Genomic DNA, 50,885 nt, shown 5'->3' on the forward strand with positions numbered 1-50,885 from the left:
ACCTTACGCGCAGGCTAACATCATTAAAATCGCATGCCTTTGAACCTATACATTAGCATGAAGAGCCATATGAAATACTTTGAACCTGCTACACAAAATACATTTCCTTTGGTAATCATACTGGGGTATATTTCCTCAGAATGTGATGTCGTGGAGCAAGAATGTTGGTTTGCGTTCGTTACTATACGGTTTGAATGACGAATTTTAAGGATTTTGTGTTGAAAATAGCATCTGATATTTACAGATAACCGACATTCTTCTCTTGAATTTTATAACAAAGAAAGTATAATGTGAGATTTCTGTCTCCCCTTCGTTTGGTTGCTATATCAAGACGAAATACTTCACTCTTTGATTCGCGCGCGCTCCCGCGACGGGGTGCCAATCCAGAGTCATGCACCGGGTGAAACAACACTTGTTCAGTTGCCATATAATGTTTTTGATTTTCGCCTTGACTGATGTTGCATGTGCGTAAAGAACCGAACGTAAAAAAAAAAAAAGTTGCAGGTCAGGACAGTCAGTCTCCATCACCATCTCATGTTCCAAAGATGAAATTCACTCACCCAACGACCTTCGAAAAATGGAAGCTAGATGGCTTGGTGTGGAGGGAGACGACGAGAAAAAGACCCGATCTTTTTGCAAAGTATGTCAAACTTGTGGACAACGAGTTGCCAAAGTCGTTGTCAATCCAGCACAGGCGAATTATTTATGCTGACTTCATGAAGGGTAGAGCAAACAAGAAATACGTGGCCTTTCGTCACCAGGCGACCAAGTAACACGCCATCGCCTACGGTGATTACTAGTAATAATATTTTATTATTTAGTTAGCTTTAGCTAACGTCAACTAGCTCTGATAGTACATTAGCCACAAAGGCATGCTTGCTTGCAAGTTAGCTAATTTAGCTAACGTTAGACAGAGTGCAGTCAGTGTGTGATCCCCCCACTCCTCATAAGTTACTGCCATCTTGTGGTTGACAACCAATCCTCTATTTGGAGGACTGGTTTTACTGATAAAAAAAGACCAAATAAATAGTTATAATAACAATTATTAACCACAAAGAAATAATAATAACATTGAATGTAGTTACAGTTCTCCAACCGTACTGTAGCTAGCGGAGGGGACTTCTCTTCTGTTAGAACTAGCACTAGCCTATCCAACCGCAAAATAAAACAATCTGGGGAAAAAACATTTGCTATTGGCAAAACGACAAAACCCCAAATCTTCTACTCTAAATCAAACTACAACTACTCACTATTTACTCAAAACTATAACAGACTCAGTAAATCTATATTTTAGTATTTTCTTTCTTTTCAGTAAGCTAACTGTAGTTCTCCATTTCTGTCTCTCGTTCAGTTCAGTTCGGTAGCTTCTCTCCGCACGAGGGCGAGACCCCTACTTTCCCGCCTGCAACCCGAAAAAAGCAAATTCACCTCATATCACAACATAAAAACAAAATAAATATGTACATAGAGGCACATTATGAAACTAGTCCAAAATTTTACTGGCATAATTTCCCTTATTCAATAAATTCATAAAGCTTTTGTACATCACTTTTGGGAAGATAACACGTTATTTATTTGTTACTTGTTATAAATAATTTTTCTTTCAACATTCACCACTCTATCACAGGACGAACAAAAGCATGGAGAGATCTACCCAGACAGGCTTGTCCTAATGACCACGGTGACTACAGTCGCCTTATTACTCACTTGGCCAGTTAGTCTACATCTCCAAATGTGACTCAAACTGTAGAAGTTTGCCGATATGCAGTCAATGAAGGCAGTATCATTCATACCCCAAGTTCTTGGACTTGCATCGACCGATATGGAAACTGCACCTGCAGATCTTTGGTGACTGGTGAGCATACAGACTAAAGTTAAGTCAATGGTAAACACTGGACATGACTAGACTAACCCTAACATTCATGCATGCTACAAATGTATGAACAATTATGTTGTGTTTGTTACAGATAAAGTTGGTCCATTCCCCAAGTGTTTGGCCTTGCATCGACCGATATGGAAACTGCACCTGCAGATAGGCTCGCCGCATATTCATTTTTTTTTCATTAATCTCATTAACATGAGTTTTTATTCTGTGATCGTGAATAGGCTACATACAAGTTCAAAATAAAAATGTTCGTGACGATTTTGTGAATAATTCTAAACTGCTTGCTTTATTAGTGTTTATCTGGTCATGTGATCAAATACTATTGAATTGTGATGAAAGATGATAAAATCTGACAAGTTCACAAGTACAGCTAAAGATATTCATCAGACCATATTATGTAGTCTAAAACAACTGAGGACATAGTGACTAAAATATTTTTTTGGGGTGGCAAATAATTGTTTTTCATAATCATATTTACACTGAATTTGAAAAAAGGATTTCACCTTTCACCTCTACCTCACACTGAGTAAGGTGAGGTAGAGTGAATAAGCAGCCTTCTATCCCATTACACTGAAGGGTCTACAACGAGGAGAGAATTAAAGACATGTTATCAAAGAGGCAGAGAAAAAAATATATATACCGACTTTCACAGATTTTATTGTCGCCTACTCTTCACTAGGACAGATTGGGGCAACATAACCATCTTCTGTACAGCACTGTTCCCTTCTTTAAAAAAACCTACAACAGCAGAACAATGAAAATAATGTATAAAAACATAAGAAATTATGTTAACATTTTTAACAAAAAAATCAGGTAACCATAATACACAAATGCTTGTGACTGGATAGAATGACTGTTATAAATAGCGTGACAATATCAATTTAACTGGACCATAATACTCAAAAGGACTGCTACATGCACAAGCAACAATGAAAAACCAATGTGTCATGAGTTTTTCTATTTCTAGTAGCACCATTCAATCTTTTCCAAAAACAATTCCACTATTTAATATTGTTTTCATGATAACTAAAGTCAACCCTTTCACTGAAGGGATCCTTTTAGTGATTCACATGTTTGGGAAGTCTGTTTGCATCCACACAGTGCAAAAAAACAAAACAGAAAAACAAAACAAAAGTAACAGACTCCTTAATAAACAATACTGATATTCTTTTCCAATCCATCACATTTGATTTCACTACCTCGGTCACAAATCTCTCACCAGGAGAACACAACTTTTCACTAGTTTTTATCCCTTTTTTTCTTCACAAAATGTTGAAAACATCTACAAAACAAATTAGAATTTTTCAACAGCTGATTTACTTCTCCACAGCCAATCCCAAAACACAACCCCCTGGAAACCAACACAAGCCTCATTCATACATTTCTTATTAAGAGAATTAAGTCCAAAGCTTCAAGAATGAAACTGGTGTCATAGGACACATCTACATCCTTCATCACTGCAGGAGTTCCATAGAAAAAAGCAGTTTGTTGTGTGCGTGTATTTTATATTTATAAATTAGATTAGATGCTGATATCATAGAAAGTTAATCCTCAATTGGAAAAATCCACTTAACCCTCATGTTAGTGAATTTTGTCAAATATATGTCATTTGTGTTAGGTCCTCTTAAAGCTACAAAACAGTAGTGTTTAAATGTAAGCATGATGACTCACAAACAAGGCAATAATTGAAGGCAGATGAGTGGAGATGTGCACATCAACAATAAACAGGGCATGTGAAAGAATATGACAAAATATACTCAGGAGGAACAACATTGATGTAGAGCTTTAAAGCCTGACTCATTAAATTACAATTCATGTTACTCTTTTTTTTATGTCTTCTATCTTAAAACCAACAACAATCGCATTTTTGCACATTCAGGTGAACTGGTCCCACTGTCTATAATTCAATCAAAACGGCAATTTCGATTGTCACTTTTTGGGTTTAAAGCACGTTGGTTCCACTGCAAGCGGGAGTCATTCAGGCATCCAGCAAAAGTTTCTGTGTGAGCCTGGACCGGTGACAGCATTCAATATCTCCATAGTGAACACACAGGCAAGATGCAACTCTGTCGAGTAGATACGTATAGCTGTTGTAGTGTGTTCTATGCAGCTGGCTTGGACATGTGAAGCATTGGAATACAGCAATATATATTCCAAGAAAAAAAGACACTCAGTAAATATACAGTGTATTTACAGGGAAACGTTCCATTGGATCTTTATACATTACTTCTTATTGGACGCTTTCATCAACCGTCAGTGTTTTTTAGTTTTTTTTTTTCGATCCCTCACATAATGAATCTGTTTTCTACCTACTGTACATCTCACCAAACCCTCCCTCTTCTCCCTCTCTACATAGCCATTGTGGTGAGGTGCTGATGCCCCAGCAGGCCCTTGCGTCCCCCACTAGTCCCAGGGTGCCCCCCTCCGTTGCCGTGTCCGCAATATTCCTGAAGGTTCTGGCGCAGGGTGACGAGGGCGGAGCCCAGGCAGGCACGGTTGGGTGCCAGGATGCCCCCCGGCAACTGGATGAGCACCGTGGCAACGCCGGCCATGCCGTCGTCTGTGGGCTCCAGGGTGATGGGCCCCACCTTGAAGGTGGAGTAGGAGAAGCCCATGAGCTGGGAGAGGAAGGGGTCAGAGCGACAGAAGTGCTGGTAGCCGCTGTGGGAGGACGGGTGGTGGTGGTGGTGGGAGGCAGGGGTGCTGGTGGTGGTGGGGGCGTAGTGGTGGGTGTTCAGGTAGTGCAGGGGCAGGTGCTGCCCGCTGTTGCCCCCTCCGCCCAGGGTGAGGTGGTGGTGGTGGTGGGCGACGGGGCCGGAGGCCGGGTCGTTCTTGTAGGAGACCACTCCCGTCCTGCCCCTCTGGCCAACCACCATCCCCCCCAGCTTGCCGGAGCGGGCGTGGGCCAGGGACACGGTGCTGCCCCCCACCCCTCCACCCCCTGTGGAGGCCAGGTAGATGAGCTGGGGCTCGTCGGGCTCCAGGTAAACAGTGAGCTTGGCGAAGGGGCGCGACGCCATCTTGGTCATCTCCTGGATGTGGCGTCTCTGCTCGCGGCGGAAGTCCAGGAACTGCTTGACCTTCCAGAGGAGGACGCAGACCGACAGGAAGAGGAAGAAGCAGGAGAAGAAGACGGAGAAGAAGACAAACAGGTCGATGTGGGCCTGGTCCTGCCGGAGGAACAGCAGCCCCTGGGACTCCCCCTGCCTCTCGTCCGTGCCCACCCCCCGCAGGGCCACGTAGAAGCGGCTGGACTTGAGCGAGTGCACCTCGTGGGGGAAGGTGACGACCACGCGGTCGCGGACGCCGCGCACGATCAGCACCGTCTGGGGCTTCCACACAGTGATGTAGGAGATGAGGCCCTCCGCTCGCTCCTCCCTCACCACGCGCTCCGGGCCCTTGGCCTGGAGCTGCAGGGGGTTGCCGGGCAGGATGGGGCCCCCGAGGCCGGACGAGGAGTTGGCATAGACCTTCATGGGGGACGGGGGCGACTCCCTCCCTCCGGTCGCCCCTCCCCGGGCCACCGTCTCGTCCTCGATCTTGATGACGTGGACGCCCGTCTGCCGGTCCACCTCCACGATGAAGGTGTCGTGGGAGTTGGACACGTAGACCTCCACCTCGCCGAAGGTGACGTCGATGGTGACCCGTATGTCCACGTTGGTGAACTTGGGCTGGGCCGAGAAGTAGACGGTGCGCCCGCGGGGCAGGTTGCGGATGGTGGGGTCGTGGAAGCAGCTGGTCTGGGAGGTCGGGTCGAAGCAGGCGTCGCTGTCCACGTTGAGCTGCCGGTAGCACTGGCGGCCGTTCACGGGCGTGCCGTTGAAGGTTTCTTTACACTTGGCGCACTGGGAGGAGCCAGAGATGGAGAGATTGACACAGAAGACAGAGAGGGAGAGAGAGAGGGAGGGAGGGATCAAGAGAAGGAAAGCAGAGCTTAAACAAGGAGCAGAAGATGAAACGCCCACATCTAAGTTCAGATTAAAGTCAGGTACATGTGACTTTCCCTCCCGTACCTGGAGTCGGTAGCAGTCTTTCTTGTCGCTCTGTGAGCTGCTGAGGCAGGCGGCCGTCTCTGTGTTGTTCTGGCAGGGGCAGCCTGTGCCGTCGTTCTCATTACACGTGTCCGCGTGGCCGTTACACTGACACCTGCAGGCAGGGGGGGACATGACACCTTTCAGATTCATTCATAACCAACGAAAACTAAAGACTCTAGGGGGTTTTATATCGGCCAAACAACCAAAACTAGGTCCCTAGATCTAATGACAGATGGGGAAAATTAACAGTGTGTTGATATTAACCAAATATGCTGGAATTGCAGTTATTTGACTTATTTTACAATCAGAGCAAGAATGGCCAAAAATATTTAAAAGAAAATCGATAAGATGTCACACTAGACATGCATCTATATTTACACACATATATATATATTGACATATATTCAGATGAACGGCGGCTTGGTTCTGCCGAGCGGCGCGGCGAGGAACTCACTTGTCGCACTTCCCCTGGAGCAGGAAGAACCCGCTGAGACAGCTCTCACACTTGTCCCCCACGCTGTTGTTCTGACAGCTCACGCAGACGGCGCTGTCCTCCGTGGGGCCCTCCGACACCCACTGCAAGATCTGGGAGGGGAGGGAACACGGAGGGAGGGAACACGGAAGGAGGGAACACGGAGGGAACACGGAAGGAGGGAACACGGAGGGAGGGAACACGGAGGGAGGGAACACGGAAGGAGGGAACACGGAAGGAGGGAACACGGAGGGAGGGAACACGGAGGGAGGGAACACGGAGGGAGGGAACACGGAAGGAGGGAACACGGAAGGAGGGAACACGGAGGGAGGGAACACGGAGGGAGGGAACACGGAAGGAGGGAACACGGAGGGAGGGAACACGGAGGGAGGGAACACGGAGGGAGGGAACACGGAGGGAGGGAACACGGAAGGAGGGAACACAGAAGGAGGCAGGGGATGAGAACGAGCAGCGAAGTGTCGTACACCACGCAGACGCAGCGTTTCAGACGGTTTGTCGAAAACACGAGACGGGAGCGGGAAGGAATGGCTCGCCAAAAAATACAAGACACGCCTCTACACGTCTCCTCCACATGTCACACGTGTTCTTTACACGTGTTCTTTACACGTGTTCTTTACACGTGTTCTTTACACGTGTTCTTTACACGTGTTCTTTAAATGTGTTCTTTACACATGTTCTTTACAAATGTCCTGCAGCACACAGGGCAAGGCGTAGACGTGGCGGACACCATGCTTACTCTGTCAGGGTCGAGCGGGTGGTTGTGTGGGTTCTCCAGCGCCTTCCTGTGCTGGTCCTGGGACAGACACACAGCACTGTTCCCCCGGCAGAACTCCCTGCAGGAGCGACACGTTCCCCCGCCAGTGGCCGAGCCCACGTACAGAGGCTTGCACTTCTCACAGTGGGGGCCCTGGGGGGGGGAGGGGGGGGGGTGACACAGCAAAGCAGGGGCCGTCAGCGCATACAACTTGGAGAAAGGACAACCTTGCCATAGACTACAGGGCCACTTCACAGAAGCGGGGTAAGAAAATGAATCTGCTAGAAAGCTGTTTTCAGTTACTTATGTGTGTGTGAGGGGTGTGCGAGAGTGTGTGTGTGTGAGGGGATGGTAATCTGGGAATAACAGTGTAACTCTGTGAGTTGTACTCCTAAAAAAAGAAGCAAGACAGAAAGAGAGCGACCGGGAGAGAGAGTGTTTGTGCGCTGGGCTCATTCCGACACGTTACCATGGTGTTGTTGTGGCATTCCAAGCACACGTCCGGCCGGGACACGTTGGCACAGTTGCTGTGCTTGTTGCAGCGGCACTGAGAGGAGCAGTTCTCCCCAACGAAGCCAAAGTGACACTGACACACCCCTGGGGACACGCAGGAGCCGTTCACACAGCCCTGCGTGCACACCGGCTCACACTGGCCCGACACACTGCAACCAGACGGGGGGGTGGAAGGGGAAATGGGGAGGGAGGGATGGACAAAGGGGATAGAAAGAGAGATCGAGGGAACCAGGAGAGAGAAAGCAATAAGAGAGAGAAAAGAAGGTAGAAGTCATGGAGCAAAACATGTGCGAAAGGTAAAAAGGTGTGTGTGTGTGTGTGTGTGGGGGTGTGTGTGGGGGTGTGTGTGTGTGTGTGTGTGTGTCGGTGTACCTGCTGAGGAGGTAGCCGTGTTTGCAGGTGCAGTGGTAGCCCTGAGGTAGGTCGTGGCAGTCCTGGGTGCTGTTGCAGTCGTGGTGGCCGTTGGCACACTCGTCCTCCTCGGGGCAGAACAGGAAGGACCAGCTGCTGTTCCTCTGGGGGCACACCCCGTCGCTCACACCTAGGGGGGGGGGGGGAACACATTTGACTTTGAGGGCATTTCTCTTTCAACGCTTTTGGGGTTATCCCGGGTTCCTTTACTGTTCTACGCCTCTGTGTGATTCAAGGTCCCAGTGTTCTCCAAAAGCATCTTGTTTTAGAAGTAATTAGTTGTAAAAAAAAAAAAAAAGTGTTCATTTTGTTCCTGGCGGTACTGGCCGTCCACGCCCACACTCACCATCCAGTCCTCCCTGCTGGCAGCGGCCCACCCCATTGGCTCCCCGGGCAGCGCACCAGCCACACTGGGGCCTGGCGATGCACTGGGAGCACTGGGAGAGCTGGGCGCACTGGGGCGAGCAGGAGTCTCCTCTGGACAGCAGGCGTCCGCACTGGCCGGCCTCGCATCGCAGCGGCACGTAGGACGGACTCATGCACTGGGAGGACGAGCGGAGGCGGGATTAGAGACTGTGACCATCCTGATCAAAGCGATTCGTCCGGGCTCGGGCCCCGTGTGGCGTGCGGGGGGGGGGGGGGAGGCGTTACCTGCTGCAGGGCCGTGCTCCACATGCAGCGCTGCCAGCCGCCGTCGGAGCCGTTGGAGTTGAGGCAGAGGGTGCAGTTGCGGAGCTGGTCGCACGGGGTGGGGCAGGGCAGGGGCGGGGACGACTCCACCTGCATGGGGGACACGTTGAGGAGGGCGTAGCTGAAGCACGTCCAGTCGTAGGTGGGGTTCACGCTCAGGATGCGTCTGGTCTCTCCTGGAGGAGGAGGGGAGGAGGGGATACGACACAAAAGGTGTAAGGAAAGAACACACACACATACACACACACACGCCCTGACATAGAATGCAAGGCGGTGGTCCAGCCTCTCTCACCACGCCCCCCTCACCCGTGCGTTTGAACTGGCGCGTCCACATGCACTTCCCGGAGGCGGTGCACTTGGGGCAGTCGGACGCGTCGCAGCTGGTCTCCGTGCAGTTGCTGGACAGGAAGATCTCCCGCTGGTTGATCCTGCAGTCGTGCTCCGACGTGCAGCTCACAGAGCTGCTGATGCAGGCGCCTTCCGGACAGTTGGTGCACCACTTGCAGGGCGGGGCCAGCTGTGGGGGGCAGGCCACGGAGAGGGGGGGCACGGGTCATAAACGGGTATCAGATCAGGAAATTTACAATTACATTTAGCAGACGCTCTTATCCAGAGCGACTTACAGTAAGTACAGGGACATTCCCCCCCGAGGCAAGTAGGGTGAAGTGCCTTTCCCAAGGACACAACGTAATTTGGCACGGCGGGGAATCGAACTGGCAACCTTCTGATTACTAGCCCGCTTGCCTAACCGCTCAGCCACCTGACTCCAGGAGATACCAAACTGCCTATCCTACACCCGGTATCATGCTGATGACAGACAGTGGTGCATCGCTGTGTAATGCATGGAGACACAAGTCCACTCGGCTGCAAGGGTCACCACATTACCCTGACATTGCACTAGCTACCTGTACGTTTTAGTATTTCTATTTTAAGGTTCTCCTTATGGTTTTTAAACAGGTAAAAAGAATATTGACTGCATTCAGGATCATGTGCCTAGTGAGGAGCCTTCGATTCTCCACCGCTTCTCTTGAATGATTCCGAAACCCTAAGAGAAGCTTTGAGTCGGCGTCTAGCTCCAACACTCACTTAAACTCCCTTTCACTTTGCCTGCTCTGCCTTTCATTTGTTTTATACTGATAGTGTTTTGATTATCCATTGTCATTGCTTGTCTCGTCTTTCATGTGCTTTTGTTAGTTTTTTTTCTATATTATTATTGATCTGTTTTGGCTTGGGTTTGGCTGGATTTCTATGTCCGCCACTTTGAGCAGCAATCTTTGAGCAGCCCCCCCCCCGTTGTAGATGCTGGTAAATGGAAACGGATCGATAAAAACCAGTGTGCCCGGTTTAAAGCACACACTGATATAAGTCCTAAACTAGTTACATTTCATACTAGCAACAATGGTATGTACCTATTACAGAGAGGCCTTCTGAAAAATTCTGAATGCATGCCATTTCAGATGTGTGCCTGGTATATGTGCGGGCGAGTGTGTGTGTGTGCACGTGCGCATGCGTGTGTGTGTGTTACCTGGGAGTGGCTGGAGAGGATTCGGGGGTGCCTGGCGAGACACTCGCTGCAGGTCTTCAGCCTGCGACACTGATCATGGAGGCGGGGCGTGGGGGAGCAGGACGACTGGCCAATGGCACAGCCGGTCCTAAGACAGGAGGGGAGGAGCCAGAGGAGAGAGAGATCAACTAAAGCCAACGTTTCCACACATAACACACACACACCCAAGGCTTATATGGCTGAAATCCCTGCTCTAACTCCCGGCAGTGTGTGTGTGTGTGGGTGTTCAGGCCGTGTGGACGGGTACCTCTCGGCCACGTCAGTGGAGATGCAGCTCCCCCTGCACCAGACGCAGCTGCCTGTGGTGGCGTTGCACGCCTCGGGGGTCGGCAGAAGGGCGCACGGCTCCGAGGGCACGGTCAGGGTGAGGAGGCGCCCCAGCGTGACCCCGTTGAACCCCCCGGAGAGGAACAGGCGCCCGTCCCACGCCGCCATGGCCAGGGACACAGAGCGGTTGATCGGCTCGCCCGCCGCCGATGCTGCCGGAGGGAAGAGAGAGAGAGAGGGATGGAGAGAGGGGAAAGGATGGAGAGAGAGAGCGGGGAAGGGATGGAGAGAGGGGAAAGGATGGAGAGAGAGAGCGGGGAAGGGATGGAGAGAGAGAGCGGGGAAGGGATGGAGAGAGGGGAAAGGATGGAGAGAGAGAGCGGGGAAGGGATGGAGAGAGCGAGAGAGAGAGAGAGCAAGAGGGGGGAAGGGATGGAGAGAGCGAGAGAGAGAGAGCAAGAGAGGGGGGAAGGGATGGAGAGAGCGAGAGAGGAAGGGAGGGATGGAGAGAGATCGAGAGAGAGATTAACCAGGTATGAAAGTGAACCTCTTGGATTGGCTCAAAGGATATGCAGAGTGATTGACAGTAGTCTAGACCAGTTACCAGGCTGTATCCAGGTGTTACAGTTGATCTGGTAGAGGGACACAGAGTTGCTGTAGTCCTCGTCCTCGGTCCTCCCGCCCACTACCACCATGGTGTCTTTCATCAGGGCCGCTGTGTGGAAGTAACGGAACATGGGCTGGGGAGAGAGAGTAAGAGAGATAGAGAGTAAGAGAGATAGAGAGAGTAAGAGAGAGATAGAGTAAGAGAGATGGGGAGTAAGGGAGAGAGGGAGGGAGAGAGAGAGAGGACATGAGTTCAGATGGTTTATGAGTGATTATGAGGAAAGGTTTAGAGATGTTTCATCCTTACTGCCCTGTGAGGGGACCAGCAGGGACCAGGTGAGGCTGAGTGTATGTGTGTGTGTGTGTGTATGTGTGTGTGTGTAAGGTCACCTACCTTTGCCCTGTGAGGGGACCAGCAGGGACCAGGTGAGGCTGAGTGTATGTGTGTCTGTGTGTGTGTATGTGTGGGTGTGTGAGTTCACCTACCTTACTGCCCTGTGAGGGGACCAGCAGAGACCAGGTGAGGTTGGGGTAGTACAGACTGTACAGTTCCCCTGAGGGCTCCACTGTCTCTACGTTGAAGCGGTAGCCTCCGAACACGTACACGGCATCAGTCTGCTCGTGGTACACCGCCGAGTGGCCGTACAGGCCTGGGGGAGGGGGAGAGGGGAAGGTTCATGTCAGACTGGGAGAACACCACACCTCTTATTTCTCACACTGAGAAGAGATAACTTGCAGAAACACTGAATGCTAACAGCTAACGAACGCAACCAGCGAGCGAGCGAGCTGCACATGGCTTCCAACTTTGTCAAAACCCACACAGAGCGCTGACCAGCATAGCGATGCGGGAAGTGAAATCCACCTGCCACGGCGTTGCACGTGTGGATGCCCTGTAAGATAAGGGTAAAGCCTGGCTGGTGAACCCTCACCTGTAGGGGGCGTTCCGGTGTGGGGCGCGATGGTCCAGTTTCCAGAGTGGAGGTTGAACTCCAGCAGGTGGTGGTTGAAGCCGTTCTCTGGAGAATAACCACCGATGAGCAGCACAGACGAGTCCCTACGCACCGTCAGCGAGTGGCCCGCCACCGGGGGCTGCAGCGAGCTCTAGAAGGGAGGAGGGAACAGACCTTGTTCAGAAGAATTTCAGAATGGGATTTATTCGCCATGAAAGTTTGCACAGACAAGGAATTTGCTTTGGCAGGAAGGTGCATACAATAAACATATAGGGACCTATAATTTAAGTATGTGGACTATCTATACTAAGGGTACATAAACTATCAGTACTAAGTGGAATTAGAATTAAATAAAATATACGATAAAATAAAAGTTGCCGTAATTTACAAGGAGTAGGGAGTCAGGTGGATGAGCGGTTAGGGAATCGGGCTAGTAATCTGAAGGTTGCCTGTTCGATTCCCGGCCGTGCTCAATGACGTTGTGTCCTTGGGCAAGGCACTTCACCCTACTTGCCTCAGGGGGAATGTCCCTGTGCTTACTCTAAGTCGCTCTGGATATGAGCTAAATGACTAAATGTAAAATGTTACAGACAGACTGGTTTCATGAGACGGTTTATAAGCGGCACGTTCAAACCAACGAACTCTGACCTTGTACTGCCTCCACACCAGGCTGCTGAGGTTCAGGCTCCACGTGTCATTGGCCACACCCTTCTGGGTGATCCCGCCCACCACCAGCATGATGTTGTGACTGGCTGTGAGAGGCTCGTGATTGGCCAGCAGGGCCGAGGCGTGGTAATAGCGAGGTCTGGGGGCGGAGCTCTCGTCCACCGAGCTGGTTAACATCTGAGTCCAGCGACGCTCGTTGACAGAGTACCTGAACAACCAATCAGCACACAGACACAGGTTGGAGTAAAGTTGGCATCGTACGGTATGTGATGGTTCATGATACACACGTTTCTAAAGGGCAGGAGAGGTTGAGAGCAGAGCTTTACATTTTACATTTAGTCATTTAGCAGACGCTCTTATCCAGAGCGACTTACAGTTAGTACAGGGACATTCCCCCGAGGCAAGTAGGGTGAAGTGCCTTGCCCAAGGACACAACGTCATTTGGCACGGCCGTGAATCGAACCAACAACCTTCTGATTAATAGCCCGACTCCCTCACTGCTCAGCCATCTGACCCCCCTTTCCTCCCACCTGTAAACGTTTCCCAGGATGCCCTCAGACAGAGAGAGTCCCCCGTACATCCAGAGGTTCCCCTTGGGCCCAGACACCAGGGTGTGGCCCATTCTGTGGAGAAACCTGTGGGCCTGGTTCTGTGGAGAGGGGGAAGGACAATAATGTAACACACACAAAGGCGGAATGACGCTGTTGTAAGAACCGATCATTTCAGTCTTGGTGCCCCCATTTTTTTTTTATATTTAAATATTTGTAACCATAATAATACAATATCATTATAGCAATTTGATTGAAAGTAAGGTTGGTCAGTGCAGAACAGGTTCTTACCGCCGTGAGCTGTGTGTCTAGCAGAGTTTCCCACACCAGGCTACTGGAGTCCACTTGAGCAGAGCAGTCGGAGCCAGCCCAGCCCTCAGAACACACGCACACTCCCAGAGACTGAACACAACCAACCGCAGGGTCAACATCGCTCAGGTGATGGCAAATGTAAACAGACAATATCATGAACACACACAGACAGACTTGAGTCTCTCTCACCATGTTGCAGGACCCTCTGCCCTCTGCTAGTCCACAGTCCTGGGGGCAGAGCAGCCTGTCGCAGTGGGGGCCTCCGTAACCCTGGGGACACTGGCACAGCCCCCCGCGGCACTGGGCCACCCCCTGGCACACCGGTGCCCCCTCCTCCGTCTCCTCCTGGCCCTGGCGGCAGCGACGCACCCAGAAAGAGGCGTTGAAGCCCTGGGGCCGGTCCGATGACACGTTGGCCTCGAAGTAGACAGAGATAACACCTGCAGGGGGAGAAGAGAGGATAGAGAGAGAGGGGATGGAGGCGCGAGGATGAAGAGAGAGAGAGAGGATAGAGAGAGAGAGGATGGAGAGAGAGAGGATAAAGAGAGAGAGGATAAAGAGAGAGAGGATAGAGAGAGAGAGGATGGAGAGAGAGAGAGAGGATAGAGAGAGAGAGGAGAGATGGAGAAAGAGAAGGGGCGGGGGAAGTAGAGAATTAGAAGGCACGACCGGGTTTGTAATCCCAGCAGTGTGATTCTGCGATGTCTTGGGCATCGTCAAGATATCAATACATTCGTGTATTCGAGGGACAACTGAAATGTATAATGAAAATGTGTGAAGGTTTTTTAAGCTGAGCCAAGGTTACCCGAGGTGGCCTCCACAGTGGTTGGCTGAGTCCGGGTGGTCCCACAGAATGCACCAATCAGGTTGTGGTCGGAGTGCACCGCCCCGTTGGCCAGGAATTGAGGCAGGCCGTCAAACACGTAGACATAGGAGCTCTGCGCGCGCGAGAGTCAGCGTGTCAGACAAAGACTCATGGAAATACCGAGAGGATCTTTTCCTACCTGTGCTCATGGTGTGTGTGTGTGTGTGTGTGTGTGTGGTCAGTACTCACACTGCACTGCGTTTGGGAGTCAGGGTGCAGGGTTAGAGCCACAGGGGGGCAGAGCTGGCCGGGCAGGCAGGGGGTCAGGGTCTCCGACACGGACAGGACCCACAGGCAGTGGGACAGGCCGCCCCTGCCCCCCATGCCCCCCCGCCACCCCAGGGAAGAGGAGACGGGCAGGGGGGAAGAGGAGGAGGAGGACAGCAGCACGGAGCGGCCCTGGCACTGACGGAAACAGGTGCCGTTATCACTGAAAGGAGAGACGGAGGTGGAGGGTAAGAGTGGCAGGTCGTGTGCAGAACGAAACCTTCGAAGTCCTTTGTTACGTTTCTACAACACACCCAAGCAGTCGAACCCAAACGGCGGCAATAACTGCTTCCTCTTGCTTTCCACATCCAACAACCAGAAAGCTTAACTGTAACTGCAGCACGGCTGCGGATTCAAGGCACGTCAACAGGAGGCCAACACAGACCGTTGGAGATTCCCCTCACCTGGGGTCTCCGTAGTAGCCTGGCAGGCAGGCCTCGCAGTGAGCCCCCTGGGTGTGGTGTGTGCAGTAGCACTGGCCCGTCTGGTTGTGGCAGTAGCCCTGCTGGGGGTCCCCGTGGCCGTTACACTGGCAGGGCACGCAGCCCCCGCCGCTGGCCAGAGCCGAGCCGAAGCTCCCGGGGCGACAGTGCTCACACTGGGGCCCCGTGGTCCAATCTGAGGAGGGGGGAGGGACGGGGTGGGAATGAGCAGACCAATAGAGGGCCGGTTGGGATGAGGATGGACTTTTCGCCAGCCGGTTTTCGACTTCACCCGATGCCGTCGCCCACCCTGTGAGAGACCCTTACCCTGGCACTGGTCGCAGATGCCTGGAGCGGTGATGCAGGTGCTGTGGAAGTTACAGCCGCAGTCCACGTCACACTCCACCCCGCTCAGGACCAGCGTGGCCGGGTCAGAGGTCCAGCCCAGGGAGCACACGCACTCGAACCTGGGGCTGCCGCTGCACTGGCCCTCACGGCACTCGTTATAGCATCTAGGGGGGTGGGGAGATGAGGGGGGGGGGAAGAGGGTTAGGTTTGTAGGCCGGAGGTGAAGGAGGAGGTGATAGGGAGAGTGACGCACAGAAACGGGTAGCAAGGGTGTCATTTAAAGCATCAAAACACAGCTACCAGCAAGACATTGAAACCAGATAATGAAAGCCAGCCAGCGAGCGAGAGAGAGAGTGAAAGAGAGAAGGTGAAAGAGAAAGCTAGAGGGAGGGAGAGAGATAGAGGGAGTGGGAGAGAGAGAGATAGAGGGAGAGAAAGAGAGGGAGAAATAAAGGGAGAGAGAGAGGGAGAAAAAGAGAGAGAGAGAGAGGGAGGAAGAGAGAGAGCGAGAGCGAGAGCGAGAGCGAGAGAGAGAGAGAGAGAGAGAGAGGGGAACAGGGAGAGAGAAGGCGGTGCCTATATGCCCTTTTCTATGCCGCTTTGGATACAAGTGTTGTTCCAGATAAAGAAAAGGAGATATGGAGCAGCACTCACGTCTGGTTGCAGTGCAGGGTCCCGTCTCCTGTGTAGCCCCTCTCACAGTGGCACTCGTACGAGGTGGGCGTGTTGACGCAGGTGGCAAAGGGGTGGCAGTTGTGGAGGCCCAGCCGGCACTCCTCCACGTCGGGGCAGGTGGGGTAGGACCACACGGCCTCCTGGTCCCCCCCCTCCTCCAGGTGCTCCAGCTCCATGTCCATCTCCATGGGCCGCGGGGGGGCCGAGGTCTGGGGCTCGGGGCTGGGAGAGGGGAAGGGGGATGGGAGGAGAGGTTACGGAACAGAGAGGGGGGAGGAACAACCTCTTTATCGTCGGCCTCTCCGGCTGGGGTTGTGAGAGAGTCGCTTTGGGAGTGTCACTGATGAGCGGTGGTGATGTGGTCGGTTCTGGTCTTACCCTGTTGCTCGCACGTCTGCCACAGCGACACTGCAGTTATAGACGGACGGTTCGTCCAAACCCGCCCAGTCCCCTCTCAGGCACCTGGACACGAACAGAAGTTTCCAGAAGGTTAGACGTGACCAGAAAGCAATTCCTCACATCCGCAGATGTTTGTGTGCGTGTCTGTGTGTGGGGGTCTGTGTGTGTGTGCGGGTCTGTGTGTGTGTCCGTCTGTGTTTGTGGGTCTGTGTGTGTGTGTGTGTGTGTGTGTCCGTTACCTGCCGATGGTGGGGTTGTTGTAGTCCCCGCACCAGCCACACTGGAAGGTCTCCAGACAGTCGGTGCAGGTAGCCAGGGCAGAGCACTGCTTACACTGGGGTACAGAGTGGACACTGGAACACAGGACAGGGAAGGAAGACAAAGGTTAATGCGCCGGAAAAAGAAACAGGAGGTCAAATATAACAATTACAGGAATCTGAAATGTATACCATGCTTAACGAAGCGTTTTTTTTTTGTTTTTTTGTTTTTTTTACCAGAAGAGGTGACCCTGCCCTGAGTAATCTGAGTCCAAGCTGAGGTATAACAAGGTAGACAGACCGCGACGGTGTTTTACCTGTCGTACCAGTCCCTGCACTCTCCGTAGGGGTACTTGGTGAGGTAGGCCGCGAAGTAGAAGCAGGCCTGGGCAGACTCGCACCAGGCACACTGGCTGGAGTTGGACAGACACTCCCCGCATGTCTTCCTCCTGCGCGCGGTGGAGACGGGGGGAGGCAAGGAGAGCGAGGATGGGGTTTAACAACGTCATCTGCGCTTGTTTGTCATTTCCTTTTCTTAACCGTCGGGAGGGAAATTAGGTTGCTGAGAATAGCACTGGCTTTGAAAACAAGCCCTGCGAATGATTGTTACTCACTGGTTGCACACTTTCGGACACACCCCCGGATCTCGAATGGAACCTTCCAGCCTCCCCCGTCGGCTGCATTGGTAGTCAGCCTTCTTGCTCGAGTTGATTTGCCATTCACAGTAAGGGTCCTAGGGTCAAACATCGAGAGGTTCAACCGGTCGCCCTGACCAACACCCTCAGAGCCTTTATTGTACGTATAGACTTTATAGGTTGAAAAAAATCAATATAATTGCTCCTCCCCAATGGCAATCTCGACCCTCATTCGGGCTGTAAAAATATCCTATTTCATGTTGTATCAAACCTATCTAATCTTCTCTAGTCGTAAAAGCCAGCAGGCCAGGAGTGGTCTGTGTACCTGGGTGCAGGCAGAGCAGTCTCTGTATTCCTCACACAGGGTGCAGTGTTGTGGCGCCAACAGCAGGTGGTGCTCTCCGTCCCCCGTGTCCTCCGGGCAGAGCTCCGGGTGCAGGCCGGTGCGTGCCAGGCAGCGGGCCAGGGAGGGGCACCAGCCACAGGACTGGTCCGACAGGCAGGCCAGGCAGGACTGGTACCCCGAGCAGGAGCCTGAGCGGTACGGCTCCAGGAACAGGAAGGAAATCTCCTACAGGGGAAAAAAAGAGGTAGTCAAGAGAAAACTGATCTCACCGCTTTACTTACAAACCATTTCCTTTACGATTGTTCTCTTATATTGTAATAGAACAGGGTTCCCGCTCTTGTAAAATATTGTTTTTTTTTCATACATTTAAATGACAGTTCTACAAAAAGTTAAAAGTATTCAAATAAAAAAAAAACTTTAACAATATCTGTGAAAAATAGTTCAAGGGCCGGTTCTGCAGGTACTCACACTGCCCCCGGGCAGAGCAGTCCTGTTCCAGATGAGGGCCATCTCGCTGGTCTGGCCAGAGCCGGAGTTATTCAGGTAGCCCTCGGCCTGGACCAGGTAGTGGTTCCCCCGGGTCAGGTTGGGGAACAGGAGACTCCCGTCCGGGCGAGACAGCAGCTTGATCTCCTTCTCCTGGTGAGCTGCCCAGTGACCCACCACCTCCTTCTGAACACAGAGAGAGAAGAAGAGAGGGAGGGAAAGAGACTTAGAAAGAAAGAGGAAGAGCTCTGAAATATGACCCCCCCCCCCCCCCCCCAAAAAAAAACGACATTCATCCACATTTTAACTCGTAACTCTCTCTCTATATTCTTTTTATTCTCAGGGCTCCAGACTAACTTTTTCCCTTGGTTGCACTGGTGCGCCTAACTTTTTTATTTAGGTGCACCAGCACAAAATTTAAGTGCACCCAAATTTTTTCTTGCGTCGCCACAATTTCAAGGTCACCTTTTTATCACGCTCCATATACATTCATATATATTATGTAAATGACCTTAAACAAGAATAAGGTGTAGGTAAATATTGGTTTTATTTGACACACAATTAAACTGTATATACAAATATTTTAAGTGCTTCACTGAGCTGCCAAACTAAAACATTGCAAGCAAAATAAAACATTTTAAAATAGAAAGTGCTACTGTTTAAAAGTGTTTCCCTGAACTGAGACCTAAAATTTCATGGCTCAAAGTCTTATAGCGGGTCCCCCCTTGCTGTCGCATGCCCTTCAGATGGCCAACACCTGTAATTTGGCTTTCTTGCCCTTTGGCCTTGGCTAAACCAGCTTGCCACACTCTCCCTAGCATCAACATCCTAGCTCCATGGGTTAGCTCCATGGCCCAGCTCCGTAACTCAGGGGTGGGCAATTAATTTTGACAAGGTGCCACATGAGAAACCTGAAATGTGTTGGAGGGCCGCATCAACGACAACTTGAACTTAATTCTGCTCACTATTCATTTTCCCCCATTGTAAAAAGCAGTAAAGTATATATTTTGATTAGCTGCTACTGGTTATCAGAAGAATAAGGATATTCTGTAAATATTTATATAAATATTTTACATGTTGGTCAACTAGGAAAAGACTATCGAAGTAACAGTAAAAACTAAAATAATCATTACATCAGTGTTTCATTTTATTTGTAACTAGTTAATCTTCACCAACACTGAAAAGTTGTTTTGCAGTATGTTAAAGATACGCAATTGATCAACTTTATACAAAAAGCAATATTTTTTTGCTGTTCATTTTGTTATGTGAGAGGAATCCAGTGGGCTTGAACAAGTGCATCGAAATCTGGCTGAATGTCTGAGGTGGATATGCGAAGGACAGCTGACAGGTGATGATCCGAGTGTGCAATTTAACTAGCAAACCATCAAGCCCGCGCCCACTGAATCAGTCAAGTTCTTATTATGTCCGCGTTAGTTTTTTTGTTGAGTCCCTTAGTGCCGATTCAAATTGTAATCCTTCAACACAGCGACCTGTTCTCCAAAACTAAGAACACAGCTTTGACTTTGACCTCAGTAATCAGATACTTAGAAGTCCATGTCTTGTTAAAAACTCTACATTCTGTATCAACCTTTCGTTTTTCATTTTCGAGGGCTAACCACCTAACTCTCCTGTCGGTGAGGTTGCGCAAGCGCACATATGTAAATTGCCTGATCACTAGTGTTTCAGGACTACATATTTACAACCGCTCAACACATTTATTTATTTTTAATTTACCTCACGCGGGCCGGATTGGAACAGCCTGTGGGCCGGTTGTGGCCCGCGGGCCGTACAATGCCCAGGTCTGCCATAACTGATTCTCTGGTGCTCAGGTCGTAATTTCAATCACACAGCACGGAGCAGTGTAGGCCTACAGGAATATCTGGACCACAGCCAATCAGATGCAAAGACCCGCCCCATCTCTGTCTGATTAGTTTAGACCACGATATGATCCAACCATGAGTGCGAGTTCCGTCAAAGAAGAAACAAACGCTTCGTTCTTGGAGAGGCAGCGGATGCGAGGAGGTTAGGTGCACCGGTGCGACCTAGTAAAAATTTTAGTCGCACCCGTACAAATTTTGGTCGCACTCTAGAGCCCTGTATTCTCTTGATCTATTTCCTCCAATCTCCTGTCGGCGTCTCTCTCGCTCACCAGCTGTAAGGAGTTGGGTCCGGAGGCCATGCGAGCCTCGAAGTGGAGCCTCTGGATGCGGGCCGACATGGAGACCGTCTCGGTGGGGGGGGGCGCCGGCGGAGGGGCGCCCCACAGCGGGTGGATGAAGCCCCGGAACTGCAGGGTGACGTCCATCTCCGTGGTGGGGCTGAGGATGATGGAGGTGCTGCGGAGGATGGCCACCTGAGGAGGAGGAGGGGAAGAGGAGGAGGGGGGGAGGAGGGCGGCATAACATACAGTGAGTCAGTAGAGGGTGTGTGTGTCTATATGATACGTTGTATGTCCCTACAGAACGCATCCAGGTGAAAGGGGGTCAGATGGCTGAGCGGTTAGGGAGTCGGGCTAGTAATCAGAAGGTTGCCGGTTCGATTCTCGGCCGTCTTAATGGCGTTGTGTCCTTGGGCAAGGCACTTCACCCTACTTGTCTCGGGGGGAATGTCCCTGTACTTACTGTAAGTCGCTCTGGATAAGAGCGTCTGCTAAATGACTAAATGTAAATGAAAGGGCGGGCGTGGCAGAGGGAGGGCTCCGTACCTTGTCGGGCTGGGAGTCGTTGCGGGGGTGCTGGAAGGTGAGCAGGTGCAGTCCCGGGACATAGTTGTCGGTGCGACAGGAGTGGAGGGAGGTTAGGAAACGGGTACGCTCTCCCCACCAGCCGTACGCCCCGGAGATCTGGTCCACACGGCACGCACTGCGCTCTGCAGACCGAGAGGGAGGAGTCAGTACACCAGGACACAGCCGGCGCGGAGGAGTCAGTACACCAGGACACAGCCGGCGCCACACCTCAGGTTTCACGCTACAGAGTTGGCAGAGCCCCCACAAAGATGCATTACTGCGTTTGGAAGAAGCGCCTGGCAATGCATCTGTGTTTTGGGTGTGTTTGGGCGGAGCTAAGAGAGGTGACCTGGCTGCGAGGGGGTTTCTGATTGGAGAGAGAGCTCGGGGGTGTGGTCAGGTGGGAGCTCTGACACAATCACAGGACAGGGTGGGACGGACACAGAAGACAGCCAGGTCACCTCCCATGTTCGTTCCAACACACCCTAATCATGTCTCATCTAGTCCCTCACAATCCCTCTTTCCCCCTCCTTGCTTCCTTCCTCCCTCCCTCCATGCTGCTCACCTGACACAGGCAGGCAGGACTCGTTCTGGACGCACCAGCCGAAGTCTCCTGGCGTGCGGGGAAGGGACTTGGGCGTTCCGCTGAACACCAAGCAGGACTGGCAGTCGGACAGGAACCGGGCCAGACCCAGGCAGCCCGTACTGCCACACTGGGTGGGGGGGAGGGGGGCAGAGGAACACAAGGTTAGACTAGGCAAAAAGGATATATACAACATTTAAAAAAGAGGAGAAGAGGGGTGTTACCGGGTCGTTGGGTTGGTACTCCCGACATCGCCCCTCGCACCAGCTGCATTCTGGGTTCTTCAAGCACATGCTCTCGTCTGGTGCTTCGGCACACACAGCGTCCTGGACACAGGAAACACAACGTCACACACACACACACACAGCGTCCTGGACACAGGAAACACGACGTCACACACACACACAGCGTCCTGGACACAGGAAACACGACGTCACACACACACACACACACACACACACACAGCGTCCTGGACACAGGAAACACAACGTCACACACACACACACACAGCGTCCTGGACACAGGAAACACGACGTCACACACACACACACACACAGCGTCCTGGACACAGGAAACACAACGTCACACACACACACAGCGTCCTGGACACAGGAAACACAACGTCACACACACACACACAGCGTCCTGGACACAGGAAACACAACGTCACACACACACACACACAGCGTCCTGGACACAGGAAACACAACGTCACGCACACACACAGCACTAAGCGTGGACACACTGCAGCCTAAGATGATGAAAGTGCTGATTAGTTTTGGTACATTAGTGCGGCTTCCTGATCGATTCCCATCTGCCTCACAGACTTCGGTCCATTTCTATCTGCAATCCCCTCTAATAACTCCATAATCACTGCCCCACTCCTCACCCTGTCTCCTGGGTCGCTGCTGACAAACAGCGGAACTTTGTAAGCCACCAGGTCTCCACGGGCAACGCCACTGTAACCCCCGGCAACCAGAAGCACTCTCCCCTCCATCACGGCAGCTACATGGGAGTAGCGCCCCCTCACAGCCTCTCCTCCTATGGAGAGAAGGAGATTATATATACAGACAGAGGGGAGAGAGAGAGAGAGAGAGAGAGAGAGAGAGAGAGAGAGAGAGAGAGAGAGAGAGAGAGAGAAAGACATGAGAAAACCACATCTATATGCTTTGGTCAGAGTGTGTGAGACGGTGTGTATGTGTGTGTGTCGTTGGGCCTCACTGTACACAAGGCTCTCTCCAGCAGACACCCACTGGTGACAGCCCAGGTGGTAGAAGAAGATCTCCTCATCGTAGCACTTCTCCTCTTGGTAATGGATATGGACGTTCCCACCTGAGAACAGGGAGGAAGAGGGACATCGCGGTCATTAGGCCGAACCACACACAGGAAGAAGGGGCGGCCCAATCATCGCAGGTATGTGTTCATTTAGCGGAACCTTTTCTCCAAAGCGACATGCAGAAGGGGAATTGAACCTGCGATTATTTGATCAAAATCCTCTACCAGTAGTCCCCTTTCTCTAGCAATAAGCCAAGCCTTTAACTCGGGCACGGTGCAGTTTTGGTGTTTTTAACCCCTCTACACTCACCGTAGACCACCATGTAATTGCCGATGACCGTGGCGGAGTGGAAGGCTCTCTCTCTGGGCCCCGTTGCCGGGAAACGGGAGCGAAACGAGGTCCAGAACCTCCGCTCCACGTGAAACTCGTCTGTGGTGTTGACCCGCACACTGAACCTGAGGAAGGGATGGAGGGGTTCAGGGTGGCAGCACAAAGACCAGATGTGCATTGAAACGTTTTCGAAGTCTAAGTCACACACACACGTTCAGATGATGGGTAAGCATGTGCACGTCTGAGCACACACACACACACAAGTTCAGATGATGGGTAAGCATGTGCACGTCTGAGCACACACACACACACAAGTTCAGATGATGGGTAAGCATGTGCACGTCTGAGCACACACACACACACCCCAGACACGTGGATGCTCTGACAGCACATGTCCCTCCATGCCCCCTCAACCAGCGTGTGTGTGTGGGAGCCTGTACCTGGCTGTGGTGGGCCTGTGGCCCCCGTACACCAGCAGGGTCCTGGAGGGCTGGTGGAACACCATGGAGTGGCCCGCGGTGGCCGGAGGCTTCCCCCCCGTGGCCTGGACCGACTCCCACAGCCCAGGAGCCTGCAGGCTGAAGCGACACAGGGAGGAGGAGAACATGTCCTCCTCGGTGCGCCCTGGGACACGTTGGGGAGAGGGCGCAGGGTGAGTCATCGCTTTTTAGGAGGTGGACGTTTTACGGGTGGAGAATCTCCACAACCCGATCTGACTGGTCCTACTGTCAGGACGGTGTCGTTTGCGGAGACGCGTGTGACACGACGTGGACTGGGTCACGACTGAGCAGGGCACCGTACCTCCGAACACATAGAGATAATCGTCCACTACGGCAGCCGCGTGGTTGGCAAGTCTCGGGGCCCCGGGAGAATCCGATAGGCCGAGCTGCTTCCAGTCGTCCAGAAGTGGCCGGTACACCCAGACGTCACTAGCCAGAGCGCCACTAGCGAGCTCGCCTCCGAAGATGACCATTTGACCATTCCACTCTACCGCTGTGTGAGAGTGACGGGCCACCTGATAAGAGAGGGCAGAGAAGAAGGGAGGGTGAAGTACAATAGGAGAAATGATGGCCTAATAGAGGACACAGCAATCAAAAGAAAATTGCAGGATACAGTAAGTGGTAGAAAAATGCGTCAGCGCAAATGTAGTCAATGAAGAGGCGTTGTTTGCAGAGAACATGATCACTATACTTTAGTACAGGTCACACAACAAATTTGGTGGGAATAATAGACAGGCACTTACTGGAGAGTGTCCGTAAGACCTGTTCTCCCACTGGTTGGAGCTGAAGTTGTATTTCACCAAGTCCCCCAGTGCTCTGTTTAGGTCGAACCCTGAAGCATAACACATGAGAGTTCAAACAAAAGAGCAATATAGTCACATTGTTATATAATAGTATACTTAAACTGAAAAAAAGAATGGATGGGCGGTGAGACATCTTCAGTGGGTAAAAGAATGGGTGAATTATTCCATAAACAGGTGTGTGAATGACTGAATGAAATATGAATGGCATGACAGATCATGAATGGGTGAACGAACAAAACGCCTCCAGTCTCCTGACCTCCGAACAGGTACATGGCTCCAGTGGGGGACAGGTAGACCCCAGCAGACCCCGTCCTGGTGGGCGTGTACGGGTCGCCGCCGTTTACGTTCCACCACTGCCCCGCCCCGCTGTCGTCACGGAGACCGAGCTGACAGCTCTGACCCAGGAAACCCGAGTTGCAGAGGCAGCGCTCTCCTCTCTGAGCGATATCGACACAAAGAGAGAGGAACGGACAAACAAAGAGATTTAGGTGTGCGGACACACAGAGAACTAGTAGCATGCCGAAAACGGATGCTAATTCACCCAGGTCTGCATTTTGCGCCTTCTCACCTTGTCACACGTGCCGTGCAAGACGCAGGCCTGGGGGCAGAGAGGGGTGGTGCAGTCCACTCCTCCCCAGCCCGAGAGGCACTGACACTGGGAGGAAGCTGTGTCGCAGCGCCCCTGGCCCCCGCAGGCACCAGGGCACACGGAGAACGTGTAGGTGGCATTGAATCCCAGAAGATTGTAATTAGCGTCGCTGAACAGATGAAGCAGCATCTGAGAAAATCAGAGGAAAGGTGAATAGAGGAAGTGCTTTGAAGCGTAGTTCGACGCACAGTACAGTGATACTGCTCATACCTTGAATTCATGCTAATGGAGGATGTTACCTTGCCAGACTTGGCTTCTATGGGCTGAGGCAGGGTGGTGCCACTCAGACTGGCCAGTAGGGGGCTCTGGTACGAGTCTCCATCGTAGACAAACAGGTAATCGTAGGTGCATTCTGTCTCCATGAAGGTGAAGTTCAGGACAATACGATAGTTGTTGCTGGGGGCTTGGTGAAATATAAAAAAATAAAGAAATGTCAGTGCATTCAAACTTTTCAGCAGGAATCAAACTAATTACACCATACATGACACCATTGCATTAACAATCACTGAGACAACCATCTGATAGCTGGTTGACAGGGTCCCCACCATGGTCACTAAATCCACATCTCCCCAATGAATACCTTTGATGAGCCACTCGCAGTTTCCGTTAACAGAGTAGTTTCCAGGTCCATCTGTGACATATCCTGGAGGTCCCCTCAACACCTGCCTGTGGCCCTTGCAGTCCCCTGCCCTGCACCCTGGGCCCCAGGCCATTAGCAGCAGTAGCAGGTGGATAGGGAGGTGGGACGCCATCCTCTCCTCCATCCACACCAGGAGGGAGAGAGATGTGGTGGTGATAAAGGTGTCAATCCCAATACCTCAATCACTGACTGGGAATCTGTTGTAAAAACACAACAATGATCAATTGAAGCCAAACTAAAATAATGACAGATCTTGAGTCATCAATTATCTATGACATGGACGGCCAACTATGCTAGTAACAATTGCGATTATCTGCTAGCAAAACAAGATGTCTACAGATGTCATAAGAGGACTGTTCTTTTTACAGCTAGGTTGCCCGTTATCACAACCAGATGTGTTTATTACGCGTCATTAGTAAGCCTACAAGCTATCTTCAAACTAGCTCAGAATTTGCAGCATCGCGTTGCAACAGAACTACAATTTCAGTTGAATTAAGTATTGTTACAGTTGTTAGTGTAACATAAAACTAACTAGATAGCGATTAACATTACGTTGAATTTACTAGATAGCTATAGGCTAGCCATCTCGGCTTGTTTTGTAGGTCCCTACCTCAAATATGATGTTAAGCTAGCTAGAAAAAGTAGCACAGCAAACCACGTTAGCTCTAACATTATATATTGGCACTACCATAATAACTCACTATCAAGTACCCTCTGACTAAACAACCAGATTGCTGCCGTTACTTAGCCTAGTTTGTTGATTAATTCTAGTTAGCTATGCTAGCAAAATGTGTGACCATCTACAGTAGTACAAATACTGCCTCTGCCAGGTGTGAGTCGAATAAACATATCCAGTACAGTACTGGCTATATCGTTAGTCAAGAAACCGCTAGTACAACAGTAATTGAACTACCTATAGATTGACTCTACTGAGTACAGTTTTGATTTGCTTCTGTCACTACTGGTGCTTCTGCCAAGTATTTTTTTTTATCAGAAAGACGATGCTGGCTGCTGCCTGCCCGATGATGCTGATAGCTAGCTAGCTAGCTACTACTTAGCTAGCTACTACTACTAACGTTAGCTGGTCACTGTTTGCACTCCCTAACCTAGCCAAGAAGACCGTTATAGCTAGCCTAGGTTAGTAACGTTGAACAGCGGTTTCTTACCAGCCCCCGTGTCTTCGACTCTGTTCGCTAATATATTACATTTTCCTTCGCTTGCCAGCTGAACACACCATCAATTATTTTTCAAGCAGCATAGGAGGAGCTCGACGCCTGGAATCCCTGCCCGCGTTAGCACAAACCGACCATCCCAGAGGGGTCGCGTACAGTGGTTGGCTGCTAGCCAGTTAGCTAGCTAGCTAGCTTCGACGTCCAGATGTAAATACGCAGTCGACATGGCCGGTTTTGCAGTGTAATATTCAAAACAGATAGTATTCAGCAAAGGATTCTCAGTCAGATTGCAAAATCAGTTTTATCCGTCCACATGAACCACGGTGGAGATTTAAAATTATCGCCTCCCTTCCTGCTTGCTGTTTTGATGAGTGGCATACTGTATAGTCCGTGGTTGCCAAAACAAAAGGTCGATAACAGTAAGTATACCTTTGTGCTGGGCAGCTCTATACCCCAAATCTCAGCATTGCCCTCCAGCGGAGATCTTGACAATGGTTCTCGATTTTTACGTGTTTAAGAGAAACTGTCTGTGCCTCCTTATGAAATCACAACAGAGCACCAATATATTCAAAGATCTATGCATTTTATTATGGCATCTAATTACGTCAACATAATCGATCATATTTTCGTTGGCATACTTCCATAGATATAGATTACTTTATTCATTCATCCATACAACCCATCAGTTAAAAAAGACATTTAGAAAGTCAGCATCTAGGGGATGTTATAGATATTGCAATATCCAGAAGCAATTAAAGGGCTTATGAGAATTTATAGATATTTAAAGTGATAGTAATGTATGCAGACTATGTAGGCTATTTCACTACAAACAACTTGATTAGAAAAATCAGAGCTAAATATACAATACCCAAACGGTAATCAAATGTATCATTAGAAAATAAACCCCTGCCCCAAAAAAATATTTCTGAATGAAGAAAAGATCAAGGCCACTCATACATTTTTAGCACCCAATGTAAATATGTAAAGCATAACTAAAGCAGACTGAAATCACTTATTTTTGAACTCTCATTCAGACAGCCTCCTCATGAGGTATGTATAGCCACCTTGGCGGGGAGAACTGACATTGGAGTGCTCTGCAGCCCAGGGCCAAACAGGGGGAACAGCTTCTCCGTGAACTTGTGTGTGAAAGTACACAAGTGCTTTCCTGACACCGCATCCCAAAACGACACCTCTCCCTTATCCATGTTGAGCTTCACCCTGATCGTCTCAGGTCGCCTTTCCACAACCAGCTGCGTGCGTTTGGGGGTCAGAGCACTGTACACCCCTTTGCTCACCCCGATAGTCCAGACACCCCGCTCTGTGGACACGGTAAACTTCCTCTTACGGGCCACAGACTCATTGCACACACCCAGGATCCACTTGGGGTTGTCCGCGACGTTGACCTCCCAGCGATGCTTGCCTGAGGAAAATCCCTGAGCGCCCAGGACGAAGACACAGGGATCAAATCTCTCAGGGTTGTCCGGCATAGACTGGCGCTCTGGGCTGTCCCGTATGCTGTCCAGGCCGGGAGACATCGAGAGCCACGGAGAGGCTGTGTTAGGATCCATCACCACAGGGACTGAATGAGAGGATAGAAAAGAGAGTCAGCTGACATCGTCCTCCCAACTGCTTATGTAACAGACGTGGCCGTGCCACCGTCGGAGGTACACTCGGCCGATGTTTCGAACGATGCACCTGGGTTCGAAACCGCCACCTCCCGACTCCTCATGCGCGACCACTACCAACTACGCCAACGTATAGCTAGTGTGGTGGGAAATCAATTATTGGGCAGGGTGGCAACCGGTGAAGTATACATAAGGTCAGAGTTTGGGGCCTTAGATGGCAGACTGAGGCCTACGCAGTTAAAAATTACACTCAGTAACAGGATCAAACCAGAACAGGGAAGTCAGGTGGCTGAGCGGTTAGGGAAGCGGGCTAGTAATCTGAAGGTTGCCAGTTCGATTCCCGGCTGTGCCAAGTTATATAACTTCTAGAAGGTTGTGTAATATTGAGGGGCAGGGCGGGGGATTGTGCCTCATATCTGTCTATATAAGAAGATGTCCAAGGAAATGTGAGTGCCTTTTGAACCTTCCGAGTGTGCTGCATCTGCCTTGCTGAATAAACCACCAAGCCATCTTGACTTTGAAAGATATTCTGTCTCCGACTCAATTTTATATAACACTAGCAATTGGCTGGCACGGGCGGCCTGAATACCTACCTATGCTTACTTGGGTAAGTACATACAATAACTACAATGTCCATCACCATGCCTGAGACAGCACTATTACCACATGTTACACTCACAGGATTTGACATGAGTCTGCATGTTCTTCCAGATGTTGTAGCCCAGCGACCCGACATGTTGGCCCATGTCTAGCAGAATGTGTGAGGGATACTCAGGGTCTGGAACTGTCCACTGCGCTCTGCAGAAATGTGCAATATTGGAGTTTTTCATAAAGATGTATCCATTAAAAGGCGATTCATCACGGATGCATTATCAAGAGATATTTGGCAGAAAAGTACTCACTTTCCCTTTAGGTTTTGAAAATTCTGTAAAAAAAAAACACAAAAACAACAACAATGTAAAACCCAAAACGTTTTTTTACACTCCAGTCAACGAGTGAATAAATCACAAAAAGTAATAAATCACTACAGAAGCCAATGTTACCTGCAGAAAAGGTAGATCCTCAGCCCCCATCTCCCTCTTGACGGTTTTGACCAGCTCAGAGAGAGTGGCGATGTCCCTGGTCAGCCGGTTAATATGTTCCTTCACGGTCACCGTCTTCTCCTCCTCTTCGTCAGTCAGAGCCTTGAGTCTGGCGGCTTCTTCGGCGTGCAGCACATGGTGGAGCCTGTTAAACTCAGCCTTGATCTGCTTCTCTGCTTGAAGGGCCTGACTCTGGAAGAAATCGGCGACAGCAGTGTTGATATTCTGCTTTGCTGCAAATTCATGTATATAGTGATGCCAAACAAACAGACCAAATGCCAAGCTATAAGAAACACCCTTTAAAAGAGCAGAGATGGGAAGTAACTGTACTTCAATTGATTTTTTTCCTGGTATCAGTACTTTACTTCACTATTTATTTTTCTGACAACTTTTTACTTTCCCTCCTTACATTTTGTACACAAATATCTGTACCTTCTAATCCTTACATTTTCAAGCCAGGCTCCTTACTTTAGTTTTAATAGGTATTTGGTGGCATGATCACCTTTCATTGTTTGTGTGGAGAAAAACGTTTTCCCAAAAAAGTTTTTAATATTTTTGAAAAAATATTTTCGAATGATGCAACCTTTTCTTTTACATTTAGTCATTTAGCAGACGCTCTTATCCAGAGCGACTTACAGTAAGTACAGGGACATCCCCCCCCCCGAAGCAAGTAGGGTGAAGTGCCTTGCCCAAGGAAACAATGTCATTTTGCACGGCTGGGAACCTTCAGATTACTAGCCCGACTCCCTCACCGCTCAGCCATCTGACTTTTGCCTTTTTCCGCAAATATTTTGGCAAATATTTTTTCAACCTTTGGACCAATGAAAAAAAAATCCTGTTTCGAAAGAAAAAATTGACGAAAACGTTTCTAAAGGTTGAAAATATATATATTTTGTTAAGTTACAAAAAAAGGTTGCATCATTGAGTACTTGATTAGTCTTTTCAAACATGATCTGTACTTCTACTTGAGTGAAGGATGTGTGTACTTTTGCCATCTCTGTTAAAGAGTCGAAACGAACTGTCAAAACAGTGTAGACATCATGTATTCTAAATGAGGAAGGAAATCCTGCTTGAACATATTTCATTTATGGAATGCGAAAGAGGATTGGCAACTTCTTCATTGTCATAACCAAGGAGCTACGTTTACCTTGATGTATTCAACTGTGGTGGAAAACTTGTTTCTTATCTTCGAGTAATGTTCAATTTTATCCTCCAAAATGGTTACTTTGAGACCCAGTTCATCCTGTAAAACAGCACACGTTTAACAACGCCCATACAGTTGAAAATAAATAAAACGGTAAAACTATAATTCAGCGGGTAACCAAGAACAGGATGAGTCAGCGTATCTAACCTTACAGAATGGCGCCCCCTTGTTGAGTGGCAGAAGCTCGTGTGTTCGATGTAGTGTCACACATTCAACACACACGGGCTCCTCGTCTTTAATACAGAACAGCTGAAACTCGAGCCGGTGCAAGTTACATTGAGCCTCTGTACTGGCGAATGGTGCCCGCCAGCCTTTCTCCTTTTGAAAAGACTCGCAAGCGTCTCTTAGCGCACGGTTGGAGATAGGTTGTTCCCCATCGCAGCTCTTCCTGCATACAGGGCACTTGTTACCTGTTATTGATTGCCAGCTATGGTCCAGACATTCCTGACAGAAACTATGTGAGCAGGACAGTAGAACAGGCTCCCGGTAAAGCTCCCGGCAGACTGGACATGTGAGGTCCTCCTGAAGGAGATAAGGACCCTCAGACATTTCTTCATTCCACGCACATTCTGCCATCGCTCTCGGTGTAGGCCCTTCGAAGGAAAGCGTAAAGTTTTTTACTTTCAAATTAAGAGAATAGCCGACTGAATTAGCAGACAGTCGACCACAAAAGCTCCTTTTGTTGGCGGTACTGGTGTCTCGCCCTGTAGATTTTTCTTATCGTACCCTAAACATTTACCAATTATGATCGGTCTACTTACCCTACCTAGTAGGAGACTGTATTTCGAGACAGCGTTCCTTCCTGAATCTCGATATGGGAAGACAAACCTAGTACTGCCCCTAGTGGAACTGGAGTTGTAGGAACGCTGTGTATGATAAGAATATCGCTCATAGCCATGGGGCTCTGTGTAGGCTACGACATTGTTAAATTCATGGCAAAAGTCGGGGGCGTATTATATTATTTCACACGCGCAGATATTAACTTCTCACTCGCAAGATATAAGTACTCGCACACAAATTCGGCCACCGAGAGTTGTACAGGTAGCTGCGAACAAGTGCATGGCACGCTCTCATAGGTTGACTCTGCTCGCTCCGCGGATTTCCGCTCTCTCGAGTCTACATGACCTTTTGCGATGTGGTAGCGAAAACCAAGGAAGGCGAGTTCAGTGCAAAATCTTGTTGTTACCATATTACTTGTCTTAGTTATTGAACCTGTTCATGTTTTATCCAGCAGAGGGAGCCTAAAACTGAAACAAGTGTTTTCCTATCTGTTATTGACTTGGCAGTCAGTGAAGAAAGTACAGTATATATATAATAAAACATATGTCCTAATGACCTAGCATTCATAAAGAATTCAAGACAGATAATTATGATCATTTTAAATATCAGAGGTCATTAGGGTTAGGGTTACCAATGTTGTATTTTACTTTGTCAGCCATGCTTGTCAGAAGTGTTTATATCATATTATTTACACTACAAACTCTTTGTAGAATAGGTAGTGAACATCAGTGTTGGGGTAGTTACTCAAACGTAAAAGATTACGCATTACTAGTTTTTTTTTTTTAAGTAATGCTTTACTTTACTAGATTACTCACTTCTGAAAGTAACTAGTTACACTACTAGTTACATTACTTTTGGATTACTCCATAACATCACCTGAGATGCATTTGCCAAATAACAATATATATGCCCAAATCAACTCAAATTCTTATTATAATGAGGACAGATCTCTCTTTTATGCTTTTTAATACCACAAAGCTGACAAAAAAGTTGTGAACATCAACCTTAAAGTTGTCAAGCATAACAAGGCTACAGTACTGGCAGTAAGCAAAATGTCTCAAAATCAAATAATGCTTAGAACTTTAAATGGCAACATTTCCTCTACTATGTATGCTGCTTTGGTAACCTGCTGATGTTGAACGTGGCTGCAGAGAAAGTGGCAAAGAGAAACTGGGCCTGTGCTGCATAAAAAAACCTTCTGAAACTGCATGTGACGCATTTACTTTTCTTGCAACCAATTTGAGAACACAAAGTTACTGATGATAACTGTGTGTGACAGTGTTAGTGTGTCAGACAAACCAAACAACACAGAAGTGATGAGTGGTGAACACTTGGTTTATTCGCCATGTATGTTATACAAACACAGAATTTACTGTGGCAGGGAGGTGCAAAACACTAAACATATACAGATCTTAACCCTCGTGCTGCCTTCGGGTCACATGACCCAAAGGTTCACAACGAACCATCGTTGTGTTTACCCAATTTCACCCAATACAAAAACAAATACAAATAATTTTCTTTTAACCATTGCAATGTGGGGGGTCTGAGACAGCCCGACAGTTAAAAGAAAATGCTTCACTTTGTTTTTGTATGAGGTAAATTTGTCGCAATACGACAGTGGGTCACAATGACTGATGGGTCAGAATGACCCGAAGATAACACAAGGGTTAATATAATAAAGTGGTTTTAATCTCCTTTAAGTGACACGTAAGTCGTAGGTAGGTGAGATGGCCATTAAACCATTGTTTTTTTTGTGTCAGAACCCAGACATCTACACAAAAGAAGAATTCATTATTATCAGGGGGTGATATTTAGTCGCAGACATGGCTTTTAATAACGCAAGCATTATTCCAAACTACCTCATTTATTACAGTCATATCTTGATTGTAAATACAACTACAGTGTGGTAGATAGGATGTCAAACCTTTCTTGTGGCCCATGTCTAAGAATTAAGAGAATGGTAGACATAAACATACACAAAAGGATAGATGTAGTGTAAGGAGGATTCTTTGACAAATACCATTGTTTTAGTTTATTTAATTTGTTTTTCTTTGTATAGTAGGGAGTCAGATGGCTGAGCGGTGAGGGAGTCAGGCTAGTAATCTGAAGGTTGCCAGTTCGATTCCCAGCCGTGCAAAATGATGTTGTGTCTTTGGGCAAGGCACTTCACCCTACTTGCCTCGGGGGGAATGTCCCTGTACTTACTGTAAGTCGCTCTGGATAAGAGTGTCTGCTAAATGACTAAATGTAAATGTGTAGTATTGCTACCGAGGACCTTTGTGAACTATAACAATAGAACTTTCTTTTAGGAAGATGCACATCTTTAAATTGGTTTCTCTTTTACATTATTGTTGGTTTCAGTTTCTGTATGATCTAGTAGTTGTACCCCAACCTAACAAACATATTGTATTGTATTCAGATATGTATGTTTTTTAACATACTGTAAAACACATATGTGTAAAGGGAAGTGACTGGAAGTGGTTGCAACAGTCTACTTCTCTATTCAAAAAAAGGAACAAACTTTAGTTGTCTGGAAAATGGTTATCGGTTATGATCTAATCTATATGTAGGGAGTCAGGTGGCTGAGCGGTGAGGGAGTCGGGCTAGTAATCTTAAGGTTGCCAGTTCGATTCCCAGCCGTGCCAAATGACGTTGTGTCCTTGGGCAAGGCACTTCACCCTACTTGCTTCGGGGGAGAATGTCCCTGTACTTACTGTAAGTCGCTCTGGATAAGAGCGTCTGCTAAATGACTAAATGTAAATGTAAATGTATATGTAGAGAAAGTTCAGTTATAACTCTAGTTTGGAATGCTGTTTAAAATGTGATAATTACCATACAGAGTATTAAAAGGGTGTAAAATATGGGCTGGCTATATGGCAATACGAAAGGAAGTAAAACATGAAACAGAATCTGCTATAACTCTCTTCAAAGACGCTAAGTTATAATGTCACCTACTGTCAGTAAGAGTTGAAGCAATACATTTGCAAGTGTGTGCGTGTGGGCATACAAGTAGTATATATGTGATTGTGTATCTTTGCTAGTAATATGGGGACTGAGAACGAGAACGAACCCTGCCTCATTTCCCAAATGCAAAATGGTTCATCAACCGCTCGCCTCAGTTACCACAGCTGTGCAGGACGCAGCGTTCTGCAGCAGAAGGTGTTAAAAACACGTTTCAGACACTTCTGCACAACTGCCTGCACCACAAGACAGACTGTGAAACCGACTCGGATCAGAGGGGCTTTGTGTTTGAATGAAATGGGGAGAAAGAAAATCGAGGCACATTGGAGTAATAAACATTTTGATTGACAGTTTTATGGTATTTTTTTTACAAATACAGATACAGGTACATTATAATTATTTGGTCCTGCTCCTCTTGACTACACCTATACTAAATCTAAACATATAATAAATAATCTAACTCGTAACAAATGTGTTAATCCTACATAAACTATTATTCTTACGAGCAATAGGCTCCATGTACGCGCAACATGGGTTGTTTACATTACTTAAGTTTACGTAACTCCCGCAGATCGGTTCTTAGTCAACAAATTGACTAACTTAGCTCTTGGAACTCACATTTCACATTTAGACATCAGACGCTCTTATCCAGAGCGACTTACAGTAAGTACAAAGACATTCTCCCCAAGGCAAGTAGGTGAGTGCCTTACCCAAGGACACAACGTCATTTGGCACGGAGGGGAATCGAACCAACGACCTTTTGATTAATAGCCCGACTCCCTAACCGCTCAGCCATCTGACCCCCCCTCATATGCAATGTGTTTTATTTCTCTGTCAAAGTCATTTTTAATAACTGGAAATCACTGTCTTTATATTACCCACTTATATGAACATATATATTAGTCTATCTGATGAAACTTTGCTCTATTCCTCTAAGTTAAATTACTTACATTTACATTTAGTCATTTAGCAGACGCTCTTATCCAGAGCGACTTACAGTAAGCACAGGGACATACCACCCCAGGCAAGTAGGGTGAAGTGCCTTGCCCAAGGACACAACGTCATTTTGGCATGGCCGGGAATCGAACTGGCAACCTTCTGATTACTAGCCCGCTTCCCTAACCGCTCAGCCACCTGACACCTGTCAGCCACCTGACTCCCCATACTCCCCTACTTGAGCTCAAACACATTCAGTAATTCTCACAATACAATATTCAAGGTTCAATAATCATAGGTGGAGTTGAGTAAATGTATTTTTCTGTAAATATTAAGTTACATTTATTGGATTTGTTTAGTAAGATGTGCTGTTGGGTTTTGCAGTGTAGACTCCTATGAGCTGAGGACAACAGGGCTTGCAGTGATGCAGTCAGACGAAACACACTGACTCCACAAAGGTTACATGCATTGTGGAAATGGGCTTGAGATGCGGTTAGAGATTAATCATTTCTCGAGAGCACTACATCCGTGAAGACCAAGCCATTTCTGCAATTTATTACAGTAATGTATAATAATAACTTGGAACATTTACCTGTGTTTTGTGATTTCTGTCTGACATTCTTTTATGACTGTTCATCATACTTCTAAATTATCCACTAAACATACAATCACACACAAAAACATGTGGAGGAGTGTGTGTGCATAGCTAGTGAAATAAAATATATTGATACATTTACTGAATTAAGTACTTATTAGTATATAGTTTATTTATTTTCTTTAGTATTTATTCTCTTAACTGAGAATTTCAATAAACACCATACTGTCTATTTCCTTTTTTTGAACACTTACCTTCCCCCCGGTCACCGCCACCCCCCTCCCCTCCTAACCCCCCATGGCACACATCTGTATCACAAGTGACGAAAACGTTTCTCCGTGAGCACCTGTTGTACAACACTGCATCAAGGTCCAATAATATGTTGGTAAGTGCTTACTGAATTCATTTAATTTAATCTGCCATATTTAGCATATTGAAATAACACCTGCAAAATTCATGTCAGTATTGCTAGAATTTTTACTTGCTTGGTGCATCACTTTAAGCTGTCACAAAGTTATTACAGCTACAGCAAAATATACAACAATAAGAAGTTTAAAACGGTAATAAATGTTCACTATAATCTAGTATCTCTGTACTAATTTCCAATTACCCTAAACCAAACTTGTAAATTCCTGCTAAAGGGTTTCTATTGACAATTTTGTTTGCATGATAATTAATGAGTTCTTTGTAGATACAATTCATTTTAATTTCAAATAGTGTGGCAGCCTGCTACATAGCTTAGTGGGATATATTCACAGGTACCATTCAGATTCATTTTTGAAAGACATAACATAATCTCCGGTCTTCCTGCTCAGAATGTGGTCTCTGCTCTGAAGTCAGACAGTCATACATAAAGTGATTTAATATATGTTTTGGCCCTGTCTTGAAGACATTCCTTTAGTTTTAGGCTAGAAAAGATTATGGGAACATATTAATACCATGTGGAAAGAAGTATTCACAACAACGACCGTTGACTTGCTGTATGAGGAGGAACAGTCTATTAGTTAGAAAAATAAAAAAATAAAAAGTAAAAAAAGTTAGCTTTCTAAGTAGTTTGAGCAGAACAGATGCTGCTGCTGCTAATTTCAGCTGCTTCCTTCACCGGTTTTATGATCAATAATAGACAACTACTCTCAACACAATTCTAGTGTGCTAAATGGTCTTAAATTTCTTGGTGTTTGTATGATTGTCTACCAATGATTCCATCCAACTGCCTAAAGTTACATTATGACTTCATGACATTTCAGTTGACAGATGATCTTTCTGTGGTAAAACCCTTCAATCCACATGTAATTTATCAAGTGCTGTAGGTTAGCACTATTACATTTTCACATTATGTCAACCAGTCCGGATTCACAATGCTGCTTACATACCTGCAAGGTGGTCACGTTTTCACAGGCTTGTTCTTAGAGGAACCTTACAAGAAACATATGTTGCTGTGGACCTTCAGCAACCTTGAAGTGGCTTACTTTATTTCAACTTCTTTTTGAAGGGGAGGGGTATGCTGTCGACCCACTTTCAATGCGGCATGTGGTTTCACACAGAGTCTATATTGGTACACTGAAACTACACAATGACCCAGGAATCATAATACAAAAATATACGGTATTCAATAGTAATCATCATCATCAACAATGACAAAATCCACTGAAATTCTATGAATTCGTTCAAAAACAAATAAAAATAATTTTATTTTAACCTTCGCAATGTGGGGGGTCTGAGACAGCCCAACGGTTAAAAGAAAATGCTTCACTTTGTTTTTGTATGCGGTAAAGTTGTCGCAATACGACGGTGGGTCACAATGACTGATGGGTCAGAATGACCCGAAGATAACACAAGGGTTAAAAAAAAAAATTTTGGTGTCCGATTGGTTGGTGTCCGTCCGATTGTGGTGGGCCTGTCTGAGCAAAAATGCCAGGTCCATTTTTTTGTCCCAGTCCAGCCCTGTGTACACTGTTTGTGAGTTATTGTGATTTGCGAGTTAATTGTAATGTTACATCACTTTACAGGTAATCCCGATGGATGGGGAAAAGATTGTAATGGATTCTGAAGACTTTGAGAAGTTTTTCGAAAACTACACATATGACCTCTTCAATGATAGTGAAGGAGATACGTGTTGCGGTGTAGGAGAGGTGTGTGACTTCACCAAAGGCATGCGTTTTGACGCAGTCTTCCTCCCGTTGTTGTACTCTGTGGCTGTGGTCCTGGGCCTGCTCGGAAATGGGCTCGTCTTTTGGATTCTGGCCCAGAAGAAGCGGAGCTGGACCGTGACAGACACCTTCATCCTGCACCTGGGCATAGCTGACAGCATGCTGCTGTTTACCCTGCCGTTCTGGGCGGCTCAAGCCACTCAAACTGAGGGGTGGACTTTTGGGACGCCGCTCTGCAAAATTACTGGCGCTATCTTCCAGGTAAGGGCAGGGTTTCCCAGATTCGTTAAGAAGCTCTTAACGCTATGAGCTTCTTAGGAGCGTTCTAAGAGCGTTCTAGAGCGTTCTTAGAACGTTACTAAGAAGCTCTTAGCGTTAAGAGCTTCTTAACGAATCTGGGAAACCCTGCCAAGGCCTGTAGAAACTATCAGTCATTAACTCCTGTGGTCACAAGTGGTTGTTCTATTAATTTTTTCAAGCACAAGCTCCCACCTAACATTTTTTTTGTCTTTTTCCGTCGACCTTTCTTCGTCTCCTCCTCTTTCACGACCTCCCTTCCATCTCTATCCTTCCAGATTAACTTCTACTGCGGGATCTTCCTGCTAGCCGTCATCAGTCTAGACCGCTACCTGTCCATAATCCACGCTGCGCAGATGTACTCCCGCAAAAAAACCTGGGTGGTTCACTCTAGCTGTGCATTCGTGTGGATCTGTTCCATTTTACTCTCCATCCCAGACTGGCTGTTCCTGCAGTCTGTAAAGGACACCAGGCGGAACAAAACAGAGTGTGTCCACAACTACCTGGGGTACGGTCAGTCCGTGCCTCAATGGCGCCTGGCGTCCCGTCTGATCTACCACCTGGTCGGATTCCTGCTTCCCTCCGCCGTCCTCCTCTACTGTTATTCCTGCATACTGCTGCGGTTGCAGCGCGGCTCCCAGGGTCTCCAGAAGCACAGGGCGGTCAGGGTCATCCTGGCCCTGGTCCTGGTCTTCTTCCTCTGCTGGACGCCCTACAACATCACCCTCATGGTGGACACGCTGCATAGCAACAACACCCTGAAGGACACCTGCGAGACGAGGACCAGCCTGGACATCGCCCTCTCAGCCACATCCTCTCTGGGCTACCTCCACTGCAGTCTCAACCCGGTGGTGTATGCTTTCGTGGGGGTGACGTTCCGGCGCCACCTGCTGGCCATACTGAGGTCGCTGGGCTGCAAGATGAAGATCGGGGCAGGAATGAGAACCACAGACAGCAGGAGGAGCTCTGTGTGGTCCGGAGACACATCCAACACTCTCGCCATTTGAGGTACACTGCTGGGGTTCAGATGGCTGAGCGGTTAGGGAGTCGGGCTATTAATCAGAAGGTTGTTGGTTCGTGCCAAATGACGTTGTGTCCTTGGGCCTGTCACCCTACTTGCCTCGGGGAGAATGTCCCTGTACTTACTGTAAGTCGCTCTGGATAAGAGCGTCTACAAAATGTAAATGTAAATTTGAGAGTGGCGAAGAGAGAAGGGGGACAGAGAGAGTCGGCTGCAGGGGCGCCGTAGCGCTTGGTGACCTGTTCCAACTGTTCCAGTTTATAAATATGATAATAATCTGACCTTTGTCCGATTCTAACTTCCTTATTGATACGAAGAAGTAGTAAGGGTAAGGAGGTTGTAACCAGAAACCACTTGTAGCATTGTTGTGTAAAGTCATAAAGCAAACTTCTTTTAACTTTTCCTTCAGAGATAGTTCCTTCCTTATGTATGTGTTAGGAACCTTTTATAAGATAATAAGTACAGTATATTGATTTGACTTTGTCAAAACAAATTTGTGTTTTTTTATAAGATAATTTAACTTTTGTGACCTGGAATTATGACTTTGTAAAACCGACTTCGTAAATTTGTGAATTATGATGATATATGTATTTTTTCATGACTTGTCCAATAAAGTTATATTTTCCTACTGTTTTTAACTCAGTGTTTTTTCATTTATTGTGTGGCTTATATGGCCTGTAGTACTTACACTGCAAATGCATTACTGATTGACATTCTACATGCTAAGATCAGCATTAGATGTATTCATGTAATTGACATTTTTATACAGGTGGGATTTTGAACCTCCAATAAGGATCTGCAGCCAAATGTTCTACCACTGAGCTACAGTATCAATCCCCACTTAACTACAGTATCAATCCCCACTGAGCTACAGTATCAATCCCCACTGAACTACAGTATCAATCCCCACTGAGCTACAGTATCAATCCCCACTTAACTACAGTATCAATCCCCACTTAACTACAGTATCAATCCCCACTGAGCTACAGTATCAATCCCCACTTAACTACAGTATCAATCCCCACTGAGCTACCGTATCAATCCCCACTTAACTACAGTATCAATCCCCACTGAGCTACCGTATCAATCCCCACTTAACTACAGTATCAATCCCCACTTAACTACAGTATCAATCCCCACTGAGCTACAGTATCAATCCCCACTTAACTACAGTATCAATCCCCACTGAACTACAGTATCAATCCCCACTGAGCTACAGTATCAATCCCCACTTAACTACAGTATCAATCCCCACTGAGCTACAGTATCAATCCCCACTTAACTACAGTATCAATCCCCACTTAACTACAGTATCAATCCCCACTTAACTACAGTATCAATCCACATGATGTATTAAACTGTCATGAGCTACTTTGAGATGTAGGGATAGGGTCAGCAGTCTCCGGAACTAACAGGCAGTACATTATTTATAACTTATATTTTATAAGTTAATGTTGTTGTGTAGGCCTGAAATCCATCATCTCTTGCAACTGTTCTGTTGAGTAGAAACATTCTGGCACATTGAAAGAGAATAACCTCTACATGAGCAGTATATACAGAGCAGTGTATGTTTGCAGTATATACAGAGCAGTGTACGTTTGCAGTATATACAGAGCAGTGTACGTTTGCAGTATATACAGAGCAGTGTACGTTTGCAGTATATACAGAGCAGTGTATGTTTGCAGTATATACAGAGCAGTGTACGTTTGCAGTATATACAGAGCACTGTACGTTTGCAGTATATACAGAGCAGTGTACGTTTGCAGTATATACAGAGCAGTGTACGTTTGCAGTATATACAGAGCAGTGTACGTTTGCAGTATATACAGAGCAGTGTACGTTTGCAGTATATACAGAGCAGTGTACGTTTGCAGTCTATACAGAGCAGTGTACGTTTGCAGTATATACAGAGCAGTGTACGTTTGCAGTATATACAGAGCAGTGTACGTTTGCAGTATATACAGAGCAGTGTACGTTTGCAGTCTATACAGAGCAGTGTACGTTTGCAGTCTATACAGAGCAGTGTATGTTTGCGAAGTGTCTGTATCTGGCCATGTACACATAAGGTACAGGAACCATAGCAAAGTCAACAGAGACTCACCAAGCACCTCCCTCTCCATGTTGAAAGTACAAGCACTTTCTCACAAGCACAATAGGCCCTGCTACCGAGCTGTAGCAGGAAGTCAGGCCATGGTTACGCAAGGACAAAGTTTCTACTTGATGATCTGAAGTATGAAAAACACATTGGGACACCACATCCACCACAACCATACATTTATTAGAAAATTAACATAATTAGATAATATTCCCTTATCTCATGCTGTATAGTATAATGTGGGCTGCGACAGGGCCAAGATAGCAATATCCTTCTCTCTCTCCAGATTTGAATAATACATAATATGTTGCCGTGACAAAAAGGTTACACAGGAAACTACAGTTATTAGCACAGATCTGCATGTTGATCACAGTGTGTGTACATCACACTACCAACATATATATATCTCATATTTCAGCCATCACAAAACTATGCATATGTATCTTGCTCATCTCCAAATGGAAACTTTAGTTTTACAGGAAGTAGTCATTTTGACATCTGACATAAATCTGTCATGTTAGACTTGGGAATGGGAAAACGAAAAAAAGAAATAGTTCCAGCACAAGGAGCTGGACAGTCGTATTTCATACTACATACATTTGTGTATCTGGAAACTTAAGCTACAATACTGAGAGAGAAAAAAACACAGGCCTACTTATTGTACTTTCAAAGAAACTGAACACACAGAACACAGGAAACACGTGTGGGTTGATGTCATTTATCGGAAATATTTGCACGTAAGAGACAAATGGACGTTTTTTCTTTAAATACTGCATTGCACACTAACACTGACTAGACCAGACCTGCCCTGAGACTAAAGATAATCACATCACAGCTTACAATCTTCATCCAATGATAGCTTTCTGAATGTTTCCCCTCCCAGTCCCTTAGCTTCCTTCCCTCTGTTGTCTCCCACACTATAGGACTGAGTGCACAAAGCAAGCGTTTGTTTTCAGACACAAGCATTCAGACGGCCCTCAGAGATACTCACTCTGTAATAACGGGCACAGGGCCAGCAAATGAAGCTTTTTTCCTCGATTCTCCCACATATTCTCTTCTCATCACCTGACCCATGATGTCAGAATCTGCAGAAAGGCCCAGAAATGCCTTCCTGTTGCAACAAGAGACTGTCTTAACACAACGTGTCTGAGACTTGTGTCTGGAGGGAAGTCCCAGGGCCTGATGTTGAGTAACTAGGGAGCTGAGCTGCCTAAAACTACCCTGGGAATTCCCCAGTACCCAGTACGGTCTGAATATTTACACGGGACATTTCCAATATACCTAGAGAGTAAATAGAAAGTCCTTATATGGAATCACAACAGGACATATACTTAGATGTACCATACAATAAAACTATAACACTGTAACAATTATTTAATTATCTTCTGGTGCATATCACATCATTAACCTTTCCTTTAAATTATTATATTAATTTTATATTTGTGGCGCAATAATGTTATTCGCCACTTCAAAGTGGTGAATAAAACAATAATTGAAAAAATATATTCATATAACAATTCATAATACATAACCATTCTGAATTCAAAGAAATCCGTAACCACAAAAATGTGTTTAAAAAAAAGCATAGCACAAACTAATTAAAATATCTTTGAAATCTTTACATTACAGTAAAAAAGGCCACAAGCCAGATATAACAAACTAGCCTTCGCAGTATAGAACAGACCCTGTCATTGTGACACAGTATCGACAATCCACTCACTGGCCCCATGACCCTCTGACATCACCTGAAGTACAGACCCAGTATGATTAACCACTGTCACTGTTAGTCATAGGGTTTCTGTTTCCGCCCTTCAGGTCAGCAGTGGATGGACTGTTCCTGCTGAAAACGACTTTGGTTCAAGGCCCCATTCTCCTTGGGTGAAGTCTGCTCGGTCACAGACGAAGCCCACAGAAACGTATTGTTATGAGCCCCTTTCTGTCTCCTTAGCTTCTGCAACACCACCCTCCTAAAGTTCCCGCACACCAAGAAATACAGCAAAGGGTTTAGGGAGGCGCGAAAACAGCAAACGGCAGCGGTGACCTCCACAACGCTCTCTATCCTTCTCCACTCGCAGGATCCTTCTGAAGGCTCCGCTGGTTTCACACCGAAGGTTTCCACCAAGAGGGTGATGTTGTAGGGCGTCCAGCAGAGGAAGAAGACCAGAACCAGGGCCAGGATGACCCTGACCACCTTGTGCTTCTGGAGGACCTGGCAGCCGCGCTGCAGTATGCAGGTGAAGCAGTAGAGCAGGACGGCAGAGGGAAGCAGGAAGCCGGCCGCGTGGTAGAGCAGGCGGGACGCCAGGTGCCAGGAGTCTGACGGGTAGCTAGGGCCGCACTTCATTCTGCCTTGGCTGGTGACGACCCCCAGGAACACCCAGTTGGGGACGGAGAGGAGGGTGGAGATGAGCCACACGCACGCGCAGGTGACGTGACCCACCCAGGAACCTTTGCGGGAGGACATCAGACTCATTCCACCCAGCAGGAGGACCCCACAGTAGATGTTGATCTGGAGAGAGAGGGGGAGGGTCAGAAGAGAGCAAGACAGAGAGCATGACAGAGAAAGAGAGAGAGCAAGACAGAGAGAGAGAGAGAGAGAGAGAGAGAGAGAGAGAGAGAGAGAGAGAGAGAGAGAGAGAGAGAGAGAGAGTGAAAGCTAGTGAGTACGAGAGATAAACAGATTAGAGATTAGAGAGAAAAGGCAGAACAAACAAAAGGATGTTGCCCATGTCTATTCCCACAAATGGTAGATTTACTTGAAACACCTTCACGTTTCAATTGCGCATGTAGATAGGTATAGAGACTCTGAATGCAGTGTGTTCTCACTACCTTCCTGTTCAATTTAACTCTGTCCCACAGTGGTGCCTAAACCATTCCATTTGGAGAACGTCTTAAACCAACTTCTAAGCCCCTATAATATGAGCTCTTATCACCCCCTATATTAGCCTACTCCTTTCTGGCCCTCCCTGTTCCATACACCAGTCAAGCAGAAAATCAGTGGTTCAAATCCCACCATTGACTTACATTGAAGATGGCACCAGTGACTTTGCAGAGGGGCTGCTGAAAGCTCCACTCCTGAGATTGAAAGGTCTGAGCTGCCCTGAACGGCAGCGTGAGCAGCAGCAGGCAGTCAGCAACACCCAGGTGCAGGATGAAGGTGTCTGTCAAGGTCCAGCTCCGTCTCCTCTGGGCCATAATCCAAAAGACAACTCCGTTTCCCAGCAGGCCCAGAACCAATGACAGGACATACAACCACAGAAGGAAGATCGGCTTCCAGCCCATTCCCTCCTCGGGAACACACTCATCCTTGTATTCATAATTGTCGTCATAAACGACCGTGCCGTTTTGTTGAAATATCCCTTCCAAATGCACGTCCATGTCTGTCATTCTGTGGAGGAGTAAGAAAAAGTGGTGCAAAAGAAGACCAGTCGTATAAGAGTCTCTAAATTAAACAAGGAACGGAAAAAAAATTGTAAAACACGCCAAACAGGTTGTCTGCATTCAGCTCTACTGTAGCCTACAGATGACAGCAGCGAGTGAGAAGGGTTTGTCCTCAAACAATGGCAACTCCGGAATATTTAAAACAGCTCACATGTTGTTGATGTCAGCACTGATGAAACATAAAGAATAAAAAGACCGGAAAGTATACAGTGTCCCTGTTAAAGAGTGTCCACACATTATCGGGTTACATACCACAAGTACAGAAAGTCGAGTGAAACAGTAGCTATTCATGTTGAGAGAAATAATAACTTAATAACGAACATTTGAAAGACAGCCTGTGTTCCACTTACTTTAACCAAGTTGTTCAGCTGCTTATTCTGTCAACCAGCTCTCTCTGTAGAATAAGGACAAATGATCTGTCGAGAACGGGTTTCATTTAAGGGGTAACGCAAATGCCTGCAGCGTAGCCTATCCGCATATCAAACAAGTCAATCGTGCGCTATGTTTAGAAAGAGAAAGTCCTAACTTTTTTCACTTCCAAACCTGAGAGTTGTCGTCAGAATGTGACCTCCCTGAGGCTGTTACAGATCGGTTGAACGATACGCCACCCGCCGGTGACCAATTAGCTTTCTGTTGGATTAGCCGTTAGTGGTTGTGCATGAGATCTTTGAGGTGGTGTTTTCGATTACGGGTGCGGGCGAATGTTGGTCAAATAAAACCTTTTGCGCTAGGGGTACTGTGGGTCTGTGTCTGGGCTAAAACCCTAGTCTCTTCGAACTCAAAAAACGCCCCTGGTATAAATGCTATGGAAAATGTAGCCTAATTGTGATACTCTTTTGAAATGGAATAACATAAAACGGACGTTCATTGTATTTTACTGACAAAGAAGTTAAGGTCTGTCTTTATGCGGCAACTCTCCTTAACCAGTGGTGTACTTAAGGCAACGCAGGAAAGCCTTTATGCTGTATGTATACCCATTCAAATCTAAATGTATTTGTATAGCCCTATTTACAAGCAATGTCACAGAGTGCTTCACATGCGCCCATAGAACTGCCCCTCAACCAACCTAAACCCTCAAGGAAGACAAGGAAAAACTCTCAGAAAAACTCAGAGGAGAAAAAATGTCATTCATTGGCATGGCATTGGTAGGTAGAGCTACTGTTTGGATGCTACTGCTAGAGTACATACAATAACAGATGTTGAGTATTCACAAAGAACACAATTCCTTATTTTATAAAGCTTTTATTTAAGAAAATGCATTTCAAATCAATTATAGTTGAACAATCTGACAAACACATTTTAAACTTAGCTTAAACATTGCCATGGCTGTTCATGTGTAGCCTTCCATATGAAATCGCACTTGACTAAACAGACATTGAGTGTGAAAAGTTTACTTTTAGAACAATTCTCAGATCAGTCATCACCCTTCTTACAAAGTTTCAGAATACATGATTTGATTATCTTTTTAGAAAAGTAAGAGAAATACCAGCCCTAGTCACATCTCCATGGAATAATCCTGAATGAAACTGAAAAAATAAGAATATATTTTTTTGAGAAACTTGTGTAGGTTATGGTGTAACCTTTTCACTCAAGACAGTTTTGTTTCCTCCATTTTGTTACTTACAAAATCCATCCGTATTCCTTTTGAGCTTTTATCAAACCACTTCCTCTCTCTCCCCCACAACCCCTCATTTCTGATTTCACACCATGACAGAAAAGTAAGACGTGTTCTCGCTCTCGGCTGAACTGCAAGAGACGGTAGTTCTTCGTTTTCTCTTCGGTCCCCATCCCTCCATCCCCAGACAACCCCTCTTCCCCAGTAACTCTTTACACATCTTAGCCAGCTCCCTTCTGAATTTGACCCCCACAAAGCCATACAGCAGGGGGTTTAGGGCACAGTGAGATAACCCCAAACTCTCGGTCACCATTGTCCCAAAGTCCACTACACGTCCAAACAGGCACCCTACTTCACCTATCACGCCCAACTTCTGCAGGCTGTCCGCCAACTGGAAGCAGTTGAAAGGTGCCCAGCAGAACACAAACACAGACACAAGGGAGACTATAAGGCGAAGGGACTTCCGTTTCTGGCGCCGACTGGCATTGCACAGGGACTTGAATATACGGATGTAACAGTACAACATGACCAATAGGGGGAGCCCAAATCCCAGCATCAAGTTAACCAGCTGCAGCCCTACCTGCCACTGCATGGTGCTCTGAGTAAACCAGGTCCTGCAGACCAGGAACTCCTTCTGGCCTGAGCCCTTCACAACCTCTCTGAAGGCAATGTCCACCCCGCTAAGGGCGAGGCACACTGTCCAGATCAGCGCACAAGCGATCTGGGCATGGCAGGTGTTGCGCTTCCAGCCGGTGCTGACAGCATGGACGATTGCGAGGTAACGGTCAAAACTGATGCAGGCCAGGAATAGGATGCCACTGTAGCGGTTGAGGGAAAAGAGGGCACCGGAGATCTTGCAGGCTGCCTCGCCAAACACCCACTCCTTGGCCCACTGGACAGCGAAGAGGGGCAGGGTGAAGGCCAACAAAAGGTCGGAGATCGCCAAGTGAAGGAGGAAGGTGTCCGTGAGGGAGTAGGAACAGGCCCCGGCACTCTGGGAGTTGCGGTAGCGCCGGACAACGCACAGGACCAGTGTATTACCCACCAGCGCCAGCACAAAGACGATGCTGTAGACTACTGGGGAGTAGCTCCGTCCGAAGCCCCAGATGTCGTCATGGAAACAAGGAGAAGCAGACTTGTCAGTGCCTGGAGAGTTGCTGTAGTCATAGTCGTCTGGCTGGTAAAAGAAAGAACAATATAGAGTTAACCAGCCACCCAATCACTGTTGACCTAAAAGGAAGTTTATTCAAGTATACGTCTATGTCGGTACTGGTATTCTGGTTCAGGCACTACTAGGCTTTTTCTCCAATCTGTTAAAAATAAATCACAATTCTGAAAGTAAGCTTTCAGAACGTTTTGAGCAGGCTTTATAATACACTTAACGGTGCCTGTAGGCTACTAATGCTGATTTCAGTCACATCCTCTATAAAAGGGCAGACCATGTGCGTCTAAACAGACAGCATTCTACAGTTAAAATTTAGTTTTGGGTTCCATCAAGAGTAAATTAGGTCTACTGCAGTAACCGCAACCCTGATCTTTACAATAACATTCATCTAGTAATCTAGAAAAGGTTCAATTCAGTTCTTCACTTTCTTTTGAGCTCATGTGAAGAAGTTTACTTAATGTTTCTGTTTGATCTATGTTTGTTCTATGATATGAAAAATATAATCAATTACTTGATTTGAAATATGGAATAATCCATCTATTTAGTCACAAGGTCAGTATGGCTATTCAGTATGGATCACAATTGGAGCATCCATATTTCTTTTCTAACTTTTCTATCTCTCTCCTATGAGTTGGTATTGAAGGCTTTCAAGCCTATAATGTAGGCAGACTGAAGTGTGAATGAAGTGGTTCGGAGGGAGCTTCAAGAACATCCATATATGTAATGGAATGTGGTGTCTCTAGATATGAGACCCTGTACATGTGTACAATGGTACCATGTATGTATGGTACATACATGTATGTATGTTATCCATGAAGAGAACTATGGGATGCCTATAAGCCTGAGACAATGTTAGTAGAGTTGAATTCCTCCAGCCGATTTCCCCTGATGCATCAGTGTTTGGTCTGATAGATTCTTTGTTTACCAGCTTGTTTATCTATTGGTTAGTCCAACAGTCTGTAAGTTAGTCATTCGGTTGATTATTGTATTATTTGTATAACTACGAAGAACTACATTAAAGTATCATGGCAATTACATTCAATTTGATAACTTTGGAAGATGGTTAACCATAGTCAGCCATACATAAGATAGTGGTCAAACATCACTCACCCAATAGTCTTCTGTCGTTGCACTCAAGGAATCCATGCTAACAAGTAAGCTGCTGAGTACCTGAAACGTTCATAGAATCACATATACACACATGCAAATCTATTCTACTCGTTGCTTTAGATCTCCACTGTTTCTAGCCATCAATAGAAAAAAACAGAAGTCTACGTTTCGGGAACCGAAACTTCTTACATCTTAAGACATGGAACAGGAATGGGAAAGATTGTGACATGGCAACGGAAAAGATAAATGCAGTCAACACGTATATCGACACAGTGATATACTGTTGGCAACGCATAACTGGACTGTCTTCGGCCACACACTGATAATATCTGTTTTGGGGAAATGTAACTATACTTATCCACTTGCAGCCCTAAAGGCTGGAGAGGTGACCTTCTCAAATGTTAAATCAGAGATAATTGACTGATTGATTTTTTGCATTTAAGGGGAGCCAGGTGGCTGAGCGGTTAGGGAGTCGGGCTAGTGCAAAATGGGCAAGGCACTTCATCCTACTTGCCTCGGGGGGAATGTCCCTGTACTTACTGTAAGTCGCTCTGGATAAGAGCGTCTGCTAAATGACTAAATGTAATGTAATGTAATGTTATGACAACATTCTCAGTGTAGCCTGATAGACCACATAAAAACAAAAAACAAAAAAACACATCGGATTGACTAGCCACCGTGTTCACTTTTTCCTGGCAGGGGAAGTGAAAATGCAGAGACATAATTTTACCCCTTACAGTTTTCAGAAATAATTTTGCTCTGACGTCCAGTTCTACTTTAATTTTTAAGTAGATTTGATGGAAGCTTACAAGTTTCAGTAAAGACAAATCCGAGCATATGTAAAGAGATCTCACAGGAAACTGCTCACTTAAGGTGTCTGGTTAGACATACAATAACACTGGAAGACATTAACTGAGAAGATTTATTTGACACATTGTGATGGCATGTTTAATAAGATCACATAGCACAACACATCATATTACTAAAATTGCACCATCCCTACCAGTAGATACTTACTGATGATTTAGTTAACATTTTTAACAATACACTGAAGACTACCATTGACACTTATTGCTCCAGCTATTCAAGAATAAGTCTAAAGGTACCTTTTACCACCTTAGAAATATAACTAAAGTGGAACAGTTTCTCTCCCAGACAGATACTGAGAGACTCATGCATGCTTTTATCATTGGAATTTTAAGTTACAATGTGAAATAAAGGTGCACAAAGTGTAAAGGCCTGTGGGAGGGAAAATGTAATTGTGCAACCTCACAGCTGCAAGAGTACATTTCCTTCCTCTATCCAGTTACTGGCTGGCACTCAAATAAGGTGTGTACTGCATGTTACAGAAATAATTCGAAATAAAAACATGTTTGTCAATGAAGAAAAAAGTTTAGAACAAACTTTCTATTCTCCAAATACCCAGCTTGGGTTTTGTGTGTTTTTTCTCCTTCAATTATTCACAAGTAAAACTAAATCAAAAAGAGGGAGTGGTAGGGACCTTATAAAGTAATAGGTTCAACTCAGCGTGAACCGAATGTGTTCACACAACACCAGATAAACTGAACAAAGGCTCATATTGAATGTTTCTGATAAAAGCTAGTTTCTTGAGCACAAAAAAAGAGACTCAAAAAACAATTAGCAACCATTTGTCATTCACACTATCCCATATGTGAAATGAGCTAAGCTCTGCCTTGGATGTGTGAGCTTATCGTGTGTTTTATTTAGATTTACCTG

The 50,885-nt window shown here is 47.0% G+C and overlaps 5 protein-coding genes across 7 annotated transcripts; 1 reads left to right on the forward strand and 4 right to left on the reverse strand.

Annotated features, from left to right (window-relative positions):
• Positions 1-2,524: 2,524 nt before the first annotated feature.
• megf8 (multiple EGF-like-domains 8) lies at positions 2,525-27,462 on the reverse strand. Its single transcript, XM_062465588.1, has 44 exons — positions 27,066-27,462; positions 25,840-26,096; positions 25,499-25,662; positions 25,179-25,388; positions 24,867-25,047; positions 24,551-24,639; positions 24,109-24,322; positions 23,748-23,931; positions 23,287-23,432; positions 22,923-23,033; positions 22,591-22,742; positions 21,926-22,027; positions 21,684-21,831; positions 21,098-21,261; positions 20,543-20,746; positions 18,376-18,579; positions 17,887-18,132; positions 17,541-17,659; positions 17,244-17,375; positions 16,909-17,022; positions 16,649-16,732; positions 16,250-16,492; positions 15,575-15,759; positions 15,230-15,443; positions 14,748-14,988; positions 14,499-14,631; positions 13,883-14,133; positions 13,673-13,783; positions 13,364-13,482; positions 12,816-13,041; positions 12,147-12,318; positions 11,704-11,867; positions 11,216-11,351; positions 10,592-10,823; positions 10,306-10,432; positions 9,087-9,297; positions 8,742-8,956; positions 8,437-8,632; positions 8,052-8,220; positions 7,636-7,828; positions 7,149-7,319; positions 6,374-6,504; positions 5,899-6,031; positions 2,525-5,730 (listed from the first exon to the last, which is right to left on the reverse strand). Exons 2-44 carry the CDS (start codon positions 26,021-26,023, stop codon positions 4,234-4,236), a joined length of 8,622 nt encoding a protein of 2,873 aa, XP_062321572.1. The 5' UTR covers positions 26,024-26,096; positions 27,066-27,462; the 3' UTR covers positions 2,525-4,233.
• Positions 27,463-27,645: 183 nt separating this feature from the next.
• Positions 27,646-31,905, reverse strand: trim35-28 (tripartite motif containing 35-28). 3 transcript variants are annotated; one of them, XM_062465634.1, is made up of 7 exons: positions 31,749-31,905; positions 31,130-31,575; positions 30,926-31,021; positions 29,740-29,970; positions 29,599-29,621; positions 29,376-29,494; positions 27,646-28,650 (listed from the first exon to the last, which is right to left on the reverse strand). In XM_062465634.1, the coding sequence occupies exons 2-7, from the start codon at positions 31,556-31,558 to the stop codon at positions 28,115-28,117; spliced, it is 1,434 nt and encodes a 477-aa protein (XP_062321618.1). In that variant the 5' UTR covers positions 31,559-31,575; positions 31,749-31,905; the 3' UTR covers positions 27,646-28,114. The 3 variants fall into 3 exon arrangements, with proteins under 3 accessions (XP_062321618.1, XP_062321619.1, XP_062321617.1); XM_062465635.1 differs by having other exon boundaries at positions 31,744-31,856; XM_062465633.1 differs by lacking the exon at positions 31,749-31,905 and having other exon boundaries at positions 31,130-31,732.
• Positions 31,906-36,553: 4,648 nt separating this feature from the next.
• cxcr3.1 (chemokine (C-X-C motif) receptor 3, tandem duplicate 1) lies at positions 36,554-40,342 on the forward strand. The gene is made up of 3 exons (XM_062465640.1): positions 36,554-36,639; positions 38,264-38,665; positions 38,980-40,342. The coding sequence occupies exons 1-3, from the start codon at positions 36,634-36,636 to the stop codon at positions 39,706-39,708; spliced, it is 1,137 nt and encodes a 378-aa protein (XP_062321624.1). The 5' UTR covers positions 36,554-36,633; the 3' UTR covers positions 39,709-40,342.
• A 2,176-nt stretch (positions 40,343-42,518) lies between these two features.
• LOC134023485 (C-X-C chemokine receptor type 4-B-like) lies at positions 42,519-45,739 on the reverse strand. The gene is made up of 3 exons (XM_062465645.1): positions 45,609-45,739; positions 44,842-45,205; positions 42,519-44,326 (listed from the first exon to the last, which is right to left on the reverse strand). The coding sequence occupies exons 2-3, from the start codon at positions 45,202-45,204 to the stop codon at positions 43,634-43,636; spliced, it is 1,056 nt and encodes a 351-aa protein (XP_062321629.1). The 5' UTR covers position 45,205; positions 45,609-45,739; the 3' UTR covers positions 42,519-43,633.
• A 753-nt stretch (positions 45,740-46,492) lies between these two features.
• Positions 46,493-49,295, reverse strand: cxcr3.2 (chemokine (C-X-C motif) receptor 3, tandem duplicate 2). The gene is made up of 2 exons (XM_062465642.1): positions 49,149-49,295; positions 46,493-48,050 (listed from the first exon to the last, which is right to left on the reverse strand). The coding sequence occupies exons 1-2, from the start codon at positions 49,182-49,184 to the stop codon at positions 46,959-46,961; spliced, it is 1,128 nt and encodes a 375-aa protein (XP_062321626.1). The 5' UTR covers positions 49,185-49,295; the 3' UTR covers positions 46,493-46,958.
• Between the last annotated feature and the right edge of the window lie 1,590 nt (positions 49,296-50,885).

Source organism: Osmerus eperlanus, chromosome 7 (genome assembly GCF_963692335.1).
Source record: "Osmerus eperlanus chromosome 7, fOsmEpe2.1, whole genome shotgun sequence".
NCBI classification, from domain to species: domain Eukaryota; kingdom Metazoa; phylum Chordata; class Actinopteri; order Osmeriformes; family Osmeridae; genus Osmerus; species Osmerus eperlanus.

Coding starts and splice junctions, on each gene's coding strand:
- cxcr3.2 (XM_062465642.1), bottom strand. CDS start 49,184: ATGGATTCCTTGAGTGCAACGACAGAAGACTATTGG. Junction 48,051..49,148: donor CAACGACAGAAGACTATTGG/GTGAGTGATGTT, acceptor TTCTTTTACCAG/CCAGACGACTATGACTACAG.
- megf8 (XM_062465588.1), bottom strand. CDS start 26,023: ATGGAGGAGAGGATGGCGTCCCACCTCCCTATCCACCTGCTACTGCTG. Junction 23,932..24,108: donor TTATCTCTATGTGTTCGGAG/GTACGGTGCCCT, acceptor AACGTGTCCCAG/GGCGCACCGAGGAGGACATG. Junction 11,868..12,146: donor CACCGGAACGCCCCCTACAG/GTGAGGGTTCAC, acceptor CCCCTCCCCCAG/GCCTGTACGGCCACTCGGCG.
- LOC134023485 (XM_062465645.1), bottom strand. CDS start 45,204: ATGACAGACATGGACGTGCATTTGGAAGGGATATTTCAACAAAACGGC. Junction 44,327..44,841: donor TCACTGGTGCCATCTTCAAT/GTAAGTCAATGG, acceptor CTCTCTCTCCAG/ATCAACATCTACTGTGGGGT.
- cxcr3.1 (XM_062465640.1), top strand. Junction 38,666..38,979: donor TTACTGGCGCTATCTTCCAG/GTAAGGGCAGGG, acceptor CTATCCTTCCAG/ATTAACTTCTACTGCGGGAT.
- trim35-28 (XM_062465634.1), bottom strand. CDS start 31,558: ATGGCAGAATGTGCGTGGAATGAAGAAATGTCTGAGGGTCCTTATCTC. Junction 29,971..30,925: donor CCACAGTTGAATACATCAAG/GTAAACGTAGCT, acceptor GATTTCTTCCAG/AGTCAGGCCCTTCAAGCAGA. Junction 29,495..29,598: donor TTTCAAAACCTAAAGGGAAA/GTGAGTACTTTT, acceptor ACATTTCTGCAG/AGCGCAGTGGACAGTTCCAG.